Here is a 72,089-nt window from a genome sequence, read left to right as displayed (position 1 = left end):
GAATTTTTCGTTTATTAAGATATATGTATATATTTATTTGGTTACAAAGATAGATTGTCAACCCATGAGTATTCACGGGTTATAACCTAGTTAAGAATTACATAATAAATGTTTTGTTTAAATCATATGCAACATAGGACATGTGTTAATCATAACGATTATACATCAAGTATTACGACTAAAGTATTAGTACTCATAAAGTTTATTGATTTAGGTTTCTTCTAAAAGAAAGGGTTTAATCATGTTTTTTTTATATCTTCTAAAATAAATAGTAAAATACAAACAATTAAAATTTAAAAAGTTAAAACCAAATCAAATTAATTGCATGGGAAAAAGATATTACATATCACTAAAGTATTTAAAAAAATAATAATAATAATAACAAAAAGAGATATGTTTTTATTAATATAATTACAGTGAAGTGTATCATTATAAAAAAATATCTTATAATTTTAATGCATACAAATTAAATATTCTAGTCCAAACTACCAACCATTTAAAAGATTATAGAATAATACAAACGATTTTGTAGCTTAAGGGCAATGCTAATCAACAGATCTACAAACAAAATCTAAATTATATTTATTATTGACTTATAAGGGAAATCATATGTATTGCCCACAGTAAAAAAAAAAAAGAAAAACCATGGTTATAAACCACTTCCAACAATGACTGATAAATGAAACCATATGCATCATAAAACCATGGTTTGAAACTGATAAAAAGAAACCATCCGATTTTTTACGTCCATCAGCATCCGTCTCATCTTGTTGAACAGTGACGGTGGAGAATTTGAAGACCGCACTGGAAGCGTTGGTGTTTGAGGCAATGCGCCCGCTCGAGAAATTGATTGGACTTCTAAAGGCAACGGTGGGGGTTATATAGGGTGTGATATGGTGGCAGACGACAGGGAAATGGCGGTTGGAGGAGACGCGTCGGGTTAGTGTTAACTGTAAAGTCATGACGGTAGGAACCGCGAGCCTTAGACGGAAAAGAAGATGGCAATCAAAGCGGTACGTTTTGGAGTTGTGATGGCAACCGACGATGTGAGCGGTTACGGTAACGGTTGTATTGAACGAGTTAACGTTAACCCGTGCGCTGCGGCGGGACGTTAACTAAGCCGACAACGGTGCCACTGTTGTAACCTGGTGTATTCCTTCCTCTCTGCCACTCTCTCTCTCTCTCCAATCTTCTCCAAAGAGCATTTCTTTCTCTCTCTCCTTCAATGAAATTGGGTTGTACGTTTCTCAATCCTTGTACCTAGGCGAGATGCTTGCATTTAACACATCCACCATGCATAAAAGATTGTGTACCTAACCAACCCAAGAAATCACTGTCTTCCTTTGTCTCTCTTGAAAAAACATACGGTAGCCTCTCTTTATACAAAGGCTGTTGGTTTAGGCATTGGCTTTTAATAAACACACACAACACGCACCTAAACATCAAACTGAATAAAAAAGGGTACAATAACACAAACCCTACTTCTAATTACATGTAGAAACAAAACAAAAGAATCCCACGTAACAACATTCTACCCATGTTTTGCACACATCTTTATTCCACATGTTTACCACTCTTTATCCATATCACTCGCACAACAAACTTACCAATGCATACTAAATTAACCTTTAAATCTCTTATAAAATGAATAAACTAAGAAGGTAAACTTGTAGCAAAATGTGACAACTCGTATTTTGAACCTAACCTAGTATAACTCGCTTGAACCTTATGTGAATATTTGAACTGATTGTGTGAACTTGAATGTTATGTGACTATGATTTTTGTGACATTGTGCATCGGATATAAACGGACCAAACTCCAACCCACTTGCCTACACAACCCATTCGGTCCATGCGGTTGGACTCGAGACCTTGGGGACGGCCCAAGTAGGGGTCGGCCCACCTTTCTTAAACATGTAAACACTATGGGGGGGGGGGTTTTGTTCTCTCATTGTTACGACAACACAAACACACACAAACCCTAAAGAACTCTCTCCCTCTCGTTTTCCCTTGGAACCCAACGGCAACACATCAACATCGAAGTTCTTAGGATCTCGGCTCATATCGCGATCTAGTTAATCACTTCACACTCTCGGTTAGTATATCACTATTGCTTGGTTCATGATTTCTAGTGTTCTCGGTTAGCATATCACACCTTCGGATGTTACATGATGATTATACTAGATGGTTATGTTCTTGTGAATAGAATTGAATATTGATCATATAACCTAATGGATTTGTTATATAACATGCTCACAGATTTATTATACACATGACTAGGTTGCATGCTAGTGTAGAATCGGCTAGTTTGATGAACCGATAGTATGATTAGTTGATGATGAATTAACTGTTCTTGATAATGATATGAATACGAATGAAACTGTTTGAAATCGTGTTTGATCTGATTGTGAAACTGCCGAATATGTTAGCTGATATCACGGAAATCATGTGCATGAAATCAGGAAAGTGATTACAAATTGATAGACTTAACACGGTTGTGAGTCGAAACCGTGATTGCGAGTCCCGTTGCGACTCGAGACCACACAAACCGCACGAGCCGAGACCACGGTTGCGAGTCAGGATGCGACTCGAAACCGGACCATGACAAGCCGAAACCACAGTTGCGAGTCCCGTTGCGACTCGTAACCTCCTTTGGTTGCGACTCGAAATCTCAACACCAATATGACTCGAAACTTCCTTCGTTGCGACCCGAGACCTCCGGTCTCGACTCGAGGCCCTTATTACACGTACACTTTGTTATTGGGCCTGCACACTATTACGAGCCCAACTGATTGGGCTGAACACTTGGACTATGCTTGTTATGTAACTGTTTACGCTGACACCTATACGATGATGAATACTTGTACAATACGTGTAGAACCTATGTGCAATACTTGAATACGAATCTGATTGGTATGATAACTGTGGTAGGACGTGGTTAATCGCTCTATAACTTAATTGAACTGTGTGAATCATACCGAGCAACCCCAGGTGAGTTCATTGCATTTTCTCAAGCATGCGTCCCGGTGGTTTGGGACAACTAGTAAACATTTGGACGGGAAACATTGGGTAAACAACTTAATCGGTTTTGGTCATTGCCTGGAGGGCAATGGGGGTAATTAGTTGATAGCGCTATTAGGTACTAATTATCTGGGTTTCACTATGGTTGTTTAGAGGCACACTCCTCGGTTACGTAAGGGCGGTTTCCCTAGGGTAACTAACTGAACAACATAGTGGGTTGCTAAGAGGCACACTCCTCGGTTACGTAAGGGCGTCGTCCCTAGGGTAACTAACATGAGCAACAACGTAACACAACAGTGAATCGTATTAACAAATATCTGGTAACACAACTCATGTACAAACCTTGAACTCACCAGCGTAGTCTGACACACTTGTTTGCATGCTTGTAGGTCATTAACACTTGGAACATGGACTTGCTATCTGGGAGTGCTGGAGTGGTCATGGATCGAGGCTCTTGGATTTATTTACATTGGATACTTTGGTTTTAAGTATTATGAAACAATTGCTAAACGATTTATTAAATGCTTCCGCTACACAATACTTTGGGATTTGATATTATATTTTATTTAAGTATTTACTATTGGTTCAATGTGATTGGTGGCTCGAACTCTGATGCGTAACACGCCTCGCGGGATTTCCGCAAGTGGGATTTTGGGGGTGTTACACAAAAGACTTTAGGTTTCTCACGTCCAACTGCAAGGTAAAAAACCCTTTCACCCCTGGACCACTTGCTCTTGTGACCTGCAACCTACTGATCCGAAATGAACCCGCAACCTGCAGCCCGTGTGACCTGTGAACAAACTTGATTAACCCAACAAAGGCCCGGTTCCTAGGGTGTTTTTCTACCTCAACAATCTATGATACAATCACATACTATATACAACTTTGTATCTATATATTTTTGTACATCATAAACGCTCAAATTCTTCTTCTTCTTCTTCCATTTTGTCGAGCTTGTTCAATTAGTTACTAAAAATAGGAAACACAACAACAATCAAGTTAATGGTTGATGATTGCGCCCAATTTAAGTCCGATTTCATAGTTGAAACCACAGAGGGCATTATTAAACAAACTGCCGATTCACGAATTCGATGAAAGTCAATTTCAGAGACAAAATGAACATAAAAATAAACAATATTGCTGATTGCTTTTGTTCAAATTAAACAAAACAGGTTGTGATCTAATTAAGAACTGGTTAAGAACTGGTTAAAGTCATCCATTTGCACCCGATTTTTTTCATCATTAGCAAACAAAATCTGAATGATAAGCAACATATAATCAAAATAATAACGAACACATAAAACCTTAATAAATCGGGGTGTTGAACGTCTTTCACATCGAACGAACCAAAATCGAAATCGTCGTCTACACCAAAATCATCCGGTCATCACCTGCAGCGAAAGCGAATGAAGCAAAATCGCACGAACCAAAATCTGAAGTCGTCGTCTTAATCTTCGTTTGAAATCAGGGTTTCGGTGTAGACAATGTTTCGTTATGAGGCTCTGAGATGAACATGCAAATCGCCTTATTATTATGGGTGCACACTTAATAATAACGCGGGGTGCATGCAAGTCCCAGTGAGGCTTATCGAGCGTGAGAAGGGTTCTGCCTTACTATGTGCAAACTTGGTAGTATATAGATATCTGTATGACACCTGACTTCCATCTCGTTTCGATTTCTAAATCGGTTTATTCCCAACTATAGAAACATGAGTGGACGAGGACACAGACGTGGCAACATCAACATGACTCAGGCTGAGTTGAATGACCTAATCAATACCCGCGTGGCTGAGGCTTTGGCAGCCTATCAAGCTGGTACGGAATGTACCAAGTACCCTTTATTCTTATACCACGTACACGTCTTTTCATTCCTATAATGTGTTTCCTCCCGTTAATTAGGTCAACAAGCGCAACCTCAACCTAACCAGCCTGCGTGTACATTCAAAATGTTTATGGACTGCAAGCCACAGACCTTCACCGGGACTGAAGGGGCTGTGGGACTTCTAAGATGGTTCGAGAAAGCAGAGTCTGTGTTCGCTATCTGTAACTGTCCCGCTGGGGACAGGGTGAAATATGCTGCGGGTACCTTGGCTGATGGTGCCCTAACGTGGTGGAACGCCCAGGTACAGTTGTTGGGCATCGAGGCAGCGAATGCCACAACTTGGGAAGATTTTAAAGAACTGATCAGGGAGGAGTACTATCCTCGGGACGAGGTCCAGAAGTTGGAAAACGAATACTACGACTTGAAGATGGTTGGATCTGAAGTCGAAGCGTATGTGAAGCGATCGTACGAACTGGCCGACATGTGCCCGAACTTGTCTCGGCCTATGTCCCGGAGGATTGAGTTATTCATCAAAGGGTTGCCTCCGCGTGTGAAGAGCTTGGTCACTGCAGCTCATCTCAATGATTTGACACAGATTGTTCGTCTGACTCATAAGATTGTGGACCAAGAGGTGGAAAGCGATTCGTTACCTCCGCGCATTTCAGCCACTGCTGCTGCGACACCCACTGCTACTACACCTGCTAATGATAACAAACGAAAGTGGAGAGACTACGACAAAGCATCCAGTGCTGGTCAGACTCAGAAAAGGCCAGACAACAGCAACCGCAACGTCAGCCAGTCGTCTTCTGTCAATCAAGGCCAGGGGAGTGGCCACAGCCAGGGTTCATATGCAGGGAGAAAGCCACGGTGTAACAAATGTGGCTATCATCATTGGGGGCCGTGTGGGCGGACGTGTAACAAGTGTGGTAAGCCAGGCCATGAGGCCAGGGATTGTAGAACCTCACAACCCAAACACCAGCAGCAACAAAACCAGCAGAATCAGAGACAACAGGGACAACCACCCCAGCAGAACCAGGGTTTCAGGAAGGGGTGCTTTCAGTGTGGTGACGAGGGTCACTTTAAGCGGGATTGCCCTCAGTTAAACCAGAACGCCAACGACAACAACCGCCCAAATAATAACAATGCTGGGAACAACAACAACAACAACAACAACGGCAACAACGGGGGTAATGGTGCTCGGGGCAGAGTGTTTCAGCTTGGAGCAGGGGATGCCAGGAATGACGGCAACGTTGTAACTGGTACGTTTCCTGTTAATGATCGTATTGCTTCTGTATTATTTGATTCGGGTGCCGATTGGAGTTACGTGTCCCTAGAGTTTAGTCAACGATTAGGGATAACCCCAACACCCTTAGAGGTTAAACAGGTAGTAGAACTAGCAGATGGTAAAACGATAGAAGCCTCGAACGTCCTTTTCGGGTGCAAACTAGATCTCGTGGGTCAGGTGTTTGACATTGACCTCCTTCCCGTTACACTCGGTAGTTTTGACATAGTGGTAGGCATGGATTGGTTGTCTAAGCACCAAGCAGAAATTCTATGTAAGGAGAAGATTGTGCGTATTCCTCTCCCTGATGGAGAGTCACTGTTAGTTCAAGGGCATCGTAGTGGGACGATGGTTGGGATTATCACGGCCATGCGTGCACAACAGTATCTACAAAAGGGGTATCCTGCACTGTTAGCGCTAGTTACCAACGCTCAGTCTGAAGAAAGTAAGATCGAGGATCTACCAGTGGTGCGAGAATTCGCGGATGTATTCCCAGAGGAGCTACCAGGGTTACCTCCTCACCGTCAAGTAGAGTTTCAGATTGATCTTGCACCGGGAGCGGCTCCAATTGCTCGAGCTCCTTACCGGTTAGCACCTGGAGAATTACAGGAACTGTCCAATCAACTGCAGGAGTTATTGGATAGGGGTTTCATTCGACCCAGTTCGTCGCCTTGGGGAGCCCCAGTTCTGTTCGTAAAGAAGAAAGACGGGTCATTCCGTATGTGTATCGACTATCGAGAACTCAACAAGGTGACCATTAAGAACCGCTATCCGTTACCACGCATCGACGACTTGTTTGACCAGCTGCAAGGGTCAAGTTTCTATTCCAAGATCGACTTAAGATCGGGGTATCACCAGGTAAGGGTTAGGGAAGAGGATGTTCCCAAGACGGCTTTTCGAACGCGCTACGGACACTATGAGTTTTTGGTCATGCCGTTTGGATTGACCAATGCACCCGCGGTTTTCATGGATCTCATGAACCGCGTATGCAAGCCATATCTCGACGAGTTTGTTATAGTATTTATTGACGACATCTTAGTCTATTCCAAGAACAAGGAAGATCACGAGCGCCACTTACGTCTCATTTTGGAACTTTTGAGAAGGGAACAATTGTATGAGAAATTTTCTAAGTGTGACTTTTGGATTCGAGAAGTACACTTCCTTGGGCATGTTGTTAACGAGAAAGGGATACATGTGGATCCTGCGAAGGTGGATGCGGTAAAGAATTGGGCGGCACCAAAGACTCCGTCTGAGGTGCGACAATTTCTTGGTCTCGCATGGTATTATCGAAGGTTCATTAAAGACTTCTCGAAAATCGCGCAACCTCTCACTTCACTAACACAGAAGAACACGGCGTACTCTTGGGGAACGAAGCAGGAAGAGGCCTTCCAGTTGTTAAAGCAGAAACTTTGCAGTGCACCGATCTTGTCATTACCAGAGGGTACCGAAGATTTTGTGGTTTATTGTGATGCTTCGATTCAGGGTCTCGGTTGTGTGTTGATGCAACGCGAGAAGGTGATAGCTTATGCTTCTCGTCAGCTAAAGGTGCACGAGAAGAACTACACGACACACGACTTGGAGTTAGGAGCGGTGGTGTTTGCGTTGAAGATTTGGAGGCACTATCTGTACGGTACCAAATGCACCATCTACACCGACCATAGAAGTCTCCAGCACATCTTCGAACAGAAAGAGTTGAATATGCGACAACGACGATGGGTGGAATTATTGAACGATTATGAATGTGCCATCAAGTACCATCCGGGCAAAGCGAACGTTGTAGCTGACGCCCTCAGCAGAAAGGATAATGCACCTAGGCGCGTGCGAGCATTGCAACTCACGATTCAGTCCAATCTCCCTTCCCAGATACGGGATGCTCAGTTAGAAGCATTGAAACCAGAGAACGTTCGAGCTGAAGCTTTACGTGGCTCGAGACAACGACTAGAACAAAAGGGAGACGGCGCCTACTACGTAACTGGACGCATTTGGGTCCCATTCTTTGGCAACTTACGGGAACTGGTAATGGAAGAGGCACATAAGTCACGTTACTCCGTACATCCGGGATCAGATAAGATGTACCATGACTTAAAAACTACGTACTGGTGGCCTAGCATGAAGGCTCATATAGCAACCTATGTCAGCAAATGTTTGACTTGTGCTAAAGTCAAAGCAGAACATCAAAAGCCCTCAGGTCTACTGCAGCAACCAGAGATACCCACATGGAAGTGGGAACAGATCGCTATGGATTTCGTGACAGGATTACCCAGAACTCAGGCTGGGAACGACACTATTTGGGTGATTGTTGATCGCCTCACGAAATCAGCACACTTCTTAGCAATCAAGGAAACAGACAAGTTTTCCCAATTGGCAGCAATCTACCTTAAGGAAGTGGTTTCTAGGCATGGAGTGCCAACTTCTATCATTTCAGACCGTGATCCGCGTTTCACTTCAGAGTTATGGCAGTCTATGCATAAATCGTTTGGTTCCCAACTCGACATGAGTACCGCTTATCACCCACAAACGGATGGTCAAAGCGAGCGCACCATCCAAACACTCGAAGATATGCTTCGGGCATGCGTACTCGACTTTGGAAGAGGATGGGAGAAGCACCTACCGTTGATAGAATTCTCCTACAACAACAGCTACCATTCAAGTATTAAGGCAGCTCCGTTCGAAGCACTGTACGGACGGAAATGTCGTTCACCTCTTTGTTGGCATGAGGTGGGTGATAGCCAGATCACAGGCCCTGAGTTTGTTCTTGAAGCATCGGAAAGCATTGTGCAGATCAGAAACCGTATGGCCGCAGCTCGTGACCGACAGAAGAGCTACGCTGACAAGCGTAGTAAACCGTTGGAATTTGAAGTTAATGACCGCGTTATGTTAAAGGTTTCACCTTGGAAGGGTGTGGTGCGTTTTGGGAAACGCGGCAAACTAAACCCTCGTTATGTGGGACCGTTCAAAATTCTAGAACGAATTGGAAAGGTGGCTTACAGGTTGGAATTACCTGCTGAGTTGGGTAATGTCCATGATGTATTTCACGTATCGCAGCTAAAGAAGTGTTTGGTTGATGAAACACTAGTAGTACCATTTCAAGAGCTGAAGATAGACGACAAATTGCAGTTTGTCGAAGAACCAATTGAGATTATGGATCGGGAAGTTAAAATTCGTAAACACAGCCGTATACCGATTGTGAGAGTTCGTTGGAACTCAAGACGTGGTCCAGAGTTCACGTGGGAACGCGAGGACCAGATGAAACTTAAGTATCCACATTTGTTCCCCGAAGACCAGTCAAAACCTAGCGACCCTAGTGTTGATGCAACTAGCGAATTTCGGGACGAAATTCCCATTCAAGTTGGGGAGGATGTGACACCCCAGGAAAACCAGCAAACGATGTAACCTACCTAGCTTTAACTTATATAGCTTACGTTAGTGAGTGCGTACCAAATTTCGGGACGAAATTTCCTTTTAGTTGGGGATACTGTGACAACTCGTATTTTGAACCTAACCTAGTATAACTCGCTTGAACCTTATGTGAATATTTGAACTGATTGTGTGAACTTGAATGTTATGTGACTATGATTTTTGTGACATTGTGCATCGGATATAAACGGACCAAACTCCAACCCACTTGCCTACACAACCCATTCGGTCCATGCGGTTGGACTCGAGACCTTGGGGACGGCCCAAGTAGGGGTCGGCCCACCTTTCTTAAACATGTAAACAATATGGGGGGGGGTTTTGTTCTCTCATTGTTACAACAACACAAACACACACAAACCCTAAAGAACTCTCTCCCTCTCGTTTTCCCTTGGAACCCAACGGCAACACATCAACATCGAAGTTCTTAGGATCTCGGCTCATATCGCGATCTAGTTAATCACTTCACACTCTCGGTTAGTATATCACTATTGCTTGGTTCATGATTTCTAGTGTTCTCGGTTAGCATATCACACCTTCGGATGTTACATGATGATTATACTAGATGGTTATGTTCTTGTGAATAGAATTGAATATTGATCATATAACCTAATGGATTTGTTATATAACATACTCACAGATTTATTATACACATGACTAGGTTGCATGCTAGTGTAGAATCGGCTAGTTTGATGAACCGATAGTATGATTAGTTGATGATGAATTAACTGTTCTTGATAATGATATGAATACGAATGAAACTGTTTGAAATCGTGTTTGATCTGATTGTGAAACTGCCGAATATGTTAGCTGATATCACGGAAATCATGTGCATGAAATCAGGAAAGTGATTACAAATTGATAGACTTAACACGGTTGCGAGTCGAAACCGTGATTGCGAGTCCCGTTGCGACTCGAGACCACACAAACCGCACGAGCCGAGACCACGGTTGCGAGTCAGGATGCGACTCGAAACCGGACCATGACAAGCCGAAACCACAGTTGCGAGTCCCGTTGCGACTCGTAACCTCCTTTGGTTGCGACTCGAAATCTCAACACCAATATGACTCGAAACTTCCTTCGTTGCGACCCGAGACCTCCGGTCTCGACTCGAGGCCCTTATTACACGTACACTTTGTTATTGGGCCTGCACACTATTACGAGCCCAACTGATTGGGCTGAACACTTGGACTATGCTTGTTATGTAACTGTTTACGCTGACACCTATACGATGATGAATACTTGTACAATACGTGTAGAACCTATGTGCAATACTTGAATACGAATCTGATTGGTATGATAACTGTGGTAGGACGTGGTTAATCGCTCTATAACTTAATTGAACTGTGTGAATCATACCGAGCAACCCCAGGTGAGTTCATTGCATTTTCTCAAGCATGCGTCCCGGTGGTTTGGGACAACTAGTAAACATTTGGACGGGAAACATTGGGTAAACAACTTAATCGGTTTTGGTCATTGCCTGGAGGGCAATGGGGGTAATTAGTTGATAGCGCTATTAGGTACTAATTATCTGGGTTTCACTATGGTTGTTTAGAGGCACACTCCTCGGTTACGTAAGGGCGGTTTCCCTAGGGTAACTAACTGAACAACATAGTGGGTTGCTAAGAGGCACACTCCTCGGGTACGTAAGGGCGTCGTCCCTAGGGTAACTAACATGAGCAACAACGTAACACAACAGTGAATCGTATTAACAAATATCTGGTAACACAACTCATGTACAAACCTTGAACTCACCAGCGTAGTCTGACACACTTGTTTGCATGCTTGTAGGTCATTAACACTTGGAACATGGACTTGCTATCTGGGAGTGCTGGAGTGGTCATGGATCGAGGCTCTTGGATTTATTTACATTGGATACTTTGGTTTTAAGTATTATGAAACAATTGCTAAACGATTTATTAAATGCTTCCGCTACACAATACTTTGGGATTTGATATTATATTTTATTTAAGTATTTACTATTGGTTCAATGTGATTGGTGGCTCGAACTCTGATGCGTAACACGCCTCGCGGGATTTCCGCAAGTGGGATTTTGGGGGTGTTACACAAAAGACTTTAGGTTTCTCACGTCCAACTGCAAGGTAAAAAACCCTTTCACCCCTGGACCACTTGCTCTTGTGACCTGCAACCTACTGATCCGAAATGAACCCGCAACCTGCAGCCCGTGTGACCTGTGAACAAACTTGATTAACCCAACAAAGGCCCGGTTCCTAGGGTGTTTTTCTACCTCAACAATCTATGATACAATCACATACTATATACAACTTTATATCTATATATTTTTGTACATCATAAACGCTCAAATTCTTCTTCTTCTTCTTCCATTTTGTCGAGCTTGTTCAATTAGTTACTAAAAATAGGAAACACAACAACAATCAAGTTAATGGTTGATGATTGCGCCCAATTTAAGTCCGATTTCAAAGTTGAAACCACAGAGGGCATTATTAAACAAACTGCCGATTCACGAATTCGATGAAAGTCAATTTCAGAGACAAAATGAACATAAAAATAAACAATATTGCTGATTGCTTTTGTTCAAATTAAACAAAACAGGTTGTGATCTAATTAAGAACTGGTTAAAGTCATCCATTTGCACCCGATTTTTTTCATCATTAGCAAACAAAATCTGAATGGTAAGCAACATATAATCAAAATAATAACGAACACATAAAACCTTAATAAATCGGGGTGTTGAACGTCTTTCACATCGAACGAACCAAAATCGAAATCGTCGTCTACACCAAAATCATCCGGTCATCGCCTACAGCGAAAGCGAATGAAGCAAAATCGCACGAACCAAAATCTGAAGTCGTCGTCTTAATCTTCGTTTGAAATCAGGGTTTCGGTGTAGACAATGTTTCGTTATGAAACAAACTGCCGATTCACGATTGAGATGTAATTGTAGAAACGTACCGATTGATATGCAGGATGAAGAAATGCAGAAGATCGCTTCAATGATGATGATTATTTAGGTTAGCCAAATCTTCATGAATTCAATAGTTACAATTGTTCATATGGTAATTATAATTGTTGGAATTTATCGAAGGGATGCGACTTTTTGACATTTGATGAAGCGGTGCATCAGTAAAAAAGATACGCAATTGTTGAGATTGAGATTTGACATTATTACTTTCACTTTTGTTATGTGGCGGTGTTGTTGCAAGTTGCAACGATTATGAATCACCCACACACACATTTATGTGAACGGTTACGACTTATCTTAAACGCAACTTTTAGTTGCTTTTTGTATAATATAGTAATAGTAATGTTAAGTAAGACACCGTTTGAACGGCGTGGGTGATTTGTGTCATCATGACGGTCGATGGTAACGAATACATAGTGAATGGCGTGAGTTATGTAGTCATGTCGGTTAGTTAGCCGATGGTGGCCGAAGTTGGTATTTGTGGTGTTACGACGTCACGACGGTTGGTGAACGGTTCATTACGGTGTGAGAGTCACGACGGTTTTGAATGGAAAGTTATCGGTGGAATCAGTTATTTGATACTGAATTCATCCAGAAGACGGAACGACGTAGTGTTCGGTTTATATTAATTATTCAGAAGGGGAACAACGTATTGTTTCAGCATAGCGGTTACTTATGAATGGATACGATGAAACTATAAATGTGAAATATTGGCTTAAGGGAACGGATATGATGGAACGCCGGAAAAATGGTGGGTGTCGACTTAAATGTAAAACGCACATCTAAATCTAAATCTGAATCGGTGTGTACTTTGACTGATTAGATTACTTTTGAATGAAGGGATGCGAGTAAGGTTGAGACACCCCAAGTTACTATTTGTATAAGGGTATAATTTATATGAATAATACAAATCTCCTATTTTAGGAAGAGTAAAAACTAAGAGTAAAGTCCTATCTGAGTCCCTGTGATTTGTGCAGTTTAACCATTTGAATCCAAAAACCAAAATTGTCTTGATTTGAGTCCCTGTAGTCTCTAATTTTAACCATTTGAGTCCCTGTGGTTTCTAATTTTAACCATTTGAATCCAAAAACAAATGTTTCTGATTTGGATGTTGTTTACTTTTAGATTCAAATGGTTAAAATTAGAAACCACAGGGACTCAAATCAAGACAGTTTTGATTTTTGAATTCAAATGGTTAAACTGTACAAACCACAAGGACTCAAATAGCACTTTACTCAAAAACTAATTAAAAGGATATCTTCTATTCTAAATATATAATATTCTATTAGTTTATGTTTATCTTTTATACAGTTTGTTTTAAATTTTAAATAAGGAGATGATTCTTAAATTATTTGTGATCGTTTACGTGAGTATTCTATATAATATAACGATTCAATCTACAACCTACGCCCCATTCATTCTTCTTTTTCTTGATCCTCAAACAGAAAATAAATCGTCTTCTTCATCAACGTTTATTTGCATTTAGTTTCTTTGCGATTTAGTGCCAGCACATATATAATGTCTGGCATTAACGTCTGTAGTGATTTGATGGTTGATATCTTTGAAAGACTACCATCCAAATCCATCATCCGATTCAGATCAATCTCCAAATACTGGCATTCTCGCCTTGCTACCCCAGAATTCATCCGCAATTACCGCCTTCGATGCTCTAAAAACCCTCCGAAACTCCTCATCAGATCCAGATGTGTAATTTCCGGTGGAAAGTATGACTACAAAGACATCTATACATTACACTCGGGAGACCAGTTCGACCAGTTGCCGTTGCATATTCCAGGAAACAGGTACCTCAGCATACCGAAGGTTGAGTTCCCTTGTTCACTTATGACTATGTTGTCGCGGAATCGAGTTTCGGTTGTTGGTTCTTGTAATGGAATTCTGTGTCTGCGTGATGATGATGATGATAATATTAGTCTATGGAACTTGTCGATCTGGCGCAGGGTAAGGGTGCCAAGTCCTCCTTTTATAAGTCCTCTTAAATCTAGCATGGCAGTAGGGTTTGGTTTCGATCCAATCACTGATGATTACAAGATTGTGGCTATAGATTTTGAGGAACATAAAACATTTGTTTACTTCTTGAAAACTGAGTATTGGAGTGAAGTCCCTTCCCCATCTTATAGGTTATTATATATGTCGATTTCAAAGCCATATTTTTTCAACGGAATTTTGCATTGGGTGGTAGTCCCCGAGGATCCCCACCCAAGTCGATTCATATTGACATTCAATGTGAGTAGTCATGTTTTTGGCCGCATTTTGTTTCCGGAGTATTGGATAGTCAGACAGTTAACAACCATAAATGGTTGTCTAGCGCTGGTTTCTTCGGAAGATGGTGATTCTTGGAAGATTCGGGTTATGGGAGAGTATGGTAAAACTGAATCTTGGTCTCTTCTTTTTGAACTGAAAAGAGATGCATTTCATTGGTCCGCAGCCTTCCAACGCATCACTAATGGTGATTTACTGGCATACTATAAAGGCACAAATAGTGACTTACTGGTACTCTACGGAGGGTCAAAGGTTTATAATCCTCAAACAAGATTGCTTACAAAACTTTTCGAATATAGGCCTAATTGTTACAAACTTGAGATGGATACGTATGTGGAAAGCCTTGAATTGGTAGACAAAGAAAGCGCGACAACTTGTGGGAAAACCGTATGGGCGTGTTATGATTGCTAAGTGAAAACGCTGAAATAAACAAGAATTATACTATTGCTACAAAGATAGATTTAGGTCATCAGAACTATACACGACTTTGAAAATCTGTTAAAATTTTGTGGAATAAATAAGATTGAAGGTGGCTCATACGCTTGCGGATACTTGGGTCTCTGTTCCTGTTGTCTTTTCTATCTTCTTTGGTGCTTCTTTTTGTATAACAGCTTTGTTTGGAACCAATACCAATGTCATGTTCCTGTCCCTGAAGTTTTTGCTCTCCTCGACTTGCAAAGAACAAATAATAGAAAGAGTGGTTAGTACATGTGGGGCAAAATGGACATGTCGGGCAGGTTGGGTAACAGGTCAAAACACGTAAGGTAGGGTAATATGTCAAAACGGGTCAGGTATGATGATTAGGCCAAACTATACCACCTTTTGAAAAAAGAAAAAAAAGTTATATAAAGTTGTGTAATAGGTTTTAAGGATTTGAAGTTACTTTTGGGCAAATTTCGAACACGTGGAATTAATAAAAGTGAATTTAATAGAAATCATATCGCGTACTTCCCATGCATCATCACGGAAATGAAGAATAATGTTATGGTCATAATAGTATAGGGACTTGAGATGTAATTGTTGAATAGAATAGGGGTTCTTTGTAATAGTGAGTTGTTATTCTACTACTTCAACATAGGGGCGAAGCATAACTAGGGCGGGAGGGGGCGGCTGACCCCCCGAACTTTTTACTCAGTAGTGGAGAATATGTAATTTTCGTGTAGAAATTTTAGGGTATATATGTTTTCGGCCTCCCGGTATTATATAAATTTTTAGGTCCGATGACTTCTTCCACCCTCGGTCGGAAATATCAAGCTTCGCCGCTAGTTCAACACAAGATTGAATAGAATTGGCATTGATGATTTGAGAATTTAACTCTTTCTCTGTGTTTCTTTCTTCTCTTTTGTGTTTTTTTCTTCTCTTTATTGATCACAATTTGATGCGTAACAAATAAGCTCAATAGCATTATTTTTAAACCCGTTTTTATGTCCCTTTGAGCTTGCTATTAGCTTAAACCTAAAAGATAACCAAAACGTTCATATATATAAAACATGATTATATACAGTGTTGTAGAAATTCATCAGTACATTGTCACCAACTTTCAAACTCACGATATAATCATGCACATCGATATTGTAATTATCATTAAATACGTTTGGGTTGTAAATATTGAATGAGAAACAAGAATCATGCACATCGATGTTGTAACTTGTAATTGCCATTCAATTCTTTGTTTTTTTATATTAGAAAATCTAACATGAATTCGGACGTTTTTTGTATGTTTAATATGAGTATAGAATTGTTATACTTAAAAAAAATCAAAACCTCAGTTCTGTAAAACAGCATATGTAATTTAACATCCAAGTGTAAAACACCATGCATTAAATTGACACCAAGATAAAACACCATATGTAATTGATGAATAAATAAAACACAATATGTAAAATGTTAAAAAACTCATGTTGGAACAACACCATGTACAAATTGACATCAATATAAAACATCGTGTGTAAATTGACGCGCAGATGTAAAAAAACCATGTTAAAGTTAAAACTCAATGTTGAATTTTGACGTCTAGAGGTAAAACATCATGTGTGATTTGGTGCAATGGATAAAACACTGTGTAAATTGGAACCCAATTGTAAAACACCATGTAGAAACGTCATCTCACCTGGTAACCGATCAGAAACCCGACAACTTTTGGTTTTTCTAAGGCGAATAAAAGCGGCCATTTAACCATCAGAGGAGTGTCTCCATACCACCAGTCGATCCAAAACCGAATACTTTGTCCGTTCCCCACAACCCCTTTAATGTAGTTATGAATACGCTTGCCTTTAAGAAGCACTTTAGACTCCAATCTCGTGATGTTTTTCCATACTCCCGTCATCCCCGGTTTAGAGCGAAAAAACTTCCACTTCCTACTATTACCGTGACAAGCCAAAACTACCCTTCTCCATAGCCTATCATCTTCCACCCTATATCTCCATACCCATTTCGCCAAGAGAGCCTCGTTCACCGTTTTAAGCTTACATATACCGAGCCCGCCAAGCTTTTTTGGGGTCGTAACTTTATCCCACGCAACCCAATGCGTTTTTCTAGCACCTTCCGAGCCTCCCCAAAGGAAGTTCCCCATAAGAGCTTCCAATTTGTCAAATAACTCTACCCGGCACTTCAAAGATAGAAAAATAATAAATCGGAATACCTTCTAAGACTGCTTTAATAAGAACCAACCGACCACCGATCGACAGGGAGTTCGCTTTCCAAGAGGCAAGACGATTCTTAAAGATCAACACAATAGGATCCCAATTAGCAACTCGATTCATATTAGCACCTAGATGGATACCCAAATATTTAAAAGGGAAACTCCCTTTCAAACAACCCACTCTAGCCGCCATACGATTAATGTCCTCTTCTGCCACCCCTACTCCCATTAAGCTGGATTGTGAATATTAATTTTCAACCCTGAGCACGCATAAAACACTCGTAGTATTCTGGCGACCGTAAGGATGTTTTCTTCCTCCCACTCCCCAATAATTAAGGCATCGTCGGCGTAAAGAAGGTGTGAGATCACCGGTCCCCCGTTAGGGAGTTTAATCCTTTTTAATCTCCCCGAATCACAAGTTGTGGACGCTATACGAGAGAAAGCTTCCATGACAATAAGAAAAACGAAGGGGGAAAGAGGATCTCCTTGCCTTAAACCTTTATGACATTGGAACTCAAATGTGGGGGAGCCGTTGACCGAAACGGAAGATTTAGCAGAAGATATAACCCCTTTGACCCACTTGCACCATTTCGAGGAAAAACCCATTTGGAACATCATATCTATCAAAAAGTCCCAGTTGACATTATCATATGCCTTCTCAAAATCGATTTTAAGGATGAAGGCTTTCTTCCTAGCTTTGGAGAGCCAAGACCACACCTCACTCAGGATAAGAGGGCTGTCAAGAATACATCTATCTCTCACGAAAGCCGATTGAGAGTCCGGCACCTCTTTCCCGATAACCCCTTTAATTCGATTAGCTAGGACCTTTGAGATGACTTTACAAATAATCCCAATCAATTTTATCGGACGATAGTGTTTCATACTTATCGGATCTTTGACTTTAGGGACCAGAGTTATGAACGACGTACTACTTCCCTTATCGATATGCTCCGAATAAATTAAATACGTGCATTAAGATACGAAGGCTTCTTATTCCACAACAACGAAAGCACTTTTTCACTCTTTCATATACTAGGGGATTTCACTTGGAAAAGAAAATGTTCCATACTAATGGATTCGGGTCCATAACCATGGGTTCCAATGCACGAGATCTTGTAGCACTTACCAATGAGGCCCTATCGATTAGTATTACACAGAAGAAATCAATTATAGATACTAATACAATTAGATCCGCTCTTCATAGACAAATTTGGGATTTGCGATCCCAGGTAAGATCGGTCCAGGATCATGGGATCCTTTTCTATCAGATAGGAAGGGCTGTAGCACAAAATGTACTTTTAAGTAATTGCCCCATAGATCCTATATCTATCTATATGAAAAAGAAATCATGTAACGAAGTGGATTTTTATTTGTACAATTGGTACTTCGAACTTGGAACGAGCATGAAGAAATTAACGATACTTCTTTATCTTTTGAGTTGTTATGCCGGATCGGTCACTCAAGATCTTTGGTCTCTACCCGGACCCGATGAAAAAAATGGGATCACTCTTTATGGACTCGTTGAGAATGATTCTGGTCTAGTTCGTGGCCTATTAGAAGTGGAACCCCCACTTGAAAAAATGACAAAAAATGGCTTTGACATCATCTTCAAAAAACCTCCAATATCTCTTTAAGAACTTAAAATTGAAACCATCTTGGCCTGGGGTGATGTGTGTAAAATGTAACATATAAATTACATCAAATGAGGCATAAAACTAACCCTTTTTAAGTACTAATGTTGGAAAAAGTGTGCTTTTGTCTTCCTTTTGTATTTTCAGGGTTAAAAGAGCTTAAATGAACAAAAGAAGCAAAAATGCAGCCAAATCCAACATAAATACAAAGAAAAGGAAGAAACGTGGCATGCCCGACTCCTCGACAGCATCTCCCAAAGCAAAAACAAGAAGAAAGCTGAGCATGGGGCTGTGCCCAGCTGAGCATGGGGCTGTGCCCAGCTCAACACGGGGCCGTGCTCAGCGAGCACGGGGCAGTGTCCAGGATGGTCAGCCCTGGCACAAAAGACAAAGTGGTAGAAGCTTCTATTGCCCACCACGGGGCCGTGCCCAGCGGACACGGGGGCGTGGTCAGAGTGATGCAGGTGCATTTATTGTAATTGCGAATTACAATTAATGAAGAGAGAGAGTGTCAGACGGGCACGGGGCCGTGTCCAGCGGACACGGGGCCGTGCCCAGGCTTCTGTTCAGCCTATAAATAGGAGTGCTTGGCTTCATTTCAACTCATCCCTTGGCACACCACCTCTCTCACACCTCATCCACCACCCACCACCACCATAACACCATCATCCACCACCATCATCCATTGTCCATCGTAGAGTGTGTGAGTCGTCTCGGGATCCAAGATTGATCGTAAGAGTTCTTGACAATCAAGGCCATGTTTGCCTAAGTCTCTTACATCACTTGGTGAAGGCAAGTGTTTAGTATAATACTTTTTATTTTTAATCTTTTGCACTTTTTATTTGGTTTTGTATTAATGACTTTAATAACTAGTTACTTATGTTGAAGGTGATCTTTCCTTATCGTTTGTCCGTGGTGTCTTGGCATTATTTTACTGTCTATATAAAATAAAAGATTTTCACCATTCATATCTCCACGGTTTATATGGAGGTATGTTGGCTACCTGGTCGGGGGTTAAGGGAACGGTTTGGTAAGGGTCTTGCCCTTGTTCAGCGTTTAGAGGTCCTGCTTGGGACCTGGGTCAAATTTAGTAGGATCTCCTTCAATGCCCATAGGTATTGGATGGCGGGGATCCAAACTCTTTGACCCCCTCATAAGTTAACTACTATTAATACTATAACCCGGCTATTTAGGACTGTATCCCTGCTGACTCAGACTACTTAGCCGAGGGTAACGTCACCGCCAAAAGCGGGGCCTACCACAATTTGCATTAATAACTTAATTCATTATCTTTCAATAATCCGACCCTTTAGGATTGTATCCTTGCTGACTCAAACTACTGGGTTGAGGGTAACGTCGCCTTCAAAAGAGGGGCCTACTACAATAACTAAGATAATCTCTTAAACAAGTGCAAAAGTGCGAAAATAATCAAAGGTTATACTAATACACGTGTCGGATCCAAGTGATTCATCTTGTCTATCTGTTTTTATTTTATTTTTATTTTCAGCATTTAGTTAGTTTTTATTTTCTTAGTTTAAAACATTTTTCTAACCTTTTTGATTTGATTAGACGTTGAGGATAAACCGGTATTAAAAGCTCTTGTGTCCTTGGACGACCTCGGTATCTTACCAACACTATACTACGTCCACGATGGGTGCACTTGCCCATATGTGTGTTTAGTATTAGTGAATATCGTGTTTTATAAATTTAAAACTTGGCTAAAAGTGTAAAAAGGGGCTTAAATACTCATCAAAAAATATAACACACTTCACGCACATCAAGTTTTTGGCGCCGTTGCCGGGGACACAAGGATTTTAAGAAAGCTTAAAATCGACGGCCTAATCAGTTTTTCAAAACCTTTTTAAAACGCGCGCATTTTTCTGCATTTTAGTTTAGTTTTGCATTTACAGTAGCCTGAACACGGGGCCGTGCTCGCTGAACACGCCCCCGTGCTGCATAATTTTAGAGTAGATACCCAGATACAGAGTCTGAACACGGGGCCGTGCTCACTGAACACGCCCCCGTGCTCAACGTGACCAGTAACTTTAATTAAAACGCCCAGATACAGACCCTGAACACGGGGCCGTGTTCACCAGACACGGGGCCGTGTCCAGCTTCTGTTTCTGTCTTTATTTTTGTTTTCTGGTCCCGAGACTCAGTTGTGGTCTGTTGAGTGATTCTTATGGATCAATACTCAAGAGATTACAACTACACCTATGATGAGGATGATTATAGGGGTAATTATTGCACTAATTGTCGTAACGCACGCTCGGTTCAATATAATACTTCATATCAACCATCCAATTCATACAACCATTATGAGGAGCCCAGGTACGAGCCATCAACTTCATATACATCCTATGAAGACCAAAGGTATGAACCTCCTCCCTCATACTCATATTTTGATGAACCAAGGTATGAGCCTTCATACTCATACTTTGAAGACTCAAGATATGAACCACCACCTTCATATGCTTATTATGAGGAACCATGGCGTGAACAACCCACCTCATATGAGTACTATGAAGAACAAAGTTTCGACCCTTATCCATCATATACTTACAATGAAGAACAATGGTGTGAACCATCTACTTCATATGAGTACTATGAGGAGCCAAGGATCGAACAACCGGATTCAAGCTTTGAGGATCCAAATTCTTTTTCTCTCACCGAAGTGACCAATAGGATATTAGAACACATTAAAACTATCGAACGTTGCATAAAAGAATCTCGCGCAAGGGAAGAGGAGTCCCGCGCAAGAGAAGAATTAAATTGTAATAATAACGTAGAGATAGTTGAAAATGTAAAAATGGAAGAACAAGAAAGTGAAAAACCGACACATGAGTTAAACAACGAAAAAGGTGAGGTCGATTATGTTAAATTACAAGAAGAGTCTAATTTTGAAGAAATTAATCTCTTGTCACCTACTTTCGAAAATCATTGTTTAGTAACCCCTCATGCCAAGTTTTTAAAAGAGCTAAACACTAACACTAAAATTGAAGAAATGGTAAGTGTTAAGTTAACTAATGATCAAACTTCACTAATAAAAGAAGATCCTTTTGAAATAAACATTACACCGGTTCCATGTTTCTTTCAAAATTCATTTATTAGTAATATCACCATTGATAAAGATCTTTGTGTTAACATAATGCCTAACTACATTTTTGAAAAATTAAGTGTTAGTGATTTTACTCCACTTCAAATTCCCATTTTTCTATCCGATCGAAAAGTAATGAAATCAATCGGTGTAGTTGAAGATGTTTTGGTTCACACAAATCAATTGGTAATCCCAACCGACTTCGTCATCCTTGATGACACCCCCCTAGTCTTGGGAAAACCTTTTGTACAAACTCATAAAGCATTGAAAAACCGGAAGTTTAATAATCTACCTCTTCAATTAGGGGCATTCAAAAGGAGCATAGATCTTGAGCGCTCAATGAAATATCCTTTTGGCAATAATGACCCCCTAATTGAAGATGAGCCTGAACCACCCGATAAGGAGGGTCTAGCCAAGGACCCTTATAAACGTGGCGCACCACGGAGGCATTCCGCGAAACTATCCTTAGTTTTAGATTAGTTTAACTTTTATGCTTTCTAGTTTAGTTTTAATTTGCAGGAATAAAACACACTCGGGATGGTGAAGGATATTAAGGGAAGCTTGAACCAACACCCCATGCGCAAAAACAGAGCCTCTCGACAATTTTTCTTCATTACTGCAAGTTCAGCACGGGGCCGTGCTCACCCAACACGCCCCCGTGCCCAAAAATCTGCAGAAATGCCCAGTTCAGGTACCTGGACACGGGGCCGTGCTCACTGAACACGCCCCCGTGCCCAGCCTTCTGTTTACTTTTGGTACTGGCAGTCTGGACATGGGGCCGTGTTCAGCCAACACCACCCCGTGTTCAGCTACCCAGTACCATAAAATCTTGTTTTTAACCCACTTTTACACATTTTAATCAACCGAAAAACTTATTTTTGGGACACATTAAGGACAATGTGTAATTTAAGTGTGGGGGATGCTAAAACCTTGAATTTTGCAAGTCCTAATAACAAGCCTTACACAAAACTCTATTGGAACCGCTAATCACCCCAAATTTTTTCAAAAACTTTTCATTTTTTTTACTTGTCTTGGTTTAATTTGGGAATAACAAGTTCTAAAAAGGTTATATTTTTATAAATTTACAACCGATAGCGTCGTGATAAAAAGAACCAAATAAGAAGATTATGAAACGGCATGACAATCTTAGTTAAAATTTGATTATATATACTTGATCACATAAAAACCCATTCCCACAAAAGTGAGTTTTGAGCCTTTATTGAGCATACAAATATACATCTTTAAACTAAATGCTCATTTTTCGTTTCTTGTGTGAATAGCCGCTTGGTTCTTACGACTCTAGAACTTGCCACGACGATACATTCCCGGTCCTTACCAACTTAAACCCGAGTAAGTAAATGATGGAGGCATTAGGACTAACCCCTTTTTATTTCTACACCATTAATTTTCCTTTTTTTTACCACCTACCCAAAAATCCCCCTAGTTAACCCCTTTGATCCTAAACCTTTTCGTTTCTTTCCCCAAAACAAACACCCTTTACCCACCAAAACCTTTTTCATTTTAAACCCTTTATTTTAGTAACAAAGCTCGGTTTTCTTGTGACACAAAAAAAAAGAAAAAAGAAAAAAAAAAGAGATGAAGTTAGCCATAAACAAACAAGCTCATCAAAAGAAACCTTGTTTGAAAAATGCTTCATTAGAATAAAAAAAAGTGAAGAAAAAAAAAAGAGAAGAAAAAAGAAAAAAAAACAAAAACAAAAACAAAGTGTTTTACGAAAACCGACGCTTTTTACGCTTTTCGCCCTTTTACTAACCACTAACCCAACCACCCACCTTTAGCCCAAGCCTAACCCTTCACCCAAAAAGTCCTCTTGATATTTACAAAGGTATAAAGTTAAAAAGGAGGAGGATTGATTGCTTGGCAAGCTTATGGTAAGAATAAGTTCCATGCCGCTCTCGAGTGATTCACTAAAAATACACCTTCGGCCGAGTGTTGAGTGATCCCCGTGAGGTATGTGAACTTGTATATAAATGGAATTTTAAAAAGGCATGTTATGCCCAAATAAGTAATTTATCTTATGAAACGTTCTAAATAAATCATAACGAATAGGATTGTAAATAGTATAAAAATAAAACCCAATAAAGATCTTGGATTCCCGACACTCAAAGACAAGCCCAAAACCTTCTCTTCTACCTATTCCATTTGGGAGTGTAAGCCACATATTAAAGAGTTTTGCTTGAGGACAAGCAAAGATTCAAGTGTGGGGGTATTTGATGTGTGTAAAATGCAACATATAAATTACATCAAATGAGGCATAAAACTAACCCTTTTTAAGTACTAATGTTGGAAAAAGTGTGCTTTTGTCTTCCTTTTGTATTTTCAGGGTTAAAAGAGCTTAAATGAACAAAAGAAGCAAAAATGCAGCCAAATCCAACATAAATACAAAGAAAAGGAAGAAACGTGGCATGCCCGACTCCTCGACAGCATCTCCCAAAGCAAAAACAAGAAGAAAGCTGAGCATGGGGTTGTGCCCAGCTGAGCATGGGGCTGTGCCCAGCTCAACACGGGGCCGTGCTCAGCGAGCACGGGGCAGTGTCCAGGATGGTCAGCCTTGGCACAAAAGACAAAGTGGTAGAAGCTTCTATTGCCCACCACGGGGCCGTGCCCAGCGGACACGGGGGCGTGGTCAGAGTGATGCAGGTGCATTTATTGTAATTGTGAATTACAATTAATGAAGAGAGAGAGTGTCAGACGGGCACGGGGCCGTGTCCAGCGGACACGGGGCCGTGCCCAGGCTTCTGTTCAGCCTATAAATAGGAGTGCTTGGCTTCATTTCAACTCATCCCTTGGCACACCACCTCTCTCACACCTCATCCACCACCCACCACCACCACCATAACACCATCATCCACCACCATCATCCATTGTCCATCGTAGAGTGTGTGAGTCGTCTCGGGATCCAAGATTGATCGTAAGAGTTCTTGACAATCAAGGCCATGTTTGCCTAAGTCTCTTACATCACTTGGTGAAGACAAGTGTTTAGTATAATACTTTTTATTTTTAATCTTTTGCACTTTTTATTTGGTTTTGTATTAATGACTTTAATAACTAGTTACTTATGTTGAAGGTGATCTTTCCTTATCGTTTGTCCGTGGTGTCTTGGCATTATTTTACTGTCTATATAAAATAAAAGATTTTCACCATTCATATCTCCACGGTCTATATGGAGGTATGTTGGCTACCTGGTCGGGGGTTAAGGGAACGGTTTGGTAAGGGTCTTGCCCTTGTTCAGCGTTTAGAGGTCCTGCTTGGGACCTGGGTCAAATTTAGTAGGATCTCCTTCAATGCCCATAGGTATTGGATGGCAGGGATCCAAACTCTTTGACCCCCTCATAAGTTAACTACTATTAATACTATAACCCGGCTATTTAGGACTGTATCCCTGCTGACTCAGACTACTTAGCCGAGGGTAACGTCACCGCCAAAAGCGGGGCCTACCACAATTTGCATTAATAACTTAATTCATTATCTTTCAATAATCCGACCCTTTAGGATTGTATCCTTGCTGACTCAAACTACTGGGTTGAGGGTAACGTCGCCTTCAAAAGAGGGGCCTACTACAATAACTAAGATAATCTCTTAAACAAGTGCAAAAGTGCGAAAATAATCAAAGGTTATTCTAATACACGTGTCGGATCCAAGTGATTCATCTTGTCTATCTGTTTTTATTTTATTTTTATTTTCAGCATTTAGTTAGTTTTTATTTTCTTAGTTTAAAACATTTTTCTAACCTTTTTGATTTGATTAGACGTTGAGGATAAACCGGTATTAAAAGCTCTTGTGTCCTTGGACGACCTCGGTATCTTACCAACACTATACTACGTCCACGATGGGTGCACTTGCCCATATGTGTGTTTAGTGTTAGTGAATATCGTGTTTTATAAATTTAAAACTTGGCTAAAAGTGTAAAAAGGGGCTTAAATACTCATCAAAAAATATAACACACTTCACGCACATCAGGGGCTTTATCGAACCCACACTCAAAAACAGCATCTTTGATTTCCTTGGCCGAGAACTGCCCCGAAATACCATTGGCTTCCTCCTCTGTGAGTCTACACATCCCAGGACAACGCAACCTGGGTCTATACTTAACCTTCTCTGGAAAGTGGTTCCTGAAAAAATCGTAAACTTCTTTCTTTATTAACTTTGGATTGGTCTCCCACTTACCGTCGATAGACATCCCTGGAATATCATTTTTACACTTCCTGTTATTGATGAGCCTATGGAAGAAAGCAGAATTCTCCTCCCCCTCAATTGCCCATCGACAACGAGATTTCTGTTTTAAGTCCAAAGACACCAAGCGTCCGAACTCACAAATATTTTTAAAACACTCCTCCTTGATCCAAACCTCCTCCTCGGTGAGATCCCTGCTCTCGCATAAACTATCCAAAAGCTCCAATTCTTCTTTGTTTCTCATCAATCCTCTTTATCCTTAATAACCATCTCATCTTTCCAATTTTTAAAGATTTTCCTGATATGTTTAAATTTATTGGTTAAAACCACATTTGTGATCTCCAACCCTAACATAAGAATTCACCGCGTTCTCCATAATGCCGTCAAACCCCTCCTTTTCTAACCACGAGTTGAAAAACCTAAAAGGTTTTTCCCCAAAGTTATTCCACGTAACGACAAGGATCAATGGACAATAGAATGTAACCTAGGAAGAGCCCTAAGGTAAGCATCCGGCCAAACTTCAAAAAAACCTTTACAAACCAACACCCTGTCAAGTTTGCTATGTTTATTGGAATTAGGGGCAAGGAAGGTAAACTTGCAACCTCTCATACTGTATTCCACCAGCCCTGACGAGTCAATAAAGTCATTAAAATCCTTAGCACAAGCAATATTAAAGACGGAATTCTTTCTTTCCTCCGAAAACCTGACCGCATTAAAATCGCCAAGCAGAACCCATTGGCCATTTCCCGAGTTGATAACATCTAACAAACAATTCCACAATGCCCTTTTATCCAAAACCCTATGCAGAGCGTAAATATTAACAACGTTAAGCTCCTGATTACATCCAGCCACCCTCCCTTTAATCACAATGTAATACTTGTGTTTTGAAACCCACCAACGGATCCCACATGCATAATAATCCCCCAGATCTACCCGAAGCACCCACATATTCCATACAAAAATTAGGACCTCCCCAAAACTTAGAAACACACTCGGGACTAACCTCGTCGATTTACGTCTCCTGTATTGCAACAAAGCTAACCTTATTCTCCTGCTTTAAGTTTTTGATCCAACCAGCTTTCAGATCAGTCCCCATACCTCGAATGTTAATCGATAATAAATTCATTTTAAATTCTTTTGAATCCCTTCTTCCATGATTAACTCCTTGACCAGTTGTTGATGCTGACCCAAGTCCACTCCGATATCCTTCCCTACATTAATCGTGCTGGAAACTTCAAAATTCACCTTCTCCTCCGCAGAATCCAGCTCTGATCGAATTACGGCCTCCACAGCCGTCTCCATAATCGGAGGATTACCTTCCTCGCCTCGCAAATCCGACTCAAGATGGGATGGGGGAACTTCAGGTGCCCTAATGTTCAGATCCAGGTGTATAAAATTTTGTTGATGCAGATTTTGTGTCCGATGCTTGTCGAATAGATTAGATTTATTTTATGCTGAATTTGTAATAGTTAGTGAAACGGTTAAACGAACGTGTATTGACCCGCTCGTTTGAAGTGGTCAAACGAGAGGGTTATTTGTTTGACCATGTGTGTTTGCTAGACAAAGGGGGTATGGCTATAAATAGCAACCCTTTTGTCATTTGCAAACGGGAGAGAGTGTGAGAAAAGGTGAGCTCATTGAGAGAGTTCATTGTGAGCTTTAGTGTTTGGGGGAGAGATCACCACTTGGTCTCTCCCCAGATGTATACTCCTTTGGTATTAGTTCGGTTATCTTGTAATCGGGCCGATTTGTAATGTTCTACTACCGATTAATACAAAGAAGTTTTGTTTATCCATCTCTAATCTCTCCCATCTTGAACTAATCTCACACGAAGCATGGTTTCGGTCCCGAAACACGGTCCTACAACTGGTGTCAGAGCCATGGTACCCGATTTAGTAAATCTAACAGTTTGCTAAATCACATGTGCTCTAGATCTGTGTTTATTGTATTTTTGTTCAAGATGTAAAAATGGTGAAAATGAAGAAAAACCCAGATCTGACCCGAATGGATGGGTCTGACCTGAAACGAAATGCATCAGAGAGTTAGGTTTTCTGTTTTACACCAAGAAAAATCATGTTTTCATCTTGTTTTGAAAGTATTTCTTCAGATCTGCATAAGAACAGCTTGTGGTTCTTCACTATGTTCTTGAAAAAATAGTGGCGGCTGGTTAAAGAAACTACGGTTTCTTCATATTTGCATCGACGAAGACTCCATTGTGACGAAGATTGATTGATGTCGACGAAGACTCCTTGATGACGAAGTCCCTAAGCAAACTATAAAGACGGGTCCTTTGAACGGTTATATAGAAAACAACGGTTCTGCTTTGTTCCTTCTAAGTCTCAATCGCAAGCACAATATAAAAAAATCAAAGTATCAATTAGAAATTTAGGGAAAACAAAGATTAATTAATTACGAATTGCATATTGCTTAGAGTATATAAAAATTGGTTGTTTAGTTGGGCCTAACAATAAAATAGTTTTTGTTTTATTTATTTGTGTTTAATACAGTAATACACATATTCCATATAAAGATTTTTAAAATCTTGGGAGGCCCTATTTTTTTGGGGCCCTAGGCCGTTGCCTAGCCTCTAGGTACGGCCCTGGCGAACACCCAAGGTTCATTCAACTTAACACGACGAAGAGTATATTCCGATGAAGACTACTTAAGGGTTCGTCCAGGAATATGATGTCGACGAAGTCTAAAGGTTCGTCGGAGGTCCAGAATCAGTTTCTGTTGTGATGAAGAATGAAGAATCTCAGGGCTGAGGGACGAAGAACTACACTACACTGATGAAGAATCACTGCAAGTGTATCATCTTCATTTCTGTATGTTGCAACAGACACACAAACATCATCAACAACTTAAAAAAAATGTATGGAAGATTCTTTCAATCAACAATTATTTGCTAAACAAAATCAATATAGAACTCAATTCCACTTACTCCACCATCGATTCCTCATTGCCGCATTAAATCCCCCGCCACCGCATCAGGATTAAAATGAAAAAACAGAAAGAATGTTGTAGCGCAGATGACTGGAGAAGTTTGGTATCGCTGGTTGCTGGTTATCGAAGAAGCGGAAGACAGATGTTGTTGACGGCTGAATTCAAGTGATGTTGTCAGTGGCTAAGCAAGTTTTATTTGCCTGGTTTGGATTTGGAGGTTGTGTATTGAAGATGAGGGAAGATGATGTTTGCCCAAATTTTTTTAAAGGGATTTGGTGGTGGTGTATCGAAGAGGTTGAAGATGGATGAAAAGGAAAATAAAGTTTTGGGAAAGGTGAAAATAGTGGCTATATAAGATGTCTCCAGAAAGTTTTTGGCAGATATGTGTTTCTGTTTGGGCCTACTTGTGCAAGATGAAAGTTTAATTTGTAGTTGTTGGCATATATTCTCGTGAATATGTAAAAATCAGTGGGCCAATTACTCACAATACCTTTATTCTTATGTGGACTTGATCTTTGATAAATGTTGGGTTTAACAGTTGGGCTTGGCTTATGGGTCTTGGATTTCTAATGGACCCTCAAGTATTTTAGATGGGCTCTAGTGGATCAAGTATCTAAAGTGAAGAGAAAGGAAACAGCTGCTAGTTAATTGTGCTTCTCATTTGGAATTTGGAATTTTATGGTGGCGAATGCAACTTGTCGAACAAATTTCTGTTGGGTTGCTGGTAGGCTGATGAGGTGCTTTTAAAATTAAACAAAGTGGGGTCGGGTATTCGTGGAGTTGATTTGAATCGCGCTTCTAAATATCAAGGTCAAAATTCGTACGGGTTTTGGGAGCGCGTGGGATGACGCGGAATGAGGAAAAAAAAGATGATGATATAAAAAAATGTGGGGTAGTCATGGTTACCGATGCAAATGTCAAAATTTGGTGACTTGACTACTATGGTCCAAAAACCAAAAACAGTATGTTCACTTCCGCATGTCAATGTTTATGATTGTTATCGGTTATTCGTAAATGTTCGAAAGCATTTTGTTTATTGTCATATTGTCGCATTTGAAAACGAACGTATGAACCTGGAATGTCAATACCGGTCCTAACGAGTTCACAAAGTCTTTGGAGGGATACAAGTCGGATCCTACAGGGTACTAGGGGACATTCTTATTCAATTAGCATATGCAAAGAAGAAAGTCGTTTTCGTGATTTTTCGAACAACCGAGAACATTCAGTGAAGATTGACGACAGTTCCGCTCAGTGGAGAGAATTGGTGAAGATTTGAAGATAAATTCTACTCAGTGGAGAGAATTTGTTCTGTGAAATTGACGACAATTTCTTTGAAGTGGAGAGAATCTGTTAAGGTTTAGAGATCCTACCAAAGAAATGGGGGGATAAAAATTTTTCATATGTTGAATTTCTTCGGTAAATTTCTAAACGCAATCACAGGTGGTAGAGTTTGTGATTTTCTGGTGATACTAACGGTTCGGCGTGGAATGTTTTGCACAGGCACTTATTTGAGGATTTTAATTAATTCTCCAGCCAGCGTGAAGGGTTTTGCACGGAAACATACAGGTATCTAAAGTCGACAGTAGTTTCAAAGCGGTGTTCACTGAAGACCTGGGGGAATCTTTATGAAAGCTGATAGTTCAAGGCTGAAGACCTGCAGGATTCGGTTTTGGGTTTGATGTTCCTTTGGGATTTTACAGGGATCTGGGGGTAACTCAATTCATTGAGTTTGCAAACGATGTACTTAGTCAAGCTGACTTCTTGAGTCCTGATGCTGAAGATCCGTAGTACATTACGTGGTTAACTTCACAAAGGCGAGACAATGAGATCTGGATGTAGTTCAACTAAGCGTGTTGTTTGGTTGAGCTTGCAAGGGATACACTTGGTCTAGCTGACTTTCCTGAGTGTTGATGCTGAAGATAAAAGTGCATTACTTGGTCAATTCCACAAAGACGGTTTACAGAAGACAGTTCACGAGAAATCTCTACCAATGTAGTATGCTTGAATGAAATAGAGTTCTTATGACAAGATCAAGACTTGATGCAATTCTAAAAGAACGAAACCCTTATTAAATGTCGGTTGGAGTATTGGAAGATCAGCGGAAGATCGGTCAATTTAGCCTTTTGAGGAAATTGCACAACACCAAACTCGGATATGCGTACTTTGAGGGGGAAATATTATACAAGGAGCATCAAGATACTACTTACCTGGATCATCGGTCAAGGAGGAATTTGTTAACACGGAGAAGATAAATACTTGACTGAAGATCGATTGTAGTTGCATTTTCAGCTTTCGACAGCAACGGACAAGGGGGAATTTGTTGATGCAGATTTTGCGTCCGATGCTTGTTGAGTAGATTAGATTTATTTTATGTTGAATTTGTAATAGCTAGTGAAACGGTCAAACGAACGTGTATTGACCTGCTCGTCTGAAGTGGTCAAACGAGAGGGTTATTTGTTTGACCATGTGTGTTTGCTAGACAAAGGGGGTGTGGCTATAAATAGCAACCCTTTTGTCATTTGCAAATGGGAGAGAGTGAGAGAAAAGGTGAGCTCATTGAGAGAGTTCACTATGAGCTTTAGTGTTTGGGGGGGAGAGATCACCACTTGGTCTCTCCCCGGATGTATACTGCTTTGGTATTAGTTCGGTTATCTTGTAATCGGGCCGATTTGTAATGTTTTACTACCGACTAATACAAAGAAGTTTGGTTTATCCATCTCTAATCTCTCCCGTCTTGAACTAATCTCACACGAAGCACGGTTTCGGTCCCGAAACACGGTTCTATAAATTTTCATTTAAACCAACGGACTCCTTACCTGACTGGTCGAACCCTATACCCGCTTTACTCTTTTGAACCTCCTATGGATCCACATCTCTCCTCTTTTTCGATCTGGGCTCCATATTGTTGCTCACAAACTTGGGCTGGGCCTTTTTGAAGGGAGCAGTCTTTCTTCTTTAGGCCCTAAAGAGTCTATGAGGCCCAGGTGCTACAAGATTATGAAAAGATTTCCCTCCAAATCTAAAGTCGGCCGGGAACTCCCCATCTACAAGCCTCTCAGGACCACCCCCCACATTACTTGGGGAATGAACCGACCCTCCATCTGCAACTCCAGTCCCCATGCATCCTACTATAACCGACTCCACCCTTCAGCTTCTGGACCGACGTTCTCCGAGAAGTCCGACCGGTAAACCACCGCTCCATCTTCCTTTGTTCCCTCCGGTGAAGCCTCCGGAATATCCATGACTTCCGGCGAAATTGGCTCAGTACCACCATCCTCCCCTACCTCTCCCTTTGGCTCAAATTTCTCATCCCACACATCATCAAAGCTTAAACAATCCGGAACCCAATCCCCTAGCTCTTCAGACACCCAAACTTTGAATTTATTGTTTTTCCAGCTTAACGTAACAGAGTCGTTAATTCTAGTGCCATCACTGACGAGAACTCCGACCAAATCAAAGGATAGATCATTAGAACCCGGTGACAAGGCAGAAGCATGTACCACCTTCCCGAAAATTCTCCCGACCGAGTCGAAAACGTCGTTGTCCATTAAATGTAACGGAACCCCCGTAATTTTCAGCCACGCAATACGTTCAAATGGGAGAGTCTGACCTGACCAAACTTCCATCCAGGAGAACCAAACCTTCAAGTTTGGGATGATGTTCTTAATCCCCACTTCGCTCTCAAAGACTAGTAACAAGAACAGTCCACCTACATATTAGATCTCAACTTTAGAGTCGGTCGATTTTACCAAAAAATTATCCATCTTGACGAGGGTTGGAAGATCACTTGTTCTAACAATCAGGCTCTTATGTAATCAATCTTCACTCGGTTTCACAAATTCTGTGATCTCAACCACCTTCTCCTCTAATTTATCACTTTTTGGCCTACCCAGCAATGAATCCCTATAGGATGTACCCAAAGGGTTTGGGATGAAAGATTTAAAGGGATGGGCCTGACCATCTGCGAAGGATTTCGCAGCAGTGGCCTGTTGGTGACCCTTATCTTTCGCCCGCGATCGGTCGTCTATTTTGTTCTCTAAAGCAAATCTAGCAACATTGACTTTGAGTTTATGATTACACATCCACACTATCTTCAAACTATATTCCAATGCTTTCAAGTCCCCGACTCCTGAGAAAGTGACAAATCCGAACCTGTTCCCCACCTTATCTCTTTTCCTTGCTACATACACCCACGTGACTTCCCCATACGCACTGAAACAGTCAACAATCTCAAGCAAGCTGCATCGTTCCGGCAAGTTGGTGACGAAGAAGTTAAGAACTCCTTCTCCACCCTCTCCCATAGGCAGCCACTCTGGAGGAATCGAACTATAAGAGGTTAATAAGATTCGTATCGGTCAAGCTTAACTATACTAGATAGCCGCGACTGATCACAGATCTAGTAAGGAATCAAGAAACGAATCTCGGAGAGTGGCTGGGTTGTAATTAGGTAAGCTACCTCACACAGATTAGAAGGAACGAGCAATTATTTTTGTAATGTATTAATATATAAGTCTTAAATATAAAAGTTGAAAACTAAAAGCTCAAATGTCAAGTTCTTTGCATCACTATGAGATCAATTCAGTAATCATACGGCTTAAACATCTCAAGGATGTCATCTATATTGTCACACCACCATTTGTCAACATCGAGATCAACGTCCTCCGGAATTTCTTGTATCTCTTCCTGTTTGATTATTACATTCTTTGGATGATGAGTTTCTTCTATGTTCTCCTCTTTAACTGATACATCAGTAGTAGCTTAGCTGGAGTAGTTTGGGGTAGGGCTGTAAACGAGCCGAGTCGAGCCGAGCTAGACCCAGCTCGAACTCGATTCGAGCTGGCTCGGCTCGAGCTCGACTCGGTTAGAATTCGAGCTAGCTCGGCTCGCTCGGCTAGATCTAGCTCGAACTAACAAAGAACCACAAAGTTTACTACTTAAAAAGCCCTTAAAAATGAATTTCTTGATAGACTAAGGGCCATAATTGCCATTTAATGTAACCATATGGCTAAATATGCAAGTATAAATAGTTAATTCACTTTGTACATTGTCTTTACCTTCTTTTATAGGGGAGATACTCCCTTAGTTTTTGTTTTCTAAGCGATGTGGGACAAAAAATGAAGGATATAGACCTTATCGAGCCAGCACACGAGCTCACGAGTAGAGCCAGGCCAAGCTCGAGCTCGGCTCGTTTACAAACCGAGCCGAACCGAGCTAGCTCGTTTACAACCGAGCCAATTTCGAGCCGAGCTTTCTTCGAGCTTTTTCGAGCGAGTTTCGAGCGAGCTGCGAGCCACGAGTTTTTTGAACACCCCTAGTTTGGGGAACTGAAAAAAATGTTAAGTATTTTAGTTACATATTTTATTATGTTACCGTTATAAATAATATAGGATAAAAAACGACGTTCACCGTTAAACATAATATAAAATACAGATAAACAATATATCATGTTTTAGAAATATACATACCTGTGTAAAGATCTAAAAGGATGGATATTGAAGCTCCAAAACCAGTGAATAATAAATAAGATGAATGTTAAATGTGAGTATAGAAGAAGAAATCAAAGTTATACACAACAGAAAATTGAAATACCTGTAAATAAAAAATTCTAAAGAACAAGAAATTTCTTGAAGTGAAAAAAATTAATGAATTATACTATATATAGAACCTATAAACCAACGAATTGAATAATCTATAGCTTTTTTCAACTAACTAATATTATCTATAAGAGTATTTTTGTACTTATAATCCCTAAAAAAATGCAACAGAATCTGGTATTCAGTTTTTGAAGATATATTATTTTTAGATTATGGAGTTTTTTCCTAAAAGTTTGTCGGTTGAAAACTTATTTACCAAACTTCTAAAAACGTTTTTATAAAAAAAGGTTTTATGAAAACGAAAATGCTTCTAAAAAAGTTTTTATAATTTTTTTTATGAAAACTAAAATTCCATTTTTTATGGTATTATATAAAATTTTTTAATACAACCAATTAGATAAAACAAGTGAGTTTGTTTGATGTCAATTAACTACATGCATGTAAGTGTCTGCACCCAACCAAGTAAATACACAAACATACATAATAAGAACAAAGCTCATATCAAACTCGTATGTGCAAGGTTTCGAAATTAAATCTAGTCGCCGAAACAAATTGGTGAACAATCTTAATCAAACGAAAATCGGAGTGAAAAGGGTTAGAATATTATTAAACTGATACTAATGACAACAACGTAGAGAGTCTTGACCATTTGACATGTGACAGGACACATTGCTTTAATCACTTGTACACTAATGCATCATCTACTTGTACATTTTAATCCGCACAACAATACTGACCAAGACAACTATCGAAATGTCGACAAAAATAAGTAGGTTATCACGGTACCTTTGGATTTTTTTTAAAACATTAGTTTATAAAATATAACAAAAATACGTAAAATAATTATAAGTTTGTTTGAAATGGGATAAGTGTAACTAATTAGCCATAATTTTGTTAAAATAAAGGGATTTAAGTGTAATAATATGAGGGACTAAAATATAATTAGTGTTCAAAAGACCAAATTACCCTCATTTTAGGGGTGTTTTTATAAATAAAGAGGAAAAAGTTTTTATTTTTTTGGGTATGTTAAAATACTTATCCCTCATGTATTATAAATTGTATATAGATTTATATGAATAATACAAATCTCCTATTTTAGTATTTTAGGAAGAGTAAAAACTAAGAGTAAAGTCCTATTTGAGTCCCTGTGGTTTGTGCAGTTTAGCCATCTGAATCCAAAAACCAAAATTGTCTTGATTTTAGTCCCTGTGGTCTCTAATTTTAACCATTTGAGTCCCTGTGGTTTCTAATTTTAACCATTTGAATCCAAAAACAAATGTTTCTGATTTGGATGTTGTTTACTTTTAGATTCAAATGGTTAAAATTAGAAACCACAGGGACTCAAATTAAGACAGTTTTGATTTTTGGATTCAAATGGTTAAACTATACAAACCACAAGAACTCAAATAGGACTTTACTCAAAAACTAATTAAAAGGATATCTTCTATTCTAAATATATAATATTCTATTAGTTTATGTTTATCTTTTATACAGTTTGTTTTAAATTTTAAATAAGGAGATGATTCTTAAATTATTTGTGATCGTTTACGTGAGTATTCTATATAATATAACGACTCAATCTACAACCTACGCCCCATTCATTCTTCTTTTTCTTGATCCTCAAACAGAAAATAAATCGTCTTCTTCATCAACGTTTATTTGCATTTAGTTTCTTTGTGATTTATTGCCAGCACATATATAATGTCTGGCATTAACGACTATTGTGATTTGATGCTTGAAATCTTTGAAAGACTACCACCCAAATCCATCATCCGATTCAGATCAATCTCCAAATACTGGCATTCTCGCCTTGCTACCCCAGAACTCATCCGCAATTACCGCCTTCGATGCTCTAAAAACCCTCCGAAACTCCTCATCAGATCCAGATGTGTAATTTCCGGTGGAAAGTATGACTACAAAGACATCTATACATTACACTCGGGAGACCAGTTCGACCAGTTGCCGTTGCATATTCCAGGAAACAGGTACCTCAGCATACCGAAAGTTGAGTTCCCTTGTTCACTTATGACTATGTTGTCACGGAATCGAGTTTCGGTTGTTGGTTCTTGTAATGGAATTCTGTGTCTGCGTGATGATGATGATGATAATATTAGTCTATGGAACTTGTCGATCTGGCGCAGGGTAAGGGTGCCAAGTCCTCCTTTTATAAGTCCTCTTAAATCTAGCATGGCAGTAGGGTTTGGTTTCGATCCAATCACTGATGATTACAAGATTGTGGCTATAGATTTTGAGGAACATAAAACATTTGTTTACTCCTTGAAAAATGAGTATTGGAGTGAAGTCCCTTCCCCATCTTATAGGTTATTATATATGTCGATTTCAAAGCCATATTTTTTCAACGAAATTTTGCATTGGGTGGTAGTCCCCCAGGATCCCCACCCAAGTCGATTCATATTGACATTCAATGTGAGTAGTCATGTTTTTGGCCGCATTTTGTTTCCGGAGCATTGGATAGTCAGACAGTTAACAACCATAAATGGTTGTCTAGCGCTGGTTTCTTCGGAAGATGGTGATTCTTGGAAGATTCGGGTTATGGGAGAGTATGGTAAAACAGAATCTTGGTCTCTTCTTTTCGAACTGAAAAGAGATGCATTTCATTGGTCCGCAGCCTTCCAACGCATCACTAATGGTGATTTACTGGCATGCTATAAAGGCACAAATGGTGACTTACTCGTACTCTATGGAGGGTCAAAGGAGGTTTATAATCCTCAAACAAGGTTGCTTACAAAAGTTTTCGAATATAGGCCTAATGGTTACAAACTTGAGATGGATACGTATGTTGAAAGCCTTGAATTGGTAGACAAAGAAAGCGCGACAACTTGTGGGAAAACCGGATGGGCGTGTTATGATTGCTAAGTGAAAACGCTGAAATAAACAAGAATTATACTATTGCTACAAAGACAGATTTAGGTCATCAGAACTATAAATAAGATTGAAGGTGGCTGAGCCATTAACCAAACTTTTGAAGTGGTCGACTGGTTACACGCATGTTTTGAAAAGGTGAAGTCACGAGTTCAATTCCCGGTAGCCGGTTAATTTTTATTTGCGTTTTTCCCTTTTTTGTTTATTGTAAAACGAGTTTACAGACTAGGGTTTTAATGTTTTATCAAGACTCTGAGATTCACTATCACGATCCCCACTACAAGTCTACACCCAAAATGACGTTTACCTTCTTTTACTCAATTTTGTTCTTTGCCCAGGTTCTCTATCTCTGTATATATACACACACACAATTAAATGTACATATCTAAATACCAACATAGACATATGTTATTTTGCAACAGTTTTTGTAAAGCACAAGTTAATTTCCTGTAAATTGCATAATAAAGGATGGAATTTTGAAAATTGAGTTATGTGTTTTGCTCAACTTGATTACTTGGTGGTATGGAAAAGAAAGATAGGATAAGGGTAGAAATGTCCTAATTTGATGCAGAAAGATACAAGCTTTATTATTTGTTGTTTGGAGTTATCTTCACTTGCAACATTTTATCCTATAAAATACACACTAGATGTTTAAAACAATCTTTGATAATCTAGTTTGAAACTATGGATGCCATCTATTGTTGTTGATTTAAGTTTTGAAACAAACAAGATTCAATCTTTGAAAATGTACAGCAAGCAATCTTTATGGGAAACATTACCCTTACAGCAAAATGGTTAACTTTAACTGTTTAAGAAATACTATATCTGTTTGAGGGTAAACAAGATCCACCGATTAACATGGAAGACCAGTATGTTGACCCGAAAAATAGAAGAAAAAAGATCAACATCACCGATTGTCACCATTATGTGGTTAATAACTTCAACACAGTTCTCGATATGCCAATTCAGGAGCTTGGAAACCTCGTAGAGAACAACTGTAGGTAATGAAGCTTACCCGACCCGAACCGTCGAACCGACCCGATTTTTTATTTTATTTTTGGACATAAGAAACTGGAACATTTAAAAAAGTGAACCCCCTGGAAAAAAATCCTGGATCCGCCACTGGGTGGCTCATACGCTTGCGGATACTTGGGTCTCTGTTCCTGTTGTCTTTTCTTTCTTCTTTGGTGCTTCCTTTTGTATAACAGCTTTGTTTGGAACCAATACTAATGTCATGTTCCTGTCCCTTAAGTTTTTGCTCTCCTCAACGGCTAACTTCAAAAAAGAAAAACAATGTTGACCTGGTCAAACGCATGAAAACTTAAAAGAGAGTGTTTTTTAGTACAAATCATATCGCATACCTCCCCTACGTTATCTCGGAAACGTCGAATAAGCTCAATAGCATTGTTTTTGAACTCGTTTTCACGTCCCTTTAAGCTTACTATTAGTTTAACCTGAAGGGTGACCAAAAAGTTCATATAGAAAACATGATTATATACAATGTTGTAGAAATTTATAAGCCGTAACAATTTGGGGAAGCCTGTCTCGCCAACACCATTTTCTGTCCATTTTCACATTTTTATTATATAAAATGATTGAATTGAACGAAGAACAAATTATGACTAAATCTTTGAATAAAACAATTTAGGAGGTTGTATGCATTAATATTTTTTGTTAACTTTTGAAGCATTTGACCCAATCTCCTTTTAGCTAAAGAAATTCTTGGTTGACCCATTTGAGAAAAAAAAAAACACAACCCACATTTATAACTAAATGGGTTGAAATTGCCATATCCATTGATGACATACTGTTTTTCCTAAAACCATATCCAGTTTATAGATAATCAAAAATCAGGTGTCCAAATGTCCCACTTTAATATGGCCCGTTTCAATTACCAGTTAAAATGTTACAAAGCTAGTAGTTCATAATCTTAAACAAGACTGAAGATTTGAGAATTTCTGCTTTGCAATTTTAAGAATTTTAACAGCGCAAGGCATATAATAGGTCAGCGCATTTTTATATCTTTTTTAATTGCACAGCTGAACAAAAAGATTTATCAATTAGATAGAGTCACTTAGGGTATAAGGAGTGGTTAAACACTTTAAAGTGGCAAACCAAAAAACCGACCAATCAGAGTGCGCCATGTCAATTAGGCAAAAGTGTTTAAACTTTGCTTAAAAGTGTTGGCAATGGTTTAAACACTTGCTGAAGTGGTAAACTTTTATTATTATTATTTTTTTGCAATATTTTATTTAATATAAATAAATTTAGGATATATACATTAAATTAAAAAACAATAAAGTTTCATAAATTAAATTAAAAACATCAAAGTTACACTAAATTAAAAAACAATAAAATTACATTAACATGAAACAATTTAAACTAGTCTTCGTCGGAATCGACCAAAAGATGGGGTAAATCTTGACTTGCGAGATGATCTATGAGATCGTGTTTGAGTCTCCAATGGGTGTCTTCATTCATCAACTCGCCCAGCACCGTATCGTCTAGAGCCGGCTCGACCGGAGGATCCCGAATGTGCACCGGTGCTATCGCCTTTCCATCATCTTTCAAAATCATGTTGTGTAAAATAATACACGTGTACACGACATTCCTAATTTTTTAACCGATCTTGCTCACATCGGTCGACTCAATACACCCCATTTCCCCTTCAAAACACCAAAAGCCCGTTCGACGTCTTTTCTTGCCGCCTCATGTTGCCTCTTGAATTTCTTTTCGTTTACTTCGTGAGGGTAAGGGATCGACTTCACAAACACGGACCACGAAGGGTAGATTCCATCCACGAGCAAATAATCACGTTTGTATAAATGGTTGTTAACGTAAAATGGACATTTTGGCGCGGTTCCATTTCGTTCCGTTAAAAATAACGGAGATTGTTGTAGAACATTGATATCGTTTTGAGAACCGGGTGGACCGGCAAAAGCATGCCAAAACCATAAGTCTTGAGAAGCAACCGCTTCGAGCATAACAGTCGGGTATCTATGATCTCCTCGCATATATTGGCCTCGATACTCTGTCGGACAAAAACGCCAAACGAAATGGGTGCAATCAAGGCTACCGAACATACCTGGAAGGTGATGTTTTTCCTCATGAGCTTGGTATAAAAGTGCCATCTCGTGGCTTGTCGGTCTACGTAAGAACTCTGGACCATATATTTTGCAAACCGTGTCACAAAAATATTCTAGGCACTCGCGGGAAGTTCTTTCGGCCATATGCAAGTACTCGTCGTTCTCGTCTGGAGTGTTTCCAGTTGCGAGCTGTTTAATAGCCGATGTCACCTTTTGCAAGGGCGTAAAGCCCTTCCTACCTCGCGCATCGGGGGCCTCTACAAACCACGGGTCGTTCTCTTCCACATCGAACACAATTTTTAGAAACAAACGTTTCGACATACGGAACCTATGCCGAAAGATATCTTCGTTGTACTTCGGGTCTTCGACAAAATAATCCGCCATGAGTGTCTCATGCCCCTCCTCACGTTGACGTTCAATATATCTCCTTCGGTTAGACGTGCCGGTATCTTGAAGTTCGGCTTCTTTGATGAGATTTTGAAAAAAAAGAATGCTACTATCGGATGAATCGTCGCTACTCATGGGTGGGAACCATAACGGGAGTTCATCCGCCATTTTGTATGGTAAACTTTAGAAGGAATTGGTGGTATTTTTTGGTTTGTTTGAGTATAAATTTGAAGGTATATGGTTAAATAGTTTATTGTGATATATATAGTTTAATTTTTTAAAAAAAAAAATATTTTTTTTAAACGGTAATATTACCGTTGGAGGTGGCCCCCCCATGTTTCAAAATCATGTTCCCGACTCGGTAAAGGTTTACCGATTGAGCAAGTTTGCCGCATCGCCATATGGTTGGCGGCGGTGTTTGCCGATCGGCAAACTAGTTTGCCGAGCTTCACCGCGTTCCACTCCGTATGCCCTTAGAGTGGTTGAAACTCTCGAGGTGGAGTGGAGGAGTAGAGGCAGGCCCAAAATTACTTGGGATGAGCGGATTATGCAGGATTTGCAAAGATTGCACCTCTCTGAGAACATGGTCCATGATAGGAGCTCATGGAGACGTAGGATTAAGGTTAAGGATTCCTAGGAGAGAGTACAATTGTGTTTTTAAGTGTAGTGTATGGTCGTAGATATGTATCTATGTGTACATGTTGTTTGTGTTGTTATATTTGTCTTGTTTACCATGAACTCTTTCACCACTCATGTTATATTGGTAGCTTCATACACACACACCTCATGTTCTATTTATTTCTTTCCTGGGTGTTTTGGAGCCGAGTGTCTCACTGGAAGCAGCCTCTCTATCCCTAGGGGTAGAGGTAAGGTCAGTGGCGGAGCCACACTTTGAACAACGGTGTTGTCCGACACCATTGAATTTTGCGTAGCAAATACAACATATAATAGGAAAAATTCGAGCGACACCATTGTTCTTTTACGAGCGACACCATTGTCTTTTTACAAACGACACCATTGTTTTGTTTTCTTCTAAAAGAATTACATAATAAACAAATTTATATTTAAAAATAAGCCCAGTTACTTGAATTTAATTAGTATACTTTAAATCATTAAAGGTCCATACTTAATTTTTATTTTTTTCTAATCCAGTAAACATTATAGCCCCATGTCTATTGGTTTTGTTTCAATTGTTTAACCTAACAGGATGTTTGATGATCATTTGAATGATGCATGCACTTGTCTGTTATAATGAAAAAGAGGTTTTTTTTTTTTTTTTTTTTGCAAGTTGCCATTGAAAAGATTATGAATCGTTTTCAAAACATGAAAATGCATACAGAGCAACTATTAAATGTTTTTTTTATATATTTCAAATGACTTTGTAATTTTATTATATGTTTTTATTTAATGACATTGTACTTTTACTGTGATATTTGCTTTTATTATGTGATTTGACCCGACTAGATCCGAACCAATCCAGGAAGTTTGACTCTGGGTTACTATAAACCAGGATATCCACAAAAAATGACACCATAAGAAAATATTTCTGGCTCCGCCACTAGGTAAGGTGTGCCTACATCCCACCCTCCACAGACCCTACTAATAGCTTTTCTATTTGTGGGATTTTACTGGGTATGATTGATTGATACATATGCTCAACGTCTCTTTTAGAAAAATTAGTTAGTTCACTTTTGTCCAGTTGTACGGCTTATAATCTTACATTAGTTGATTCAACGATTATAGAGAAAAGGAATTTAATTGAAATGTTGAGAAAGTATAACTACGTGATTAATATATATTTTTTATAGAAAATGTGACTGAAAATAGTGTGGAAGTACGATGATCCATTATGGCATTATGTATATAAAATCATTTTAATACATAAAATAGGGCAAGAATACAGCGCCATATTTTGTCCGAGATTGTGAGATCAAAATGTCATGAATAATATATTAGATCTAAGGTAGTTAAATTAGTTGCTCTGTTCGTCACCTTATTTTACCAGGGTGGAGAGTACGATATCTAAATTAGCTAAACCACCCATATTCAATTGCACTAGCAAAATAATACAAAATATATAAAAAATTTTACCCCATTTTAAGCTCCTTTAGATCCACACGAGAAGCTGACATCAAATTTCAAAACTTGGTCAATATACTTCTTCTTATGACAAAGGTTAAGCAATAAATTTTTTTTTTTAAAAAGGCATCTACCAGAACTTTTCTTCTGCTGATCTCTTTTCTTCTTTTGTTGCTCATATTTATATTTGCTGTGAAATTTGAGAAACTTATGGTCAATACCAATAAAAGATTTAAATTTATCAAAAAAAAATAGCATCATTTCTTTTAAAATGATAAACTTAAAAACGCATATATACGGGCCTCAATTTTATGAGCTAATGAGCTATTATTACATGATTTGGTGGTAGGGATAGATAAAAAACAATACATGTCTATTTTCTCACTTAAGTTGATTAAATGAAATAATTATAAAGGAGATGTAACTTACTTGTAGTCCATCAACTTGACAACGAAGGATCTGCCTCTGGAGACAATATAACCTATAAAATAAACAGTTATATTGAGGAAAAGAGAATGGTTAACATATAATTATGAAAAAAATTCAGAGTACATGAATAAATATGAAAACTTGCAGCAGGTTATAAATTCGATTCCGAATAGAAGACTAATTCAAAGGTAATAAAAGTCTATACATTTACATAATACATGTTAAAGGGCTAATAATGATTTCATACGCAACCACATTAACAGTTAGCAAACTGACTATCGACATACCAGGTCAAGCTCAGCATCTTCAGCCATCTGAACAGCAGCACTTTTTGACACTACACCAACCTAAAAAAACAATTCCATCAGACTCAACATAGAAACAAAAAATACAGCTGCAAGAATTAGATGATGCGGAAACACTCACCATGTTTTGTTCCTCATTAATAAGCCTCACAGTACCTGACCTATTTTTAACCATCAAAATTTACAAAAGAAAGAACATTCATACTTGTATCAAAAGTGTGCAAACGAAACAAGTAAATAAGAGTTGCGAAGATACATGCTAAATTATCGGGGTGGCAATTCCTGACACGACCTGAACTCGACACGAAAAATACAGGTTTTGGGTTGGATACAAGGACTCATTTATTAAACAGGGCAATCCAAACACGACCCGTTCAATAAATGGGTTAGCCTGAACACGACATGTTTATTATCTTGGTTGACGTGTTACCTGTCTATTTGATTAGTTGCATCTACTATTCTCCGATCGTTTCATTCACTTGTTCAAATATCGAGATAAAAAAATATAAACCCATGTTTGTTAATTGAGAACGAGAGATAAAGAAACAAAAACAATTTAAAGTGCACAAGTTACAAAAAGGTTTCGTTTAAGTTAGAATAAGTGATTGTTTAAACTCTTAGTAACCCATTGACATATTCAGGCGTGTTGGTATTTCTGCGAAGAAAGAGGCACCCGTTAATTTCTTAACTGACCCGTTGGAAGGGAGATCTACCCTTCAACCAGTCGACATTCTAGTCTTTGGATGGGTAGGAGGAAAACATGCATGTGTGGATCTAACTGGGGTTTCCTGGCTTCGATATCCTCCGTCGTGACTCAGAATGCATTCAACTTCGTATTTGTCGTAAAATAGTTGCGAAGTGCAAACTGTTTGTTACCTTTCTGCATGTTGCTGATCTGTCTGCTTGCGGCTGTTTGTTTGTGTCTGCATGTTCTGGATGACTGCTACAAGCCCACGAAGAATCACAATGGCGAAGAACCAGCTATGGCGAAGAACCACCATGTCTAAATATCACGAAGAACAGCTGTTTAGCGAAGAACCCCGGTGAAGAACCACTACGAAGAACATTATTCGTCTTGTTGCTTCTGCTGAAGAACCCATGTTCACGAAGAATATACATGGCCGAAGAACCCCATGTTATTCGTTGGTTTGGGTCCTTCGTGGGCTTCTTATCAAGCCCAGTAAGGTTCTTCGTTGATGTCACACCCCGAAATATCAGAGCTGGCGTGACTGGACCGGTATCTTCATTGCACAGCGGAAGTGTTTGAGCTAAGACTCGAAATCCCATGGGTTCTCCTATTCCAACCGTTCCGTAGTTTTAAAATGCAACCTGAGAAAGAACATGCAAAAAAAATACACATAAAGTTGAGCGAGTTCATAGTTTGTTTGTTTTGTATCAAATGCGTTTTAAAACACTTGTAATCTTGCATTTGAAAAACCGGTTTGTGAGATCTTAATATCTCAAAACATTTGAAATGTCGTCTTTGTATATCAGTAACGAAATGTTTTCTGTTATGTCTATAAACCGATATATGTAATTGTTGTGTTTGTAAACCAGTAATGAAATGTTTTCTGTCGTATCTGTAAACTGGTATTGAAATGATTTATGTTATCTTTGTAAACCGGTATTGAAATGTTTTCTGTTATCTTTGTAAACCGGTATTGAAATCATAGTACGTAGGATACCTATGGAATCTAAGGATCAATCAGTGTGTAGCTAATACACTAACCTATGCCATAAGTAAGTGACCAAACCGAGACAACTTTGTTATCATTTGGGATCACAAAAGCACTCATAAAGGGTTAACAAACCCGGAGTGGAGCGTGCCTCAAACTCGTTGGATCTATACCTTTTGCACCTTGGTCACTACGTGATTAATGGTTACTATGTCATCCTCCTACTTACGCACAGTGATCTGTTATCATCTTAATTCCATAGCTACATACCTAGTGATCCTTGGGCCTTTGCCCTAGTGGACCATCCAGTCCTAGTGACATTGGGCCTTTGCCCACGTCCTTGGGCCTTTGCCCACGTCCTTGGGCCTTTGCCCTAGTGGACCATTCAGTCCTAGTGACATAGGGCCTTTGCCCACGCCCTTGGGCCCTACCCCAAGTTATGAAGACTCATGCATGTTTCGAAAACCTTGTATTGTTGTAAAAACCGGTAAGTTTAGCATGAACTTTTCGTAAACCATTTGAGTTCGTTCAAATCCTGTTGCGAAATGGTTTAGAAATATATATAGTTTTCGTTCGTCGAAATTTTGTGTACTTTTGCGAAACTTGCATGTCTTTCCACCCCCGAAAACATTTATAAAAATGTAAAACAGTAAAAAGTGGGGGTTATGAACTCACCTTGATATTCCTGTGCAAAGCTAGCTTAGCGTGATTCCGTAGTGTCGTTCCAAGAACGTGAATTAGCTAGCGTGCATCTATAGTATTCCTAACAGGGAATAACGTATCAGTTTCTAATTTAACAACGTAGTTATACTACGTGTCCGAGCTCTACCGAGTCGTAAATTAAACGACTCTATGAAGGTGTTGTTAATTTGACTTAGAATAACCGATCAATGGTTATTTGATCTTGTTATAATCAGGATAAACTAAGTCTCGAAAACGACTTAGTTTTCGAATGGTTTATAATATATATACATATATATATATATAGTTATATATATATATATATATATATATTTCAATATAAATATACGCACGTCGTCGTGTTAGATGTTGCGAATAGAAGGCGTAGATGAAATATTGTACATACTCGAAACATCGTATATGATTAGGTAATATACCGCTGTAGTTTTCGTAGGATGGAAACAAATAGATAGATATATATATATATATATATACTTATATATATATACTTATCTATATAGGGGACCGCTAAAATGAGAACTATCTCTAGTTGTAAGAACCATGAGAACTACACCGTACGGGGCGAGGTGCACCAAAAATTTTTTTCATAAACGTAAATGCGTGTATTATAAACACATTTGTAAAAAAAATGTCGTGTGTGTAGTTGTTTTGAGCACCACAAGTTTGTGTTTACGGGTACCGTAAATTTTATTTAATATTTACGGTACCCGTAAACACAAACTTGTGGTGCTCCAAACTACACACACGACATTTTTTTTTTTGAATTTTTTTTACAAATGTGTTTATAATACACGCATCTACGTTTATGAAAAAAAATTTGGTCCAACTCGCCCCGGATCAAGTAGTTCTCACGGTTCTTACAACTGGTGGTGGTTCTTATTTTAGCGCAATTCTATATATATATATATATATATATATATATATATATTCGAAATCTTGACGTTTGAAACGAATATAACAAATATATTCATGTTATAAGAATTCGGATTCTAGGCGATTGAACGAGATATAGATAATTATATTTATATTATATGAGTTTCCGAATATTAAACGTTTCAAGTATATATTCCAAATTCCAATGTTTGATATAAATATAGCATTATATTTATATTTATATTTATATTTATCTTACAAAAATATGCGGAATTACGACATTTGAAATAAATAGAACTTCATATCTATCATATGAAAATATTCAAAGTATTTCAAATTATCGGCGTTTTGGAAATAAACATAAATAATCGTGTTTGTTTTATATGAATATCGAGTTTCGCTAAATAGTAAATCAAATTTTTCGGAATGTTATAACTTTGTTTTGAAACTCGTAATACGTCGCCAAAATAAATATACTTTCATATTTATCTTATAAGAAAATTCGAACTTCGATATGTGTCATTTATATAATATATATATATGTTTAATATTTCGGATTTTTACGAAAAATCGGGCAGAGTTTTTTTTGTTTTTGGAATAACCCGACAAATAAAGTCGTCGTATTTTCTTTTCAAAACTCAACCAATTACTCAATCAACAATTCAATCAATATAAAATTTTTCGTCAATTGTATCCAAAATGTAAATAATTACTAAACGTATAAACTATAATACGGCGGTTCGAGCTCGGTGCGCGTAATCTAATATTCTAAAACAACGAAAAAGAAGTAACTTGTTGCGTTTAAATGTTACCGGGTCCTGAGTTGACCGGGCCTTGACTGCGTTGACCGGGTTTGACCCGTGTTGACCAGTTGACTGACTTTGACCATTTAACCATAGTTAACTGTTTGACCGGCGTCGACTGAGTTGACTGAATGTTGACCGAGTCGACTCGGTTTGACCGAGTTGACTCGGGTTTGATTGAGTATTTGACCCGTTAACCCGCAACCAAATCTTTGTTGTTTCCTTATCGAACTGAATTCCGAACCAAGCATATTCCGGATCTGAACCGGTGGCTCGACCGCCGCTGACGACAGTTTTTCTGCCGTAACACCCCCCCCCCCCCGACCTTATCATCATCATAATTGAAAAAAAAACGCATCAGTCGAGACGTCGTTACCCGAAGGTGAAAGAAAAGGAAAAGTATATCAAATAAACTACAAAGAAAAACCTTACCGAAGCTCCGACGTCGGCCTTCGGCGGAATCCCTCCGACGATGCCGTCTCTCTCACTGTCTCTTCTGTTTCTCGCCGTTGTACGCCGTGACACCACCACCCTCACCGTTAAAACACAACCACCACTGATATCGGTGGTTCTGGATCATCTTCGTGACGGCTCCGTTGTCCAACGTCGCCGCCGGTCAGTCATGAGACAGGGAGAACCGAGCGGGTGGGGTGAAGAGGTGTTGTAGGTGGGTGTGTGGGTTTGTCGGAGTCAGCATCGGCCGAAATCACGAGTTCCGGTTAACTGGGTAGTGATCGAGAGAGATGAGGGTGTTGGCTGTGGGGAGGAGTGTCGTGATGTTGGAGGAGGAGGAGATTTAGGGGTCTGCATGTGTGTGTCACGTCGGAGAGGGGCGCCGGCAACAGGCCGGTAATCAGCTCCGGTCATCGACGACCAGACAAGAGAGGGGAGCAGGGGACTTCATGGTGTGCGGGTTCTTGATCTAGGGTTTCAAAAATGTTAGAAATGAGAAATATAGATATATATATATAAGTAGGGTTTTAAATGTGAGTTGGGCCCAGGGCCCGTTAACATGTTTTGATTGGCCCAATCACATTCTCGAAGCCCGTTTTCACTCTCGATCTCCGTAATATGTCATAGAATATTATTTTAGGGTCGAAAGCACGTGAAATTACGCCGGATCTCGATATTTGACGCGTATGGTTGTCGTTGCGTTAAAATCGCGTAAAATGTTTCGTTCATCGTTTCTTGTCCGTTTTGCGATCCGTTTTCAACTACGGATAATAAAATTTAAAAACGAAGTTAAATATATCAAAATATATTAATATCGAGACGAAATTGGAGTCCGGTGCTTCTGCTTCGTCGTTGTTTGTCGGTGTGTTACTGTTTCCGCGTTTTTCGTTCACGTTTACGTTTTGTGCCGTTCGAAAGCATGATGTTTTCACAAAACCACATTCATAAGTATAAGTTATATGCATAAACTTTGTATTTGTCGGCGTTGTCAGTATTTTGTACGGTGCCAGTTCGTTTTCGTTTATCATTCCGAAGATTTCTCTAGAAATCACCATACGCGCACTATAACGTGTGATAAGCGTTCCTAGGCATTCCAATAGCCTAATTAAGATAATTCGTGTCTTAAACACTATTTGTTATCGCCTAAACGTTTGTTAATCGCGTAATTAGAAGCCGTTAATTACCAGTTATCACATTCTCCCCCTGTTGTAGAAATTTCGTCCTCGAAATTTAGTCTATGTTATATCCTTAGAGTTTTGTCGTTCTTAGGTAAGTCCGAATAATACCAAAGTGAATGACCGTGTAATCGAACCAAAACTTGTTCTGATTACGTGATTGCAAGAACATTTTGCGTCAATAAGAACCCAAGGATTTAACTGAGTTTGTTATAGAAATCGATGTCAAGTGAACGAGATGTTGTGATACTATCACCAATGTGACTAGGTTTACTGGGTTCAACAAAAGAGAAAATTCAACCAATGGAATTCCAAATGAACGTTCACAAACTGCAAATCAATTTTTGAAACAACTGAATTTACTACCAACGGAATCTTGCGTTGGTTGTCGTATGATTGAAACACGAATTCAACAAGTTCAAATAATTAGAATCATAAAAAATGATTTGTCAATAATCAAACCGTTCAATAAATAAAATCAACGTGTTGACATTATTGAGTTGCAAGGATGTGACAACTGTCAAAATTTCAGGTATCCGTACAACTATTAAACCATGATTAATGCTTAATGACTGTGCTGAATTACAATTAACTGCTTACTGATTTTTACCATATACATGCATGTGCATCACATATTGCTTAATGTCATATCATTATTGCATGGGAACTTTATTGACTCAAATGATGCACGAAACACAGCTAGCACAGTTACCAGACAAATCAGAAATATGCTGACGGAATTCTGCATATAGACAGACAGTGTATTGAGACACAGAATGAGCCAGAAACCAAGTATTACACTAGTATAGTGTGTAGGAAAGTAATGATAACAAAACTGCCTTCCAAAGAGATAGTTTAAGTGTCGGAAAGTGCCTAAAACTCACACAAAGTGCTGAATTCAGCAAAGATCTGCAATTTTCAGCATTTAAACAATCTAATATCATGCAGAAATATGGTTAAATGGTCTTGAATGCTTTCCTAAGTGTCGGGAATCAAAACTGTCACAAAAGGGTACATAAAGCACACTAAACTCCATAGTTTAGCACCTTAACGAACCGGTAACCAACCGAACAACCGGACACTGCCCGAAACACCAAATTTTCACTAGAAGCATTGTTTTAACATTACCAAGCTAGTTATGGTCCCCGAACATCATAACACATCATACAAATATCTAGTAACTAAAACACTTAACTTATACTTACATTTTAACCATAAACTAACTAACTTAGTTTAACCTAGCCTACATACCCCCCCCCCACCTATGCAATCGGCCAACATATGGCCCACCATAAGATTTTCTTTCAATTTTATATTGGATCTTGTTTCTATATTGTGAACATAAAAACCATAAGTTAAAGTGATAAAATGGATTATAAGTAAACTTGGAAGATCATAGCTTTCATAACTTCACACATTAGAACACACACTCTTTCCCTTCTTCCCCCTTGTGCTCTCGGACGAAACTCAACACACACACACACTCACCATCATTCAATCATTCTCATACAATACAAGCATATACAAAGGTGTTAGAGGTTGCACAAAGGAGCTAGGAGCTTTCGGAAGTTCAAGGACCTCTTTCATTTGCTTTTATCCATCTCTTAACTTCACTTGATCATCCCTAGCCTTGAGCTAGTGGTAAGAACCTTGATCTTGCTATTTTACATCTTATATTAGTGGCTAAAAGATGTTACATAATGATAATCTTGAAGAACACTAAGAATCACAAGAAAGAAACTTGAACATAAGCTTGAATCATGAAGAAATCTTAATGTTTATGTGTTGATATGCTTGATGATTGTTGTTTATTCATGGATTTGATGTTGATCATCATATGATCTTGCTAGATCATAATTAAAAACATAATCTAGCAAGATGAGAGAATGAACATGGTAGAAGTTAATGGATCATCCTCATGAGAAGCATGAACTTGAAAGAATATGTGGATTTCTTGTAAAATGATGATTAAAGTAAGTTGTTAATCATGTAAATCTAAAGATTTCATGGATGATTTTTCAAGAAACCAAGTTAAAAATACAAGTTTTATTTAATCTTGGTTCTTACATAAGTAAACCACATTTTAAAGGTTAAACAAGTGTAGAAACACTTATGTAACAAGAAAAATCAAAGAAGAAACATGTTTGAAAAATAGGATTATAAGTTGTGAAGATCCATTTTCTTTAATAATGAAGTTTTTATAGAATCAATCACACTTTAAAGGGTAACAAAGCTTACTAAGAACACTAGTAAGTTACTACAAATTTTTATGAAATTTCAAGTTCATGAAGTAGTAGATTATACTTGTTTTTGGTAAAATTGGTAAGTGTAGATTATTTATTGTTGATTGTGAATTGATTGTGTTGATTTTACAAAAGAAAATGATATACCTTCAAGGTATGGAAACCTCTATTTTTAGGGGAAACTATGGCAAAATTTTTCTAAAAATTAAACACTTAGAAAAATATTTCCAAATAAATATTTACAAGTGTATCTTAAACCATGGATTTTCTCACATAAATTTTACCATAATTTTTGTTACAAAAATATAAATATTGGAGGTTGGTTTTTATAAATAAAAGTGACTAAATATGTATTTAGGAAATATATATTTAGATAACACCATGTGTGTGATTATTTGTATATTATGTGTATTAGTTATATTAGTTTAGGACTTGAAATAATATAACTCATCAAAATACCAAAAATTACAATCCAAAATATTACCAAAATTCCAAGAATATGAATATACACATTTTACACAAGATATTGGTGAAACCGAACAAAAGAATGTAACTTACAAAATATTCCGGAAAATTGATTTACAAGTATATTTTGGTAAATAATATTTTGGACACCAAGGAAACGAAAATATGATTTTTTGACAAAGGAAAAATATATTATTTTTGGCAAGTATAAATATATATTTTTCTTGAAATTTTTAGAAGATATATTATTTTTGAAAAAAAAAATATATATTTTCTTAAACAAACATGAAATACAATATTTTTGGGGTGAAAGATATATTTTCTCAAATAAATATGAAATATATCATTTTTTTGGAGAAAAATAACTTTATATATATATATTTTCTAAGTTAGACTTGAAAATATATTATTTTTGGAACTTATATGAAAATACAAATATTTTTGCCAAAGGAAAATTATAAATAATAATTCTTAAAATATATATTTTGGAAATATATATTGGTGAACTTTTATTAAAGATAATATTCCGGAAAAATTAATACGAAATTAAGTATAAGAATACTTAATTAATACAATAAAAATACGTATTCTCATACGTATAAATACACACCGGAATACGACCCCAATACATGGAAAAAATATACAAGTATAAGAATACGAATATGAATACACCCATCCTTGGGAAGGAAATACAAGTATAAATACGTGAAAAGTGCCAAGTTAATATATATTGTTTTAACAATTATTCCAAAATTTAACAAATATAATCTAAGCTAAAATATTTATTATTTTAACAAATAATTATATAACTTGGAATAATATCAAAGACACTAATTAATACTAAGTCAAGGCACGACCCACTCGTCTAATAGATCATAGTACGTTGTAGGTAGTCGTGTTTATCCGAAGGAGCTTGAGTTATCGATTGAAGAATGCAAAGCAGTGAGTTCATGTCCCCCATTTTCTTTTAACTGTTTTCAGTTTCATAACTTCAGGGGTGAAGTACATGTTACAAAATGTTTACAAACAATCGACATCTCGATGTGATACAGCCTTTTCTATTTTAGTTGGGAAAGAACGGCGAAATCCCCCCATTGAATCTCTTTAGTACCTATTCTCTTGTAGTGCACCCTTCATCGAAAGAGTAGGCGGTTGAAAGACCCACCTCTGAATAAAGCCTTTAGGTTGGGAGATCTCAAAGGGGAACCTCGCCGTCCAACCTCGATATGTAACACCTCGGAAATTCACGTCCTATAATATGTAGACACGTGTCAAATGTTTAAACATGTGAAAGAAATATTATAGAAGGACAAAAGTTGACAAACATGCAAAGTACGTGAATATACGTAATCCTAAGTGTCAACTGTGAATAAATGTAATGTACATTAACCCTACACGATGCTCATACCTTCAAACGAATAAATCATGGATCATACGGAGCTAAAAGTGAGAGAGTTCAAACTACAGGGGCTAAATGTGTCAACATGTTTAAATTTTACCTCTGAGTGACCTTTTGACAAACCCGGAGCTTTGTGAATGTTAGTTATGCTCACTAGAATGCACTATAAAAATTTTGTAAAGTTTCGTCAACGTATGAGAAAGTTATGATCAAATTCGTGTGCGAAGTGTTAAAGCGTAAACGTTGGAAGTTAGGACTTTTCGGGTTAACCAGAAGTGCCCAGGGACTTGGCAAAGTGGGTATAAGTCCTAAAGCCCTTGTAGGTAAATAATACGGGGTTGAATTGCAAGAACAAAGCTTAGTTACCCTTTCGAAGGACCAAGGGTCAATTGTGTAACAAAAGAAAAAAATAAAATCTGAATTTAAGAGCCACGCGGCCCGCGTGGGTTTTGTTAAAATATGAGGCGGGCCGCCTCAGGCGCCCAGTAACAGAAAAAGCGGGCAGCAGCCTGTTATGCGCGAATTTGACCCATTTAGCCGGTTTTCTCACATCCCTTGGCCCCTAAAACAACCCCTAAACTTGTAGGACACCTGTGGGAATGTTGTGGTTAGTCCTAGACTAAGATGTCAACATTTTGTGGTGGATTAAGCACTATAAAAGGGGCATGATCTTGCAACTCATTGATCACACCTTCTCCTGCATTTGTGGATCATTTCTGGAGCTATCAAGCAGCCTCAAGTGATCAATCTCGTGCATAGGACTCTTGTAAGTCTACTAGTCCTCCTTTAATTGAGTTTAGCTTAGTATTTAGGCTAAAAGTCAAACCGTCGTAATTACGGTTTGACTTCAAGATTAGTCATTAATGGCTCAGTCAATTCTCGAATCAAAAGTAGATATAAGATGATATTTATGTGGGTAATAAAACCTCAAAAGGGTTTCCCCTGATCATCACTCTAACCAGGTCAAAAGTCGGGTCAAACTTATATTTAAAAAGTCAACAGGAAGTCTAAAATGCCATTTATGCATAATTAACATTGTAGATCATATACAACCTGTTGGATCATTGTTATAACTTAGTAATAAGTTTAAGAACATGTCTAAACATGTTCAACCCGACAATTTCCTGTTTAGACCCGGTTCGGAACCGAAAGTCACAAAGTTTGACTTTCACTTTGACTTTCAGTTCTGACCCGTTTAGGCACATTTTAGAAATGCCTCAGAGCTTTAATTGGACTAGGTTACATGTTAGAACAACCCTCTGTGATTATACACCTTGGTTCATTAATTATCCAATTAATATGCATGTTTCCGTTAATTACTCATATGTTGACCGTTATGCCCTTATCACCTTAAAACGTGATTTATGGAAATGTAAAAATGTAGAAACCTTAATTACTGATATATAGACTTGTATGCAAAGTTTGACATCAGTTTGACTTGTAGATTAAGAGTTATGCTCATTATCGAAAAATTAATGCTTTATGTTAATAAAATGACGTAATTAGCGTATAGCCTAGTTAAACATGCTTTTTGGTATCAAATCTTTTACCCACTGATGTAATATATTATTTTGGGATTTTTAAAGATTTTTAATTAATTTTAGGCTGAGCATAACTCATAGTCGTAGGCTTAATTCGGTAAATGTCGGTTTTGCCCTTACGGGCCATAAAATGAGTTTTACATATTTAAACGACTCCAAACCTTTTTCTACTGATCACATATGATAAATAAATTATTTTAAGCCTTCTGGAAATATAAAAATATCAGATTTAAGTAGCGAACCCGGAAATGGCCTTTAATCGCCTTATTTAGCGTTTTTAGCGCATAGTGTGTTTTAAAATCATATTGGACATAACCGGGTTGATACCTACTGATATAAGAGGCAAATTATAATATTTTAACAGTAAGAAAAGGTTGATAAACTCAGACTTCAGTTTTGAGCTTTTCGGCTTATGTGAAATTACCAAAATACCCCTACGGGGCCTAGTTTGGTTAGAAATGATAAATTTCACATATATGCTTATTCTTACTATTATAACTCATTAACTTGAGTATGTTTACTGATTACATCAGACCTGTAACTCAGTTAAACACTTAAACTCTTTTATAAACTATTAAATGACCAAACTACCCCTACGGGGCCTAGTTTGTGTTTAAACACGTTTCGGGCATAATGAAAGACACCTTACTGATGTCATAACATATTTGAGGCATAATTAACTTAGGAAACCTGTATATAGCTCTCATGAATACCCGTCACGCTTATTACGCGTACGGTTCGGTTTATGTAACAAGTTTACATAAATTAGCCGAAACGGGTCAAACCTTAACGGTTTTATCTCAAAATCCAGAGTGTGAATAATAAACCCATATTAAACAAGTCTTCAAACTTGTCGGGTCTAAATCACATTCTATCCGGTCTTCGCTTAATCGTGCGTACGTACCGTATCTTTGAAACTAGCCGGTCTAAGCTTAAGCTTAATTAAAGACCCGCTAGGATTCTAATAGGCTATTATAAAACCTTCGTTCCAGATTTGGAGGACCAGTAAAAGCTACGTGCATTTTGCTTATTGTGATTAATACTTGCTCAGGTAAATACTCTCAACTTATTTTCCCTATACGGGCTTGGGTTACGGTACATAGCGTACCGCTTGATCGAGCATCGAATCTCCACGCTTAGTGGGTAGTTGAATAATTTGATCGGCTCGTTTAAACAGTCTTGTGTACTTGACAGCCTTTGGGGGGTTAATGACCATGTCCCGGATATCCTTGGCATCATCTTACGAGATGGCCACGACCTGAGCACGGGGTGTAGGCGTACTCCCGTGTATAACTCACTTAAAGTGGTGTGTCTATTGATCTTTAACCCGGACAAGATCCGGGCTACTGAACGCATAAGTAACATGTAATTCGTTCACAAGATTATAATATTAAATAATTCTCCCAAGTTAAATAAATGTTTATGCCTTGTGCATCCAAACCAATTTTTAATCATTTTCCAAAATGAGTCGGTTGATTGTATTTACCAGTGTAAACTGACGTATTTTCCCAAAAAGACTGAATGCAGGTACTAAGCGAAATTGGCTGGATTGTCTCTTAAGCATCAATAAAAAGTCTCGCAAGCTTAGGATGCCAGAAGTCTGTTGAACCATAAATGTTATTTTGTTTCGATCCTACTGTGGATAAACACCGGATATTGTGACTTTGATTACAATAAATAAATTCGGTTGTATCATATTTTAATTTGCTTCCGCTGTGCATTATTATGTTGTGTTGTTTGACTATTACGTTGCCAACCACGTCACGATACTCCCCCACCGGGCCCACCGGTGACACGTGGAAATCGGGGTGTGACAGGTTGGTATCAGAGCCAACACTGAGTGAATTAAACACTAGCCTTTTGTGTTTAATCTCAGCTACACAATTGCACAATTCTAAACTTCGAGTCTAGACTTAAAACCTAGGACAAATTCTGCTATTAATTTGACCTTTATTTTTGCATATATTTTGTTTGGTTATCTCATGCCATATTGACAGGAATTACCAAGATGCCGCCAAGATTCTTCAGGAGAAGAGGAAGGGGCAAGGGGCCAATCACCGCCCCCAATAATAATGAAGCTGGACCCTCGAATGCGAGAGCTCCATCCACCACGGAGAGTGACGATCCCCAGCAGAACCGGAGGAACCTCTTTGAGCCAGCTCGACGGTCGGTCTCACACAGTTCAACACCTCCTAACCCTTATGGGCCACGATCGGATTACGAGGCCAGCAACCCTCAACCTTCATACATACCATTACAGCGATCCTTATCGCACAACTCCTTCGGTGACCCTACACCAGTTTTTAGGGGCCGGTTTAACCCGGCAAACTTCCTACAAGAACCAGGAAATTTTAACCCATTAGGTCCAGAAGATCATTTCTCTGGAGATCATGCGGACGACATGGACGAGGATACGGACCCTGTCGAGCCTGCCAGTGGCACACCAAACCACCCGATAGAGATCTCTGACGGATCTTCCTTTCACGGATCGCCCTATGTTGGTCCTGATAGCTTTCAGGCCATGTTTACCAGGCACGAATGGTACTATACGCCTCCTCGCCATTCGCCGCCTCAGCAGCAGCAACAGCAGCAACAAGATTCCCCTGAGGATCCAAGGTTCGTGGCAGTCACGCCACCACCTCCTCCGCCACCAGTTCAACCGGCACCCCCGCAACCACCAAGGCGTAGGAGAACCGGAGCGCGCATGTCTGTGCGAACAGGAGACTTTCATTTTAGTTCTCCACGCCAATCAAGTGCCAGCCACTACCCGCCACATTAAGAAGATCCACAAATGGGTGGGCCTTCGCAACCAGTTGCACCGCAACCCCCGCCTATGGGTTTTGATAACCCAATTCCGGCATACACGAGTTCCATGGCGTATAACCCGTTCGAACCGCCAGTGCACAACAACTACAACTATGCCGAAGCAGACCCGTACATGGTAACGGCTAACTATAACACTCAAGGACCCTATGGAGATCCATGGGGAGTAGGATACCCAACTCATGGGTACCCGATACCTCCCAGACCTATTGTTCGGGCATAATCGCAACCACCAAGGTTCTCTCCACCAGAGCATGAAGAAATTCTGCAAAGATTGGACTATGTAGAGCGAGAATTTCACAGGGAGTGAAGGGAGCGAGAAACGTTCTTCCAAGGATTGACAAGCTTGATCAAAGGGAAGAGCAAGAAGGACCGCTGACTCCTTCCAACTGTTGTTAAGCCCCTGCGTGAGCATATCTTATTGTATAAACCCCTGCGTGGGTATATATGTAAGTATGTATGTTTAATTTGACCCCTGCGTGGGTCTATCTTTCTGTCAACCCCTGCGAGGGTATTTTATTGTGTAAAGTCCCTGCGTGGACTATTATGTTATTAGGCCCCTGCGTGGGCATGTGTTGCTATTAAACCCCTGCGTGGGTATGTGTGTTATTGAGCCCCTGCGTGGGCAAGTATTTGTTTAAACCCCTGCGTGGGTAAATGTTGTTTGAAAAGACCCGTTTAGGGCAGCGTGTAACCTATGTATAATTAATGGAATGTTTGTGTTATAAAAATTTCACGTTTGCCTTATGTGCATAATTAATTTATATTCATTCCTTTTGAAAATAATCTGCCTATTTAAATATTAATTAAGAATCTTAAGTATGAAACCTAGCCCTCGAGTCAATTGAAGGACCGGGCCAAGATGGTAAGACCCGTTTAAAAGATTCAAATCCCTGTTAACATCTTAAAACATGTTAACACTCCTGGCAGAAGTGATTCGTTAAAATCATATGTCATTCTTATATATATAAGGATTCTTTAGAAGATTCCAAACCCAATTATATGATCTCTGAATCATGGGTTGAGAGCATCAATTAAGATGGTCATAAATTACCATACGTGGTAATATGATGCTTACGAGCCCAGCTCACTTCCATATGAGCCATAAGGCAGAGGTAGCTATGACTCCCTGTCTGATGAGGGTAAAGAACTTGGTTCAAACCTTAAAAGTCTTGATTCTCTGAAATCATAGCTTAAAATTCAAATTGTCCATGTGACTAAGCCTTATGTGCTAATATATATTGTTATTGTTTACGATTAGGATAAATTTTAATTGAAATCCTAAATTAATACGATTAATAAGTTAACCAAATATGGTCTCTGATTACCATGGTTAACGAGTTACCCTAAGGGGGTAATTCCTTAAAAACTCCCAAATAAAACATTGTCCTTGTTTTCTGCAACAGCTCAATCCAAATGGCTGACTCAAATGAAATAAATAGCCATCCAGTAGAGCAAAATGGGAACGGCCAGATTACGTTAACGGGTGCTGAATTAAAAGCGATCATAGACGGCGCTGTTACACAGGCTTTGGAAAGGCAATATGAGGAATACAGTGGTACTCGAAGTAGGACCCACTCTGCACCACATTCAAAGCCCAAGACACATTCTGAGGCTCATAGCAAGCCTCCTCCCAAAAAGAATGGACCCAAGAAAGATGGTGATGACCGTCAGTCCACCAACCATCAAAGTGTCCCATCTCAACAATTAGTACTGCATCAAGAACCCCGTAACAAGGGTTGCACCTATAAGTACTTCGTGTCTTGCAAGCCCAGGGATTTTACTGGGGAAAAGGGGGCCGTCGACTGTATGACTTGGCTGGACGAGATGGACACGGTGGTAGATATCAGCGGGTGCGCTGAAAGGGATGTAGTTAAGTTTGTGTCACAATCCTTCAAGGGTGAAGCGTTAGCATGGTGGAGATCTCTGATTGAGGCCACCGGAAAAATCCCATTGTATAACATGTCGTGGGATCAATTTGTCGCCCTAATCAAGGATAACTACTGCCCTCAACATGAGGTGGAGAAGATAGAATCTGACTTTCTATCGTTGGTGATGACGAACCTAGACTGTCAAGCTTACCTGACAAGCTTCAATACGCTGTCCCGGTTGGTTCCTTACCTGGTAACCCCGGAACCAAAAAGAATCGCTCGCTTTATCGGAGGTTTAGCCCCGGAAATCAAGGCAAGCGTAAAAGCTTCTCGGCCAGCTACCTTCAGGTCTGTAGCTGACATTTCCTTATCCCTCACTCTGGATGCGGTCAGACAGAGATCGCTGAGGAATAAGGAGGCCGAGAAAAGGAAGCGTGAAGACGATGGTTCGCGGAAGTCGAACAAGAAGCACCGTGGGAGCGGTGACAACAAGAAAGGGTCGGAGTCGAGGAAGGATGGGCATAATTCTGGTGAAAAGCCCAAGTGTAAAATTTGCAAGAAGCAGCACTATGGAAAGTGCAGACTGGAGTCAAACTCTCAGACTCAGTCAAAACCCTTTGCTTGTGGAATTTGCAAGTCCACGGATCACAAAACCCTGGATTGCAAAAAGATAAAAGACGCAACGTGCTACCGTTGCAATGAAAAGGGGCACATCAAGACCAACTGCCCAAAGTACAACAAGAAGCCTGAGGAGGTTAAGAAGACTAATGCTAGAGTCTTCAAAATGGACGCGAAAGAGGCTGTGCAAGACGATAATGTCATAACAGGTACCTTCCTTGTAAATGATGTCTTTGCAAGAGTACTTTTTGATTCAGGCGCAGATAAGTCTTTCGTAGATCATAAATTTTGTGAATTGCTAAAATTACCTGTCAAAGCCTTAAAAGTGAATTATGAGGTAGAGTTAGCAGATGGAACCGTAGAGACCGTCTCAACTATGTTAGATGGATGTGTTATATCCATTAAGAACCATTCTTTTCCTCTGTCTCTACTTCCGTTTAAGTTGGCTGGTTTTGACATAGTACTGGGTATGGACTGGTTATCTCACAACCAGGCCCAAATTGTATGCAGCAAGAAGCAGGTAGTGATAAAGACTCCGACTGGCGAATCACTTACCATTCGGGGAGATACCCAGTATGGGCTGCCTGAGCAGGTGACTATGCTCAAGGCTTCAAAAGGTTTAAAGAAGGGCTGTGTCATCTACATGGCACAAGTAATTATTGATGACCCTAAACCAAAGATAGAAGACATCCCTGTTATTTCTGAATTCCCGGAAGTTTTTCCGGAAGAACTACCCGGTTTGCCACCAGATAGGCAAGTGGAGTTCAGGATTGATATCATCCCCGGAACGGCACCAGTTGCCAGGGCACCTTATAGGTTGGCACCCACCGAGATGAAAGAATTGAGGACACAGCTAGACGAATTGTTAGCCAAAGGTTTCATCAAACCTAGTTCGTCCCCTTGGGGAGCGCCAGTTCTGTTCGTAAAGAAGAAGGATGGGTCGATGCGTCTGTGCATCGACTATCGTGAGCTTAACAAAGTCACGATCAAGAATAGATATCCTTTGCCTAGGATCGACGACTTGTTCGATCAGTTACAAGGAGCTAGTTACTTCTCAAAGATTGATTTGAGGTCAGGCTACCATCAGCTGAAGGTTAGAGATGAAGACGTGCATAAAACAGCATTTAGAACTCGTTATGGTCATTACGAGTTCCTAGTGATGCCTTTTGGGCTCACTAATGCACCGGCTGCATTCATGGATCTCATGAATCGCGTTTGCAAGCCATACTTGGATAAATTCGTCATCGTCTTCATCGACGACATTCTCATTTACTCTAAGAACCAAGCCGATCATGAGAAACATCTCCGATGTATTCTCAAACTTTTGCATCACGAGAAACTCTACGCCAAATTCTCCAAGTGTGAATTTTGGCTTCGGGAGGTCCAATTCCTTGGACATGTGGTCAGTGAGCGTGGTATCCAGGTGGACCCCGCTAAAGTTGAAGCGGTTATGAATTGGAAAGAGCCGAAGACGCCTACAGAGATTCGTAGCTTCCTGGGATTGGCAGGATATTACAGGCGTTTCATTGAAAACTTCTCAAGGATTGCTGCACCCTTAACTTCCTTGACCAAGAAAAAGGAAAAGTTCGTTTGGGGCCCTAAACAGCAAGAGTCCTTTGAGATTCTGAAGCAAAAGTTGAGCAACGCTCCGGTACTGACATTACCTGAAGGCACTGAAGAATTCGTAGTTTACTGTGATGCTTCACACACCGGTATGGGGTGTGTGCTTATGCAGAAGGGCAAGGTTATTGCCTATGCATCACGACAGTTAAAGGTGCATGAAAAGAACTACACCACCCATGATTTGGAATTGGGTGCCGTCGTGTTCGCGCTGAAATTGTGGAGGCACTACCTTTATGGAATTAAGTTCGTGATCTATTCTGATCACAAGAGCCTCCAGCATTTGTTTAATCAGAAAGAATTAAACATGAGGCAACGCCGTTGGATGGAGACCTTGAATGATTATGATTGTGAAATCAGGTACCATCCCGGCAAGGCGAATGTAGTCGCCGATGCCTTGAGTCGTAAGGAAAGGGTGAAACCCATTCGAATCAATGCCAAGAGCATTGAAGTAAGAAACAATTTGATGGAAAGGTTATTAGCTGCACAGAGAGAAGCTGTGTTGGAAGCCAATTACCCGAATGAAAAGTTAGGAGTAACTGAGGAGCAGTTAACTCTTAGCAACGACGGAATTTTAAGATTAAATGGACGAATATGGGTTCCAGTTCATGGGGGACTTCGTGATGTTATCCTCCAGGAAGCCCATAGTTCCAAATATTCCGTTCATCCTGGAGCTGATAAGATGTACCAAGACCTAAAGGCAAATTATTGGTGGATAGGCTTGAAAAAGTCGGTAGCCGCCCATGTAGCCAAATGCTTGACCTGTGCGCAGGTCAAGGCTGAGCATCAAAAGCCGTCAGGCTTGTTACAACAGCCTGAACTTCCCAAGTGGAAATGGGAATGTGTAACTATGGATTTTATTACCAAGTTACCCAAGACGAGGAAAGGAAATGATACAATATGGGTTATAGTTGATCGACTGACTAAGTCAGCACACTTCTTACCCATCAAGGAGACTTATAGCTCAGATATGTTAGCCCAGCTATACGTTGATTAGATTGTAGCCTTGCATGGCATACCTGTGTCTAGTATCTCTGATAGAGATACTAGATACACGTCACATTTTTGGAAGAGTTTCCAACAATCTTTGGGCACACGTCTAAATTTTAGTACGGCTTATCATCCTCAGACTGACGGTCAAAGCGAGCGTACTATTCAAACATTGGAAGACATGCTGCGTGCATGTGCGATCGATTTGGGTGATAGTTGGGATAAGAACTTACCATTGATCGAATTCTCCTACAACAATAGCTACCACACCAGCATTAAGGCTGCGCCCTTCGAGGCATTATATGGTAGGAAGTGTAGATCGCCCGTCTGTTGGGCGGAAGTAGGAGATGTCCAGTTATCAGGACCAGAGATAGTGTTCGAAACAACGGATAAGATTGTCCAGATTCGTGACCGTCTCAAAGCTGCCCGGGATAGGCAGAAGAGTTACGCTGATCCAAGACGTAAGGATTTTCACTTCGAAGTAGGTGACAAAGTCCTACTTAAGGTGTCACCCTGGAAGGGGGTGATGCGGTTTGGTAAGAAAGGCAAGCTAAGCCCGAGATACATAGGACCTTTCGAGGTTATCGAACGTGTCGGGTCCGTTGCCTATAAGTTAAACTTACCAGAAGAGCTCAGTGGAATTCACAATGTGTTCCACATCTGCAATCTGAAGAAGTGCTTCGCTGACGAATCACTGGTTATACCCCATACAGATGTGCATATAGATGAAAGCCTGAAATTTGTGGAAAAACCACTGTCGATTGAAGATCGACAGGTTAAGAAGCTTCGTAGGAAGCATGTACCTATTGTAAAGGTCAAATGGGATGCCCGTAGAGGTCCCGAGTATACGTGGGAAGTTGAATCCACGATGAAAGAAAAGTACCCTTATTTATTCCAGTAAATCTCGGGTCGAGATTTATTTTAAGGGGGTGAGGATGTAACACCTCGGAAATTCACGTCCTATAATATGTAGACACGTGTCAAATGTTTAAACATGTGAAAGAAATATTATAGAAGGACAAAAGTTGACAAACATGCAAAGTACGTGAATATACGTAATCCTAAGTGTCAACTGTGAATAAATGTAATGTACATTAACCCTACACGATGCTCATACCTTCAAACGAATAAATCATGGATCATACGGAGCTAAAAGTGAGAGAGTTCAAACTACAGGGGCTAAATGTGTCAACATGTTTAAATTATACCTCTGAGTGACCTTTTGACAAACCCGGAGCTTTGTGAATGTTAGTTATGCTCACTAGAATGCACTATAAAAATTTTGTAAAGTTTCGTCAACGTATGAGAAAGTTATGATCAAATTCGTGTGCGAAGTGTTAAAGCGTAAACGTTGGAAGTTAGGACTTTTCGGGTTAACCAGAAGTGCCCAGGGACTTGGCAAAGTGGGTATAAGTCCTAAAGCCCTTGTAGGTAAATAATACGGGGTTGAATTGCAAGAACAAAGCTTAGTTACCCTTTCGAAGGACCAAGGGTCAATTGTGTAACAAAAGAAAAAAATAAAATCTGAATTTAAGAGCCACGCGGCCCGCGTGGGTTTTGTTAAAATATGAGGCGGGCCGCCTCAGGCACCCAGTAACAGAAAAAGCGGGCAGCAGCCTGTTATGCGCGAATTTGACCCATTTAGCCGGTTTTCTCACATCCCTTGGCCCCTAAAACAACCCCTAAACTTGTAGGACACCTGTGGGAATGTTGTGGTTAGTCCTAGACTAAGATGTCAACATTTTGTGGTGGATTAAGCACTATAAAAGGGGCATGATCTTGCAACTCATTGATCACACCTTCTCCTGCATTTGTGGATCATTTCTGGAGCTATCAAGCAGCCTCAAGTGATCAATCTCGTGCATAGGACTCTTGTAAGTCTACTAGTCCTCCTTTAATTGAGTTTAGCTTAGTATTTAGGCTAAAAGTCAAACCGTCGTAATTACGGTTTGACTTCAAGATTAGTCATTAATGGCTCAGTCAATTCTCGAATCAAAAGTAGATATAAGATGATATTTATGTGGGTAATAAAACCTCAAAAGGGTTTCCCCTGATCATCACTCTAACCAGGTCAAAAGTTGGGTCAAACTTATATTTAAAAAGTCAACAGGAAGTCTAAAATGCCATTTATGCATAATTAACATTGTAGATCATATACAACCTGTTGGATCATTGTTATAACTTAGTAATAAGTTTAAGAACATGTCTAAACATGTTCAACCCGACAATTTCCTGTTTAGACCCGGTTCGGAACCGAAAGTCACAAAGTTTGACTTTCACTTTGACTTTCAGTTCTGACCCGTTTAGGCACATTTTAGAAATGCCTCAGAGCTTTAATTGGACTAGGTTACATGTTAGAACAACCCTCTGTGATTATACACCTTGGTTCATTAATTATCCAATTAATATGCATGTTTCCGTTAATTACTCATATGTTGACCGTTATGCCCTTATCACCTTAAAACGTGATTTATGGAAATGTAAAAATGTAGAAACCTTAATTACTGATATATAGACTTGTATGCAAAGTTTGACATCAGTTTGACTTGTAGATTAAGAGTTATGCTCATTATCGAAAAATTAATGCTTTATGTTAATAAAATGACGTAATTAGCGTATAGCCTAGTTAAACATGCTTTTTGGTATCAAATCTTTTACCCACTGATGTAATATATTATTTTGGGATTTTTAAAGATTTTTAATTAATTTTAGGCTGAGCATAACTCATAGTCGTAGGCTTAATTCGGTAAATGTCGGTTTTGCCCTTACGGGCCATAAAATGAGTTTTACATATTTAAACGACTCCAAACCTTTTTCTACTGATCACATATGATAAATAAATTATTTTAAGCCTTCTGGAAATATAAAAATATCAGATTTAAGTAGCGAACCCGGAAATGGCCTTTAATCGCCTTATTTAGCGTTTTTAGCGCATAGTGTGTTTTAAAATCATATTGGACATAACCGGGTTGATACCTACTGATATAAGAGGCAAATTATAATATTTTAACAGTAAGAAAAGGTTGATAAACTCAGACTTCAGTTTTGAGCTTTTCGGCTTATGTGAAATTACCAAAATACCCCTACGGGGCCTAGTTTGGTTAGAAATGATAAATTTCACATATATGCTTATTCTTACTGTTATAACTCATTAACTTGAGTATGTTTACTGATTACATCAGACCTGTAACTCAGTTAAACACTTAAACTCTTTTATAAACTATTAAATGACCAAACTACCCCTACGGGGCCTAGTTTGTGTTTAAACACGTTTCGGGCATAATGAAAGACACCTTACTGATGTCATAACATATTTGAGGCATAATTAACTTAGGAAACCTGTATATAGCTCTCATGAATACCCGTCACGCTTATTACGCGTACGGTTCGGTTTATGTAACAAGTTTACATAAATTAGCCGAAACGGGTCAAACCTTAACGGTTTTATCTCAAAATCCAGAGTGTGAATAATAAACCCATATTAAACAAGTCTTCAAACTTGTCGGGTCTAAATCACATTCTATCCGGTCTTCGCTTAATCGTGCGTACGTACCGTATCTTTGAAACTAGCCGGTCTAAGCTTAAGCTTAATTAAAGACCCGCTAGGATTCTAATAGGCTATTATAAAACCTTCATTCCAGATTTGGAGGACCAGTAAAAGCTACGTGCATTTTGCTTATTGTGATTAATACTTGCTCAGGTAAATACTCTCAATTTATTTTCCCTATACGGGCTTGGGTTACGGTACATAGCGTACCGCTTGATCGAGCATCGAATCTCCACGCTTAGTGGGTAGTTGAATAATTTGATCGGCTCGTTTAAACAGTCTTGTGTACTTGACAGCCTTTGGGGGGTTAATGACCATGTCCCGGATATCCTTGGCATCATCTTACGAGATGGCCACGACCTGAGCACGGGGTGTAGGCGTACTCCCGTGTATAACTCACTTAAAGTGGTGTGTCTATTGATCTTTAACCCGGACAAGATCCGGGCTACTGAACGCATAAGTAACATGTAATTCGTTCACAAGATTATAATATTAAATAATTCTCCCAAGTTAAATAAATGTTTATGCCTTGTGCATCCAAACCAATTTTTAATCATTTTCCAAAATGAGTCGGTTGATTGTATTTACCAGTGTAAACTGACGTATTTTCCCAAAAAGACTGAATGCAGGTACTAAGCGAAATTGGCTGGATTGTCTCTTAAGCATCAATAAAAAGTCTCGCAAGCTTAGGATGCCAGAAGTCTGTTGAACCATAAATGTTATTTTGTTTCGATCCTACTGTGGATAAACACCGGATATTGTGACTTTGATTACAATAAATAAATTCGGTTGTATCATATTTTAATTTGCTTCCGCTGTGCATTATTATGTTGTGTTGTTTGACTATTACGTTGCCAACCACGTCACGATACTCCCCCACCGGGCCCACCGGTGACACGTGGAAATCGGGGTGTGACACGATAGTCTTGAATGCTCCTTCCATCCAAGCATGATAGTTGATTTTATGGTCAGAACTCAATCCCGGGATGGTGAATTAGACTCAGCTTGTGCTGGCCTTTACCGTACATACAAGAGTCTTCCAGTTCTTACGGAAGCTCTTTCTTACTAGTCAAGTAGTACACTGTTAGCGGCTTTAGAGACTTCTCTCTCGGATTTAACGGCGACGAAAACGTTCTCCGGGAGGATTTCCTTTCTGCTTTACTGTGATTTACCCATAACCATCAGCGGCAAGGATCCTTGACTCTGACTTGCTGGGCTGTGAAGCGGGAACTCTCTTGGGTGGACTTCAAGCGCGATGATAGTCAGTCTGAAGTTTTCTACTATGCCTTATTAGTTTAAAGACCGGGTTACAATTGGTATGGTTAGCTTTGGAATGCACAGTAGATCATGTGAATGGGTAGGCGCACTCCTAAGACCATTAATCCTCGTGTTAGGACCGAGGGGCATGAGTGATAGATCTTTTTGGGTGTAGCGAGCCCACACCCATGTGGACCGGGGATTGACCCATGAGGTGACTATGTCTTACAGCCGGTGGCCCGGTACAAAATCTGCTAGGTTTGAGCCTTCCTACACCATTGCACGCATGTTAATGGTCTTGCAAACCATTTATTGATCTGTTCCTTGTTTTGCTTTCATACCGGGATTTACAAAACATACATACATACAATGTTTACAAGGTTTTATTCATACACACAAACAAACACATGAACTCGCTCAACTTTTGTTGATGTTTTCAAACTACATGTATTTCAGGGAATTAAAAGTGGATCTGGCGGGCGTTTGGATGTTTGAAGCTGCATTAAGAATAAAGGATGCCATCCATTGTCTTAGGGTTTGGTTAGTGTGTCTTATCCTGGACGAGACACATCTTCCAAATCCTGGTTTTATTTAGAGTCTTTTGATGACTCCTTATGGAACTCAAACAATCCATATGATTTGTAATTCGAATTTGAAGTCTATGTTTCAAACAATGATGTTGTGATGTTTTTAAACTTATTTAATGGATGATCATCTATGGTTTTATCATTTAGTTGTGGTTATAAATTGAATGCAATGATATTAAGCAAGTCACACCAAATCACGCTTCCGCAAAAAGTCAGGGTGTGACAAAGGATACACCGAAATGAAATACAACCGAACCGGGTGTATCATCGCCTTAATACATAGTTGCATTAAGACTATTTGAGGGATTTGTCAAACAAATAGCATACGTAGTTTCGCATGAATCGATTGATCGTGATTAGCACAAGCTACAAGTTTATACCGATGCCACAAGGTGTCGTAGTGAATGAAATAATTCAACAATAGTTGTGACTGAACAAGCATCACCGTGTTTTGCATGAAACGCTCGATCATGATTAGCCCAAGCTACAAGTTTATACCGACGCCACAAGGTGTCGTAGTGAATGAAATCATTCAACAATAGCGGTGACGGAACAAGCATCACTGTGTTTTGCATGAAACGCTCGATCATGATTAGCCCAAGCTACAAGTTCGTTCCGACACCACAAGGTGTCGTAGTGATTGAAATAATTCAACAATAGCGGTGACTGAACAAGCATCACCGTGTTTTAAATCAGATGGAAGGTTCAACGAAGTAAATCTGATTGTTTGTTTCAAACAAATCTCATAGGATTTTCAATTGAAAATGAAACAAATAAACAATGTTTTTGAGCGAAGATGAAAAGCAATAAATATCACAAAATGTTTGATCGATGCTGAAAGAACCGTTAAGTGGTACACCGAAATATGACATAAATTTGTGTACCATTATCTTAACAAGCGATTGTGTTAAGATTGCTTTAATATGATAAATCAACAAAGCGGATTTAATATCAATAAACAAATAAGTAAATAATTAAATCCGTACATTCGGTGAGCAACGAAATTAGCGCAAGCTTCAAACTTGTGAAAAACGCCACCACAAGGTGATCGTGATCAAAGAAACGATTCAATGAAGTCGAAGACCAAACAAGCATGTTATGGTTCAGAGCAAATGAAGTGCTTGTTGGGATTATTTCAAATATGATGGCCTCAATCCATCATATGGAATCTTGAATCGAAGATATATTACGAGCAAGTTCAATCAATTGAACTTGGTTGAAACATAATCCAACAATGAATTCATGTATCAATAAGAAAGTTTCGACATGGCCACAACGAAAAACCATGTATGCCGCTCAAAAGAAGATGAGTTTTCCAAGAAATCCGTTAACTCGATACCAAGGAGTCAACATTTTGCAATAATACGGGTCGTCTAGACTACAATGCAAAGATTTTAGTATAGTGAAATAATATATGAGATGTTGACAAAACAACCATTCGAAGTGAAACCACATGTGTAACAAACAATGCATGTGTAGCGTACGAATTTGTCATAAAAATAAGCAGATGAGTGTTCGCTATCATAAAATAAATCCTCGTGGTACAATGACCATTAGGAGGAGTAGAACTGTGAGAATCCACTCACTATATGCAAAAAGTCGAAATTTCAACAAAAGAAATTTAAGGACTTCACCTGGAATTTCATGTGATAACCGTTGTTAAGTGACATTACCATGGAATGTCGAACATTGCGTATTTGTCATAAATGAAATAGGGGGAATTGCGAAAGCATGTGACTTCTTTTGCAGCGCCAATAATTGTATGTCTCATTAGACTAAGTATCGATCGTTATGAAATCTTGTTTCAATGTACCTCTGCGTGATTCGTGTCGCTTCCAGGATCACGTGGCAAATTGCCGCTTTTCGATCAGTAGTTCTCCCGCTGACGGGATAGCATCATGTTGTCGTGCCCAATCATGTTTTCCAAAGGCTCTGCCTCGAAAGTCGTGTGTGATACACTTCGACGTCCGCTGACGTAGATTTTAAGTTTCATGTGCACTTGTGCACTAGCGTTTCGTTCCGCGTAGAATGTGATGTGCTCCGACATCTGTTGACGTATAATTTGAGTTTCATGTATTCTTGTGCACTAGTGTTTCGTTCCGCGTAGGTTACCTGCTCAGTAATTTAAATAGCATGGACAATATAGATTATGGTGTTTGCCCGAGTTGTTAGTCACAGTTTCTAAGTGAGGACCTTTAATGAATTTCGACATAAGTTTCTCATCAAGAGTTTTTCAAAGGTCCTATATGTGTGTTATCAAAACACTCAAGGTTTTGCTTTCTGTGTGTAATCGTTTCGCATACCTTGTAGCACCATAACACTTGTGTTTTAACACCTCCTAAAATCAGGACCAATGATGAGTTGACATGTGTACTAAACCCTAATGAAGTCAAACGTTGACTATAAAGGACTAATTTTGCGAAAAATAAAAAAAAACTTTGAATGTGAAAGGACTAAAAGTGTTAACATGCTTAAACTAAGCCTCTGAATAACAATACACGGTATTCATAATTAGAATTAAGCCACTCGTTGGTCGAGAGGAGCCGTTTGCATAATTATTTGAATGTTTGCGCGTCGTAGGGTCAAAAGCGTCAACATGTTAATTCTTACCTCTGAGTGACCTTTCAACAAACCGACAGCTTCATGATGCATGATTATACTCTCGTGAATACCAAATATTGGCCATCTAAGGCTTTTATGCCTATAAGTGACGTTACGCGCAAGTTTACAAGTTAAAGGGGTTAAAAGCATCAACATGTTTAATTATACCTCTGAGTGACCTTTTAACGAACCCGAAGCATCTTAATGTTTGATAATACTCTCAAGAATGCCTAATATGGATTACATAGGGCTTTGGTGCTATTAAACGATAACACGCGCAGGTTTGCGCGTTAGAGGGACCATAAGCATCAACGTCTATAACTACACCTTAGAATGATCATTTAAGCAAACTGGAGCACCGTAATATTCGGTCATACCTTTGGGAAGAGTCTAATACTGGCCATGTAAGACCTTTATGCCGTTTCGCGATAATGCGTGCAAGTTCGCAATTAAGGGGTTAAAAGTGTCAACGCGCGAAACTACACTTTAGGGTGACCTGTATATACGTATGTTTATCATAGTGTGACAACCAGAAACTTAAACGTTTTGTCGTATACTGTTTCCTCTCATGATCCGTCTAGCATTGTAATTATGTGTACGTTTTACGAATTAGTCATACATATTGATCGTGTTGCATGATTATTGTGACAACTGTGTTCTGTAAGCACCGTATAATGTAAAACAATGTTAGTTATCAATAAAACAATACGCTTTGGTGTTATTATATGTGTTCTTGTGTTTAATGATTTTACAATTTGATTCGATTTCGACTTCAAACTTTAAATCACTTTCTGGAAGGTTATACGCAAACTGGT

The 72,089-nt window shown here is 39.2% G+C and overlaps 2 protein-coding genes, 1 long non-coding RNA gene and 1 pseudogene across 3 annotated transcripts; 2 read left to right on the top strand and 2 right to left on the bottom strand.

The window, feature by feature from the left end:
- Positions 1-13,999: 13,999 nt before the first annotated feature.
- On the top strand, positions 14,000-15,172 carry LOC110886676 (F-box/kelch-repeat protein At3g23880). The gene has a single exon (XM_022134512.2). It carries the CDS (start codon positions 14,000-14,002, stop codon positions 15,170-15,172), a length of 1,173 nt encoding a protein of 390 aa, XP_021990204.1.
- Positions 15,173-16,210: 1,038 nt separating this feature from the next.
- Positions 16,211-44,220, bottom strand: LOC110883383 (annotated as a pseudogene).
- LOC118483228 lies at positions 38,870-39,253 on the bottom strand. Its single transcript, XR_004869938.1, has 2 exons — positions 39,106-39,253; positions 38,870-39,019 (listed from the first exon to the last, which is right to left on the bottom strand). It is a non-coding gene; the product is annotated as an uncharacterized LOC118483228 (long non-coding RNA).
- A 13,148-nt stretch (positions 44,221-57,368) lies between the features above and the next one.
- On the top strand, positions 57,369-58,139 carry LOC110883384 (wiskott-Aldrich syndrome protein family member 2-like). Its single transcript, XM_022131152.1, has one exon. The coding sequence runs from the start codon at positions 57,369-57,371 to the stop codon at positions 58,137-58,139; it is 771 nt and encodes a 256-aa protein (XP_021986844.1).
- Positions 58,140-72,089: the final 13,950 nt, after the last annotated feature.

This window comes from Helianthus annuus, chromosome 10, assembly GCF_002127325.2.
Source record: "Helianthus annuus cultivar XRQ/B chromosome 10, HanXRQr2.0-SUNRISE, whole genome shotgun sequence".
Classification (NCBI taxonomy): Eukaryota; Viridiplantae; Streptophyta; class Magnoliopsida; order Asterales; family Asteraceae; genus Helianthus; species Helianthus annuus.
Note: the sequence above shows the minus strand (reverse complement) of the source record. Positions and strands in the feature narration are given on the sequence as shown.

Excerpts from the sequence above, each read along its gene's own strand:
- LOC110886676 (XM_022134512.2), top strand. The coding sequence starts at position 14,000 with ATGTCTGGCATTAACGTCTGTAGTGATTTGATGGTTGATATCTTTGAA.
- LOC110883384 (XM_022131152.1), top strand. The coding sequence starts at position 57,369 with ATGCCGCCAAGATTCTTCAGGAGAAGAGGAAGGGGCAAGGGGCCAATC.